The 71,505-nt window shown below is 49.6% G+C and overlaps 3 protein-coding genes across 8 annotated transcripts in view; 1 reads left to right on the top strand and 2 right to left on the bottom strand.

The window, feature by feature from the left end:
• Nucleotides 1-2,537, bottom strand: part of LOC122377768 (mucin-2-like) — a 3,342-nt gene extending 805 nt beyond the window's left edge. Inside the window, exon 1 of the mRNA XM_043358175.1 lies at nucleotides 1-2,537. This exon is cut by the window's left edge and continues 805 nt beyond it. Coding sequence (XP_043214110.1) covers nucleotides 11-2,191 — 2,181 coding nt within the window. The 5' untranslated portion in view covers nucleotides 2,192-2,537 and the 3' untranslated portion in view covers nucleotides 1-10.
• A 19,598-nt stretch (nucleotides 2,538-22,135) lies between these two features.
• On the bottom strand, nucleotides 22,136-31,113 carry LOC122377767 (vacuolar protein sorting-associated protein 72 homolog). 6 transcript variants are annotated; one of them, XM_043358171.1, is made up of 9 exons: nucleotides 31,059-31,113; nucleotides 27,770-27,944; nucleotides 27,133-27,271; nucleotides 26,852-26,966; nucleotides 26,432-26,614; nucleotides 25,912-26,081; nucleotides 25,337-25,512; nucleotides 22,940-23,063; nucleotides 22,136-22,487 (listed from the first exon to the last, which is right to left on the bottom strand). In XM_043358171.1, the coding sequence occupies exons 2-9, from the start codon at nucleotides 27,907-27,909 to the stop codon at nucleotides 22,377-22,379; spliced, it is 1,158 nt and encodes a 385-aa protein (XP_043214106.1). In that variant the 5' UTR covers nucleotides 27,910-27,944; nucleotides 31,059-31,113; the 3' UTR covers nucleotides 22,136-22,376. The 6 variants fall into 6 exon arrangements, with proteins under 6 accessions (XP_043214106.1, XP_043214107.1, XP_043214109.1 ...); XM_043358172.1 differs by having other exon boundaries at nucleotides 31,001-31,067; XM_043358174.1 differs by lacking the exon at nucleotides 31,059-31,113 and adding an exon at nucleotides 30,980-30,994.
• Nucleotides 31,109-56,549, top strand: LOC122377766 (transitional endoplasmic reticulum ATPase). Its single transcript, XM_043358167.1, has 12 exons — nucleotides 31,109-31,750; nucleotides 32,864-33,080; nucleotides 38,544-38,683; nucleotides 39,370-39,562; nucleotides 40,701-40,817; nucleotides 43,769-43,886; nucleotides 47,738-48,285; nucleotides 48,550-49,069; nucleotides 49,365-49,489; nucleotides 50,358-50,519; nucleotides 55,621-55,775; nucleotides 56,129-56,549. Exons 1-12 carry the CDS (start codon nucleotides 31,734-31,736, stop codon nucleotides 56,238-56,240), a joined length of 2,424 nt encoding a protein of 807 aa, XP_043214102.1. The 5' UTR covers nucleotides 31,109-31,733; the 3' UTR covers nucleotides 56,241-56,549.
• Nucleotides 56,550-71,505: the final 14,956 nt, after the last annotated feature.

The following is a 71,505-nucleotide window of genomic DNA, read 5'->3' as shown; positions in this document are numbered from 1 at the left end:
CGGCGGTGCTTCAGCTGATGCGCATGCACTTGCCGGTGAGCAGGTTGTGCCGGCGGCCGAACGGACAGCGGTCCGGGTGGTAGTCGGTCCAGTCGGGCCCCTCGTGGTGGCACTCGCCCAGCAGGTCGCGTCGCGAGCCCGGCCGGCACTTGTAGTGCGCGAAACTGATGGTGCGGTAGTAGCCGATGGCGTCCGAGCACTCAACTTCGTACGTCAGCGGGTTGACGTTGATGTGAAGCCCCTGCACGGCCGACAGTGTGTCAAAGTTGCCGTTGAACGGGTGATCGTCGTCAATGCTGACGAAGCCGTTGTTCTGGAGCAGCTCCGTGAAGCGGTCGTTCTTGTCGAGCCGCGCGCTGCGCCGGACTCGGCCGCGCACCGGTCCGTCCGCCGGAGACCCGAACGGCCGCAGGGCCGGGAAGCTCAGCTGCAGCTGTGGCAGGGAGCCGGTCTCTGTGTGCCGCTTGGCCAGGAGGCTGCCGCTGCTCGGGGGTGGCGGGAGGTAGCCGTGAGCCAGGGACGGCACACGCTCTGCTGAGGGCTGGCCGGAGGACGGAGCGGTGGGTGTGTTGGCAGGAACGGGACGCGGCGGGGAAGGGAAGGTCTCCTGCTGAGTGAACTGGGGAGGCGGCGGGAGGACCGAGTGGCCGGGCGGCATCCGCTCGCCGCCGGACTGGCTGAGGTGCGGCGGGGCTGGGAGGAAGGACGGCCGCGGTGGGGTCTGCTCGTGTGACTGGCTGACCGGAACCGGCGAGGGCTCGGGGCCGTTCTGGCCGTACGACTGCTCGAACTGGGACGGCGGCGGAAGGATCGAATTGAAGGCGGCAATCTGCGCCAGGGATGGGCCAAAGTGCGGCGAGGGCAGATCAATCAGGTGTGAGTTGTCGCTGCTTCCTCCCAGACGCATAGGCGGCGCCGGGCCGGGCGGGACCTGCGGCGGCGGCGGCAGCATGTGCTTCGGCATGTCGGGCTGTTTCGGCGTCTCCGGCCCATACTGATATCCCTCCGGAGGTCTCTCCAGGATCTGAGACATTGACGGTCCCGATGGCCCGGAAGGCGCCGATGAACCGCTTGGTCCGGAAGGTCCGGACGGTCCGGACATCTCTGAAAACCCGGAGGGAGCTGACGAGCCAAACAGACTAAACTGACTGGCCGGTCCGGAGTCGACCCAGCCGTCGGCAGGGCCGGTGGACAGCAGGTCGTTCCGGTCGAGGATCACCAGGTGGTCGTCGTCGGGCAGCCGGACGGGCTCCCTCTTCTGCGGGCGGCGCTTCTCGCTGGCCGCGCCGATGGAGGAGGTGGAGGGCGGCGGCGGAAGGTCGGTGGCGCAGTACTGGCCGCGCTGCCAGCACTTGTCGTCCCAGGGCACCAGGCCGTCCTCTCCGCACGGGTTCTCCTCGCAGCGGCCCAGCTGCGAGCCAGGCACGTGGACGACGTACTCGCCGGCCGGGCACGGGCCGCGCGTGTACAGGTCGTAGCAGTCCAGGTCCACCTCCACCATGCCCTCGGGGCAGCGCAGCGTGCACTCGTACTTGAGGTTGGCCGGGTTCAGCACCAGGTGGCCGTGCTTCGAGTCGAGGCAGCCGTGACCGGTGCGTGGCACGCACTGGCCTCGCCACGGCACCTGTTCCTCCGGGCACGGGTTGTCTTCGCACACCACGCCGACCTCCTCTCGGAACACGATGTACTCTCCTTCGCCACAGGGGCCGCGGGTGTAGGCCGCGTAGCAGCGGTCGTCCTCCATCCAGTAGACGTGCAGGTCGGGGCAGTCGCACGTGCCGTAGCCGGTCTCCTTGAGCACCAGCTCCTTGTCCTCGGCGTGGTCGCAGAACTCCTCCTTGGTGTGGCAGCGTCCGTCGGGCAGCAGCACGTGCGTCACGTCGCAGGGCAGCTTCATGCACTGGGCCTCCAGCGATGTGGCGTTCAGGACCAGCACCTCTTTGTCGGGGCACGGCGAGCCGCCGGTCTCCATCAGTGGCATGCACCGGCTCAGCGGCTCGTAGAAGGCGTACAGGTTACCTCTGCGGCGACAGGCGGCCACCTCGCGACTGTGGTGGTCCTCCAGCAGCGTCGGGACCTCGCCCGGAGCGCGGGTCGGCATGTCATAGTCGCCCAGGTCGCTCGCCGATGCGCCCATCGCCATCAGAAGAACGGCCAGGAGAGCTCCATGGCCTGATAAAAGCGCCGCCATGGCCGCGACGCTGTGTCGATAACGACACGCAGTGACACCAAACCACCCACCGGTCTCTATAAAAATGGTCAGTGCTGAGTCAAAGAGGACAGCACTGGTACAGAGATGACAATGACTCCCTGAAGTAAGCCGCAAATACGATACCGAGTCCTTCAATAATCGAAGTTATCTTCAGACAGTCGCCGAGATCTACAGGCGATGTTCGAGGTATCTGATGATCCCCGATCGGTCGGCACGGTGCTTCCTCAGTACAGCGGGGGACGCCGGCGCGGCGCGTGCGGCTCGGACGGCGGACGGCGCAGCTCTGCCGTCGGTCGCGTCCGCCGCTGCCACCAAGCCGGACAGACCCGACGGCCTTCCCCCGGCACGGCCGCCGCGCCGGTGCTCAACCGCGCTCCGAGGAATGTTAATCCGCTCGCGGTGACGTCACCGATGACCGGCGACGTCAGCAGCGCGCCGCGGGCAGAGCGGGTCGCCGGTTTCTCCGGGGTCGCCGATCGGAGATCATGCCATGATAACTGGGTATTCGCACCGGTTAGTGTAGAGTATTTAGGTAAATGGACGAACCGTGGATATTTTCCCGTCCGCCGGCGGCTGTCAGTCAATCGTATTTCCCATGAGTGTCTCAAGGGTAAGCGGTTATTGGGATCAATTGACCTATAACATTAAGTCAGTTGAGCTGCACTGCATGAGAAAATACCATTAGGCAGCAGTGTGAGGTCGACTAGCGGTGCAGCGAAGTCTGAACAATAATTTGCTTTCTTTTTGTGTCAAATGCGCCGTTATCAAGACGCATAGCAAAGAGCACCAGTCACTTTAAAGCGGTCATTGTAAAACGACTCTTATCATTTCATCTCATCACTCATATAGAACATGGCATTGCTGATCGACCCCATCTCAGAGTTCAGCCAACAGGTCTTCTACGACAGCGATAAAAAATCAACAAGGCTTATCTCTGCAGATTAGTCGCTAACAGATCTGTGGCGGGCGGGCTGACGCCAAAACGGTTTTCGATGAGCGCAGCATGACCTGGCCACCAGCAAAGAATTTCCCACACTCAGAAATATCATCTCCGGCCCCCTTCATTCGACAATCGAAGTAATACTATTGCTCCCACAGCCATGAAAATATCGGTCTTGTCGCTACATTTCAGGTGGGCCCGGCTGTCAAACATACTCATCCACCCGAGGCCTTCCCGAATAATCAGGTTAAGATTACCAGATAAGGAGACTGGACTGGTCTGAGTCATCTCTCCACACGCTCTAACTCGACTACGCGGCCGGGAGAGCTAACTGGAAATGGATGAGAAGGCCTCTTTCTGTGACAGCCGGCCAACTGACAAGACCGTACTCAGGTCAAGCTGACACTGTCACAGGTGCGCCGAAGCAAGCCTCAAGAGTCACAGAGATGACCGACATCAATAATTTTCGCTCATCAACGAGGCAGGTGCGTGGGAGTTTCGGTGAAAATTAACCGGTCAAAGCTGAAACGGAAGCAGACCACGCTTCACGTGCTTCAGAGATGACCAACACGTGCGCTGCCGAACGGTGATTGAGGGGATTAGCAAGGCGGTGTCTGTCAAAGGGCAGGTAAGCCGAGATTGAAACAAATGCCGCGCCGGATCGTATGCGTCAGACGATAGTGAGACTGCTGCAGCCTAGTTAATCGCATTACTGTCGCATTTCATTCACGATGGCGGGTCCTCGCTGCGCGGCACGAGCAAGAACTTTATCAAAGTACCTACCTAATGATCGTAAGTAAACCATGCAGGCCAGTGTAAGCCCACCTGATCTGTGACGTCCGGAAATTAAAACAAGACATCCGAGAACCTCTCCCTAAGAGAAAACAGTGGCGAAACACGTGGTGACCACCGGCCCGGAACTATGTCGGGGTTCAGGTCCAAAAGACCGGCCCCGGACCCACCAGTCCGTGAGTCAGCCGATCGTTGGCCACATGTGCTGAGTCGCGTCGGGAGGCGCGGCACTAAATCAGCATCCATCTATCGACTTGTAGGCTTTGTTGATGTAAAGATAATCGTGTGACTTTGTCTCTTGGCGTTTCAAGCCGATTTGAATGGTTATCATGAGTGATAATGAAGTAAAAAATGCAGTGCTAGCAAGGCACCAATTTCCTAAAAATTATAGCAGCACATCCTCCTTTCATTTTGTCTTTACATCAGTCGTACGGACAGACACGTTTTAGATCAACTGTAAATTGTTAGCAATGAGCACAGCACAGTGGATGGAATGACCTCAGCTGACAATGCCGCATGGTGGAATGCCGGTAGGGCAGACTGGCCCGATTATAGTTCAGGAGTCAATGCAGGAAGAACCACGGGCACGCCGAACTGCGCTCTGAAGGCGGGGCTGAGTCACATGAGTCGTGACGTGGCTCGATAACTATTGGACTATTAAAGGAACATCCTAACCAAGTCATTCCGAAGAATCTTTCTCTACTGCAATGACTCGGAGTTTGAGGCAACGCCATCTAGAAATTCAGTTAATCGCTGAGGTCAGCTGATTAGATTTATCAGATTCACGTTATCATCCTCCGGATCATTTGTGGCCGCACCTCTAACGGTTCGGGTCAGGTCAACCTTTCGATCAACCAATAAGATAGAGTCGCCGAGCCATAATGCTGTTCTGAATATGCACGTGTACTCCTGACTCCATATAAAGCTGTTTTGATTTAGCTCAAGATAAAGGGGTAATGGCTCATCTGTTTAAGTCAGATGACTAATGAGAGTAGACATAAACATGCATTGGAACAAACAGTACCGATATATTACTTGCGGCACTGAGACCACGAGACCATCACAAATCATCAATCAACCCACCAATCCCACCGGAAGCTGGGTCCTCCCACTCCCGTTTCGATAAGGACACCTTTTATCTGATCGCCGCAGGTCACTGTCACGATCAGCCACCCACCGATACGTGACCTCGGTCACCCCAGCAGCTCCACCCCGCGCCGCTCGCGGTATCGCAGCCCATTCAGCAATTAACGGTAAACGGGCGCGCGGGCCGGGTCCTTGGTGGTGCGGCGGTGGGTGGGTGTGAGGGAGGGGGCGGGTCGCAGCGGCCCTATGTGGGTCAGAGGGGCCGCCATCGGCTCATCTGACCCCAGTCGACCCCACAAGGTCGCCGCCGAGACCGGACGCCGACCGGACGTGGCCGGTTGGACCGGACCGCCGTGCTGACTCCCTCCGGCACAAGTCAGCCGCCGGGTTGGGGCGCCTTTGCACGAGGCCAATTCGCACATGGGACCGACAAGTCAGCCCAGAGTCGGCACAAAGCGCACTGCAGTACCTATACTGCAAGCTGTTAAGATAAGTAAGCTTTAATTTACACTGGTCCTATGCAAACACCGCAGGGTCTGCAATGGAATAGGGTCTGGAACCGAACTGTGGCTTTGCACGCCACCGTAATTTGCGCAGGTCAATGCATCTTCCCTCTCGGTTAGTATTGTACAATTACAGTCAATTTTGTCAGTACCGCGCATCGGTGCGTTGGATCCATCCAAGGCTATAGAACTCCATCCATCAAGTCCGACTGAGGAAGGGCTGCTAAATTTGACAGTCACCGAAGCCCGAACCAATTGACCTGAGGGATGGATGAGGATGTCATTTGCTTCCGTGACTCTGAAATTTAGCAGTCCTTCCACGGTCGGACTTGATGGACCCAGCGCACCGACGCGCGGTACTTTTAAGACTGACTGTACTGAATGCGCATTTTGGTTGTATAGCTCGGAACAATAATTCAGCAATCTGCTATTATTATATATTGCAATCAATGTAGAGTTGGCTGCCGGATGCCAAGAATGTCAGCATATGAACAGAGCTATGTGGAGGTTCAGTTAATCCTGCCAATTTTGGAGAACAACACTTCACTGTCCTGGGGAAGATATGTGCTATTTCATTTAACAACGTCTAATTTAACAGCGGCGAGGATTATGATTACCCATCACTACTTCCAATCATGCAGTAACCTCGCGGTTTGGTGCGGATTAACACAACCATGGCGGCAAATGACACCCTAGGAAGCCGGTTTCCAAATGACAAGGCCACAAATAGTCGCCACATCGCATACATAATGGATGCTTTACATGGCCGATAAGAAATGCCAGCCTTGCGGAAAGAAAGTCCGATGGGCAGGGCGATGGACGCGGTTTGGCGACAGCGGCCGGCTCGAGCTCACCGTTATAACCGGGAGGGGCAGGTCTGTGTGTTCGACAGCAGCGGCCGGCCGCCCACCCGGTCCGGCCCGCTCTTCATCGCGCATGACACGGCGAATCAGTGAGCTCACTGGATACCGGTGCCAGGAGAGACGTCCCGACCGCTCCGCGACTAGCTACCGCCCCAGCTTAATATCATAACGGTCCAGCGAGGGGAGCATATGACTCCTTTCGTGGACGCAAAAACGGAACGCTTCAATGCCGGGGACGGCTGGATCTTCGCGCATGGCACTGGCCGATACCTAACCTTGTACCGGTGTTGTTTTTTCGCCACTGCCACGCCCCGGGCCGGTCGGTTCGGAGTAGGGGAGAGTGGGGCAAAGCGGCCACCCTAACGCTTCTCACGATGCCAACGCTTGATTTTTAAACTTGGAAATATTCTTTCTATACCAATGTGATCCCTATTAAGTTGCCTTTTATATCAACTGCGTTTTATTTCCAAAGGCGTTCACATATGAAAGATATTGACAAAACTTTAAACCTATGCATATTGGCCACTTTGCCCCATACCCTGGGGCAAAGCGGCCACCGGCGTCTTCTCAAGTCCCGATATGAGAAACAAAATAGTTGCCTCGTATTACGGACTAGGGTATTTGATGGTGACAAGGTTAAGCGAGGATGGATGTTTACTTTATCATCTTCCACCTGTAGGTAAACAAAGAAAGGATTTTCACGAAAAAAAAAACATTTAATTGCAGTATTTGGTAACTCATGCAACTGAAAAGTGGCCAAGATGAATGCATGACGACACATTTGAAGATAAATAATGTTTTTTATCCAGATGGAAGCAACTTATGGCCAATTGGGGGGTGGCCACTTTGCCCCGGCCACTTTGCCCCGCGAATACCGTCCGAGACAAAAAAAAAAATCAGCTTAGCTATTAGTGGGGTAAAAAACATTAAAATTGGTAGAATACATGTACATACGATAGCCATGCAATGCATGGACAAGAGCGCTTATAAAAATTCCAAACGGTTATGGAATAACATAACATTTAAAAATTGTAAACATAGTTGGTAACCTGTCAAGAAATGCTTTTCTGTGTTTCACAGAACAATGGTGATGGGCCTGAAACCCCGTTCTGGCTCATTCGAACGACCGTGAAGAGAAGTATATTTGGAAACCAGAAATTGGAACTGACGCCAGCTATGAAGGGCTAAAACGATGGGTGGCCACTTTGCCCCGGGTGGCCGCTTTGCCCCACTCTCCCCTACGGGTGTCGGCCGGTCCACGGGGCTCGCCAGGCGGTCGCGCCGGTCCGTCACGAGACCAGGGAGCGGCCGGGCCGTGCCGTCGCGCGGGGAGCGGCCTAATCGAGCCGGTGCCCGGCCGGCACGCGCCGTGTCGCCGTGATGGATCGCTCGGGCGGCTGTGGCACAGAGCGGAGCAGGCATGACCCCGGGTAGGGACCCGTCTGTTGGGGCCGCCGGGGACGTCTGCTGGGGTGGGCCGCGTGGTAGAGTGGACAGATGACCCTGTGCCTGGCGTCGGACTGGAGCACTAACCACTAACTAGCTTCTGATGAGGTCGGGCATCGCGCGAGCGGAGGGGAGTTGAAATGACGGGGCTCGTTGGACCTCTAATTGGAGTAATAATAGTCGTGATGAGTGTTGAAGAAGGCTGGACAGCTTGCATGCATCGCTGACCTGGTTTGACGTGACGTATCTAGAGTAATCCGAGAAAGTGCCCAAGCACGTCTGCGGTACGGAAACTGCACGTGCGTGCAGACGGATCTTCATCAGTTCACTGTATTAATGGGCGAGTGAAGAGACACTGCATTCTTACCCAGCCGTCTAGACGAGAGAAATAAAGCCCCACAGCAGAGATGGAGTTCGAGCAGCGCTTAATGATCCGATTCCCTATGCATGGGCCGGGGATGACTGTCAGAACCTGATAACCCAGATAGAGGTGATTTGTAGTCAGTCATCCTAAACGTTTGATGTCAATGAGTTTCCAAATAAGGTTGGCACAGCGTGAGTTCAGCGATTAGTGCCCGCCTTTTTATCAGAGCACCACGCGATGAGGCCAGAAATATTCGCAGACTATTCGCGCCTCATCCCTAGTTGACCTCCATACCTACCTACAGATTGGCCGGTACTGCAGACAAGATAAGATCGGCAGGTAGCGATGCCGGGGCGGTAGTGGCGATGCAAATGACGCTTATTCCTAGAGCCACAGGGTGTTGTTAATCAGACGGATGCACAGATGAGCCTGATGTCATTGGTCGCCGTTGAGGGTCAACAGAGCAGTATTACTGGGACTTGGGAGCCTGAATCTGCAGCTGCAGCGGAAATCCGACGCCGGAACACACCAGTGTGTCCCACTCTGACCATGGCCGCTTCAGGCGAAACCTCCAGAACACCTGGACATTGCGAAAGCGCCAACACGTTTTCCGAGGAAGATAATGGCGCAGTCTTCACCTTGCTTCGACTTATTACGCGGCATTAGCTCGTGGGCCCTAAAGATAAAAGAAGATACGGATTAATCAGATCTTCAGTGACAGCAGCGGGAAATTCTTGGTTATAACTCCCGTAAATATATATTCCCGAGAAAAGGCATTGCAATAAAAGTTGGATATTTGGTTAGGACGTTAAATGGAAAACAAATAATTCGCAAATAATTTCAAAACACGTATCATTAACTTCATGTGTGCTTCACGATCAATAAATGGGCTATACGCTATTGGTGATGTGTGGTCTATGATTGAATCAACATTATTGAACTATTGTATTGAATGGATTGGATCAAGTGTAGCCCGAGAGGACACGTGGTATCACAATAATCCATTTGAGTGATTCACTACACCTTTGTAGACACGCAGCTCCGTCCCAGCAATCAGGAATTACCTGGTTCACAACAGCTGAAAACGACTTCAGAAACGGACACTGATCCATTTGTGCTCCTACCAACTAAAAGGAAGCCTCGCGAGAAGTCATTCGCTTTTTTATATTAATTCAAATCGATGCGTCTTCACTGGAGCGACTGCTGGGGTTGCACCACGGTTGCACGCGCACACGTGCCCTGCATCGAGGGAGAGTCTCCGATAAATTCAGTTCACCGTCTGTGGCGCAAGCCGGATATCCGCCACTGCACTGTGGCCAGCTTCGGGTCACGTGGATACAATACGTGGGCGGATAGACATGGCAGCAACATTATCCAGAAGCATGATGATTACAGGAGTTTAATGGACAAGATAATTCATGACAAAAATAGATTTTCTATATTGCGCTTAGCATTGCTGCCGTTTGCAATGGGTGCCCATTTATTCTGGTCATGCATTCCCCGTAAAAGTCGAGTGTCATGAACGGAAGAAGGGTGTGAGCGAACCCGTCAGTGAATCAATTCATCCATATCCTGTATTACCGCAGCGGTAGCAAAGTGGAAATTATGAATCAAACATTGCACAAACGACATAACTTGATCCGGACGCGATGACTCAAACTTTGGCTTTAAGTTAACACTGGATACTGAGTTATGATTAGTAATTACGTCCTTTTAACCCACGAGCCGCTGGGGGGGGCATAAAGTTGCCCCCCCCTTTACGTTTTGTGGAATATCTCCGAAACGCGATGAGCTACGAACGTGAAACTTGGCATAGCTTCAAATGAATACCTAGGCAATGTTTGAAGAAATTTTGGTGGTTGTAGCACCTAAGATGACGTCACAGTGACGTCATAAAGTTTTGTCGTTTTCCGATATGGACCGTTTCTGATGACGCTGAGCATGAAACTCAACTGTAAATGAACTAGACAGCATCTGCTGTCATCCTAAAACATCTAAGTACACTTCCATCTAGTTTCTAACCAATAATCGGCCCTTTATATTCGGTCCCATATATCTGATGTATCGTGAGGAAACTGAGAGTCGCAAATCTATAATTTGACTTATGACGTCACTGTGACGTCATTTCAAATGGGATCAACACCAAATTCGGACATAACCTCCGCTAGGTATTCAGGAAGATGTGTGCAAAGTTTCGCTTCTCTATCCCTTCGCGTTGCGACGATATCGTCGCGGAAGTAAAGGGGGGGGGGCAACTATATGCCCCCCCCCCCCAGCGGCCGGCGGGTGGCGCGGAGGCCCAGCGGCCGCCGGGTTAATGCTTAGGGCGTTTCCGACACCCCACTGAAGTTCTGAAAGAGCTTCGCGGAACCCAAAAAGTAAGGATTAACACTTGACAGCCAAATTCGTACGCCCGGCCGATGCCCGTTTTCGGACTTGGTCATCTGACGGCCGCCGAATCTGTCGGCAGCCAGTCCTGTCCACTAAATGTCGGCTTTGTCTGTCGCCACGTGCGCGCTACATCACTGTGAGACGACCACGAGCCGCAGGCGTGGACGCCAGGCGAGTTGATCGGCGCCTACCGATTTATTGGCTTCGCCGCAGTCGCAGCACTGCAAAACGTGCGGAATGTATTTAATTTCAGGTTTTTGCACAGCAAACGATAGTGGGTATTATATCTGCATATTTATCCTTTTTATCTGAACTAATAAAACATATGCAAAGGACTATTAAAGCACAACTCAACTATTTTATGCTATGGATAAAATAACTGAACAACAAAGTCCCCTAATTGACCTCCAAGCATGTGAAGCACAAGCAGGCGATAGTTAACGTTGTACTAATGTTTGGAAATGAGTTTGGACTTTGGACTGTGTAAAGTTCTGGAACCGAAGGACCCCGTCACCTTGAGCACAGAGGAAGCGTGTGAGTTGGGATACGTGACAGTTCGTGTGCAGTCTAGCAGCTCGCCAAGACAGCGAGCTGCTCTGCTAGGTTGGTCGGATGGGAAGGCAGACTCTCGATGCTAAGCTAAGCTTAGCCGGTTCGTCAATCCTCACACACATCATTCAGCTTATCTCGAGCGGACCGATAACAATCAAATTACGTAACGATTTAAATATTATATAATTTTTCGCGTTATGAACATTACATAACAAATACGCGATTGGACACCATACTGAAATCCCGGAAGATCATTTTTGGAAATTTGTACGTCGTTGCAGTGTTTTGACCGGACGGATTTCCGACTCCGAGCCTAAGCCAACCAGAGCTTGTGTAATGTGTACGCAATGACCCCTAACACGCGACCTAGAAATTCCATGACCACGAGGGAATTTGGAGGCAAATCCTCCGCATGACCACGCAACCCAGCACAGCTTCGGCCTGCTTCTCCTCCCAAATTTCTCTGACCTCGGGCTGCTGCTAAACGTATCTAACCATGAAGGCATGACGAATATATCACCTTGCAGTTGGTCCAAATTAACCAACCCGCTCCAGAGTCCACCAATATCGATGCTGAACTGCCGCAGCTGACGTAGCCCCATTTCCTAAGAAATCCCTAAGCAAAGTCCATTATTAATTAACTGAAAAAAGAAACGGAATCAAATTGGAACTCCGGTTGGAATCAAACTGGAATTCCTGTTAGGTGATAGGTCTGCTTCTGGGATTGACCTCCACAAGTGAATCACGTGTTCATGTCAGACAGTTTTGTACTGCCAGTTGTCGCCGTAATCGGCGGTGTTCTTCGTTCACGCACAAGTCCCAACTACAGGCTATCCGGTATCCCCTCAGCACTCTCTTACATCATGCATGCACGCTAACCACGAAGGTGGATTCATCAATGGCAATTTCAGCAAACATCAGAGATGTTTGCGACCAGCATCCTCCCTTAACTAACAGCTTCACAGAACGCTGGACCACGTTGGGACTAACTTCACCACGGAGCTAACTAGCAGCACTTTAACTCAAGACACGACCTTGCGTGAGACTCTGAGAAGATATAACCCTAAGTACGAATTAATTCCGGAACGCCGCGAGTATTAGCTCGCATTTCCACCTAACAGATCGCGTTGCGTTGGCATGAAACATCCCTTAACACGCCACTTCGACACGAACCCTCCAGCAGCACGCAATCAGCGTAACCTCTGGAAAGCACGTCCCATACTTTGGCAGCTGTGCGAGCGATGTCCTCTCGGTCTGTATCTCCTCTGAGGTATTCGTGTCACCGTTATTTTGCCAGGTCTTTCGGCCACTATTTCTCAATGCCCCGACCTCTGAGTCCTCTCGGTACATCTCCATCAGTGGCTCCCGTCCACAATACCGACTCAGTTCGGGCATGTGTTGACCAGCGGGAATAAGCGGCTTTTCACAAAACACACCGACGCCACCTGAAAAAGGAGAGGCGGCTGCGCACGGGACCGGTCGGCGGATGAGGGAGACGAGTCGGACGGACCACTACAAGTCACCAGTCACCACCGACACCGGGCGAAAGCACGAGCTGCCGTCTCAGCAGGAGGTACATACAGCGAGCAGAGCACAGAGTACGCACTCTGCTGCATGGATGACCTCGCAGCACGGGAGTCCGTAAGTCGCCACTCACGTCCAGGAACTGAGGCGCGGCGCAGTAGCGGCTAACTATAGCTACGTACGATAGCTGCCGGTGGTGTGGACAAAAATCTTGTGATAAATGATGGTTTGAAGTCAATTACATCACTGTGGAGCCAGCTCTAAAGGTACAGTTCCGGATATCGAGGACAAAATCGCGAACATACGCCTTACAGATATAAAGCATGAGGTCACCAACGAGGCACCGATAAAATACGTTGAAATAAAGTATGCCGGCGCCGTTAGGCATACAGTCATCAGCATCGCCAAAGCTTGTGAGAAATCGAGCCATACGTTCGCAATGACATGTAATATTCCATAACTGATAACACCCACAAACTGTCCACAAGGAAGACAAAAATAAAGCTCGCCGATACAAACATCTGAAACAGGAACAGTCTGCAGGCGAAATCACAAAGAAACAATCGAACAAAATAAAGCCATTACCGCAGAACCAGCGATGTCGCAAATCTCTGCCAAACCACAGCACCGCTATCCAAATAGTCCGGCCAGGACAGGCTCCCCGAGCTCCATCTACCGCGCCATACGACCAAGGAGACCGTGTCGCCGGAGATGAGCGTCTTATGGCGCCCTGGTAGCACGGGACACGATAACCAGGAACACAGCGACCTGTGCTAATGGAGCCTACCGGTACAGGAAGTCAAGAGAGGACGAACCCCACCACGCCCGAGCACTTTGTCGACGTTTGAGCCGCCGACACCAAACGGACGGGTGGATGAGGCGCTGGAGCACCGACTACGGGTATCGGTCACCTTAGCACTGTCCCTGGACGAATTATGGAGCAAAAGGGTGTGCATTACTACAAGATAACCTTGATTAGGACATTGTACTTTCTTCAAACACTATTTTTGTTCCTAAATGAAACAGGGTTATTTAGAACCTACATACCTACCTATTTGAAATCTCACTTTATGTGCAGGTAGCCTATCGCTAAATATTTGCATCTGATCATACAGCCTGCTCAATGCTTATCGATAAAGACGTCATAATCCTTATGATCCTACACGATCTGCAACCGTGGTCAATACCACATGGATCCGGCTCACGTGGTTATTCAAAGTTACTTTTCCATTATTTCGCATACCAAAAAAAGTATTTAATAACCAGCAGGCATCTAACCGACGATAGCCATCTCCAGATGCACAATCGGTGTTAATCACGCCACCGCGGCGCGCCGCGGTGGTCCGGACCTTCAGACGGTGCCGCCAATGACCGGCCTTATCTGCCGGCCGCCCAATGACGCACGAATCGGGCCGTGATCCGACCGCCGCAGAGCGTCGGTTCCGCCTCTGAACACGGACACACTGCTGTCTGGGTGGTTACTGTTTGGTCAGATCCTAGGGGTGTTCACGGGCACCGCACACTGCTGCGTGCGGTGTGTGCGGTGCGTCCAGCAGGCGTGGGGGTAGGGGATGGGTAGGCGGCTCTGACGTCACGGCTGCGTGCGGTGGACGGTCCGCTGTGGCCAGTCCCGACCGGCCACAGCGATCGCTGCGTGCGGTGGACGGTCCGCTGTGGCCAGTCCCGACCGGCCACAGCGATCGCTGCGTGCGGTGACGGAAGGCTGACGTAGGGACGCAGTGGGCGGAGCTTGGAGGCTGTGTGCGGTCCGACCGCACACAGGGCCCGTGAACAGCCCTCCTGACGAACGTCCGGCGAGCGTGGCCGGCCGGCTGCCGGTCCGCGGTGAGTGGGGGAGGGGAGGGGAGGGGAGGGGAGGATAAGGCGGCTGTCAGAGGATTACCGCTGTCTCCGAGAGAGTCGGCGACTCTGAGAGGCAGCAGCCGTCCTCAAAGCTCTGAGATGCAACACCGTACTCAAATCTGCATGAAAGGCAGCAGCCGTCCTCAAAGCTTTGGGAGGCACAAGCCGTACTCAAACCTGTGAGAGGCAGCAGCCGCAATCAAATCTGTGAGATGCAGCAGCCGTACTCAAATTTGTGAGAGGCAGCACCGTACTCAAATCTGTGAGATGCAGCAGCCGAACTCAAATCTCTGAGATGCAGCAGCCGAACTCAAATCTGTGAGTGGCAGCAGCCGTCCTCAGTATCAGACAAACAGCAGCTGTCCTCAGATGGGAAGTATCTGAGAGGCAGCATCAAAACTCAGATGGGGACTATCTGAGTAGCGGCAGGCGTCTTCACTCCTCGGCCTTTCTCAGATGTGGAGTGTCTGAGAGGTAGCAACCTACCTGTAGCTATCTGATAGGCAACAACTCCCCTCAGATCCTTCAGTTGGCAAGTATCTGAGAGGCAGCAGTCTTCCGCACATGGTAGGCATCTGAGAGGCATTAATTCCCTCGGTGACTCCTCTCAGGGCAGGAGTGCCAGCCGACGCACCTGACAGGGACTCTGCGGACAAGGCCCAGCACAGTGCACATAGCACTACTGTCTACGCAGACCGGTCGGTTTTTATTCGGGCTGTCACAGAAAAAAGCAGAAAAATGTCATGAGTCGGTGACCGAAGGCTGATAAGCGTCGTTGTCACTGGTTCATAATGGAGCATAAATTACCAAAACTGTTCACTGTGCGCGTAACACTGGGCTTAGGTCAGTGCTAACGTCTCGGGGTCGTGACACGGCGGCTGCTGTCATCATCTCATTTCTCCGTAATTGGTCATCATTGGCAGGCCTTAGCGGCTTAGGCCATAAGTTGCCATAAGTTGAGTCATGTATTGTTCTCTAATAGTTAGAATAGTTGGAATTTCTTATTCGACGTATAATACATGATACAGGTAACAGGATAAGGTCAATCAATGTCAATCAGAGATAGATAATTGCCTAGGCGACTCATTCCACTGCGTCTTACATGCCAATATTCCGTGCACGACACTCCAAATTTCCAAATAAAAGCTATCGAGCAACGGACACACAACCGTTACAGGAGCCCGCCCAGCTGCCTTGAGACTGGACAATAAATGATTTTCGAAGGGAGGAAGAATAGCAGTGTCAACACAACGCGGATAGCACGACGAAGGGAAGGTCCCACGACTTAGTTTTTATCCGTTTACATGTTGCAAGGACGCTTGCGTTGGAATTTGTTTATCCGTGGTGGGTTTATCCTGTAAAATTCCACGCATAGAATGTCATATTTTTTGTATATAATGGTCTGAGCATAAATCTGAGCACAGATAACAGTAGTACAGTAGTACTACTGTTATCTGTGATCTGAGCTATCCTGTACATATGAAAAGCGTGAATACCACAGTGATGAATCATATTTAATTCTTTTGGCTTTTCGAAAATCGCATGTCCGTCTAGCAAGTTGCAACTATATTTTTCAATAAAACGTAAAATATCCAATGATTTATTTGAATAAATATCAAATTACATTCTTGGGATTTCGCCATTCAGCTTCTGCTCCTAAATGAAAACCTGCTAGCCCTCGCAGCGACGCTCTGGCATCCCGGCCAATGAATGATCCACTGGGGACACATGGGTCATCCTTAGCAGATCCTTAGCACGGCGAATTTGCGGCGAATGAACTATTATTTCGACACAGTTTCGCACAACACACGAGCCGGTTCCACGTATATAGACCTCTATATACCGGTATCAAGAGGGCTATGACATTACATTTCTGCTCTACGACGATTTTTATCGAAGTTTTTTTTACCCAAAGTAAAAGTTCGATTTTCCTAATCGTACTAAATTCAGTCTTGTTTCAGAGACCATGTCCATTGACCCTAAGAACCGTGATATACAATGTTATCTTCTTCTGGTGCAGAGAAGAACGCTGCTCATGCTGTTTTCCAAGAAGCTCTATAGCTCAATCTTGATCTCAAACGCGCAGGGGTCGAACTGCCGTCGTACAGCGCTATTTTGCTGTCGAAGGACGCAAAATGCCTCGGGACAGCGGAGAAATAACTTATACCACAGTGCAACACATTTTAAAACGAATGCAGCACATTCGTATGTCACGTTCGATGCGTTAGATGATGGAAGGCTTGCTGTTGAATTAGGCAATCATGCGTCAAAACAACTGACGTTCATGTGCAAACACTGCGGTACCTATCTCAAGACATGCAAAGTAAAGTCCAATATTTCACTTGTGGTGGCCAGTTAAGCCATGACACAGACGTCTCTATTACACCAATCACTGGGCTCTGTGCAGCCCGCTGTGTGCACCGGTCACATGCTCCGCTCAGCGCAGGCGTGCAGCCCCATTTGTCATAGTCATACCTCCGAATATATCTGCGATCTGAACGGGCGCCCTCAGGCCGGCTGCCAGCCATGAGCGGGCCAGTATCTACCCCGGCCTCCCGTCGGCAACCGCAGCGTCCCTGACCGCCGCCGACCGGCGCACCCCGCCTGCACAGCGGCCAGGGCCACCCGCAGTTCCACACCCAGCGCCCGCCCCCGGCCGCTGCGCTGAGCTGACCGGCACCAACCGCCGGGTCCCCGGTCACCGCCGGCACACCCCGGCCAGGGGGGTCACCGCCCACCGGACAATGAACCCCTGGGTTACCACCCCGCCCCGTGACCCCGGTCACCACCCCGCCCTGTGACCCCCTCAGTCACCAACCAGTCCGAGGAGTCACCTCCCCTTCCTCACCAGCCTGCCCAGGGAGGGGTCACAGGGTACAGAAGCCCCTGGGTCACCGCCCCCCCCCCCCCCTCCACCGTGTCGGCCATGCGCACAGTGCGGTGCTCAGTCTCTGACAAGCGCCGGTGACAGCTCGGACTCCTCACTGACATGGGATCAATGGCCACCGGCCCGCTGCTGTCGGATCAGCCCTCGTTCGTTATCGGAGATACGATAAGGACGATCCGACTGCGGTGAGACCTGACTCACTGGCTGAGACGAGCACTTCTATAGTAGTCAACGATCTCCCGATGTCTGAGCACGCGGCCTGCGTTTTTACTTTTTAGCTGTCGAATTCCTTTCGATTAAAATAAAAGTTCAGAAAAATATGCTTACCACACGGCAATTGATCATGCTTACCTAGCTTCGTGCTCGTCTCGCTAAGCTAAAAATCGACAAACGAAATTAGTCGTATAAGCTAAAAGCAGCTTAGCCATTGTGACGCAACAATGCATGACGTAGACTGAAACTATTCTTTTTCATGTGTTTTTATACAGGCTTTATGATGGGTTGTCCTAACAGGTCATGTCGATGCACTACAAAGAAAAATGGCGAATTTTCAATGGAAACGACAATGCAGTTTGAAAGTGATACCTGTCGTTAATAGTGCAAATCAATTTGACCTTTGAGACATTGTAATCGGTACACTAGGCCAGAGGGTAAGCGATCATTGATCAACAAATTCGAGTAAAGGAACGGATTAAAACGGGTCAACGGCCCAATTCCTTACCTACATGTTAATTAATTGAGTGAACAATAAAAATAATAATAATAATGGCTAAATATGAAAACATGAGTAAAAAAAAAACACCAAAATCGATAATCACGAAATCATAAATATCGATTATAGTGATTGACTATTAAACTTGTGAAATTTGGGTTACAGACCGAATATGGTCCATGTCGACAAACATTGTAAGTATGGGCAAGCTAATGAAGAAGAAGAGGTGTTTCCGTTACTACAACACTGTAGGTAAGTATAGGCATTAGGCAAGCTAAGCTATGAAGAAAAAAAGATGTTTTTGTTGCTACAGCGAAATGATTTAGAGAGCGACTGCGTTCCTGAAAAAAAGTATGCGGACTTGTAAATAAAAAACAAAACAAAAAACAGTGGAATGCGAAAAAACAAAAAACAAAAACAAAAAGGGATACGTTACCATAAGCATGCCGCACTAATTACAAAACAACTATAATATAGCGCTGAGGAATCATTTCTCCGAAGTTGAATGTAGAAATCCAGAGCCACCTCATATGCGCTATAATAAAGCACATGCCATACAACACCATGTGTATAAAGTTGTCCCATAACTCTTGGTCCATCCGAGGCCGGCCAAGTCTGAAGGGCGACGAGCATCTACCAAGCGGTGGACACCGCTCCCCGGCGGCGCTTGAATCAACCGGCGGATTCGGGTCGGTTGAGCATGCGGCTCACGGCCGTGAGTCGGGTGGCCGGTGCACACAGCTGCCGGAGTCTCCATCCAGTCAGAGACAATTGTCGGAGCCGCGGCGCACCATGAGGTCAGCGAGATTAGCGCACTAAGCCGCCGCCTGACCGTGGCCGCCGCTCGGCCCGGGGGAGGGGGGGGGGGAGGGGGAGCGGTGCCGGGGATGGACCGGGTCCCCGAGACCGGTCTGCTCGCTCTCGGGAGACGACGGGATTAGACCAGAGAGTCCATGAGAGAAGAGTCTGACTGACCCAGCGTCCACAGGATGCGGCGAGAATCTGAGAGGCGAGAAGAGAGCCCGATATTGGCCTAGCGTTCACAGGAGGCGCGGGCTTAGACCAGATTCTAGAGGAGGAGGACGGAGCCCAAGATCCTGATCCAGCGTCCACAGGATGCAACGAGATGAAAGCTGAGAGCCTGATACTGATCTAGTTTCCACAAGATACGGCAGGATTAGACCAGGGAGTCCACTGATAGTCCACATCCAGGACTGACCTAGCGTCCACAGGATACGACGGCATTAGGCCGGGAAGTCCACTCAGGCCAGCACTGACCTACCATTCACGGGATTAGACCGGCTGTAACCAAGAGTCAAGGGCTGACCTTCCTCTACAGAGGACCCAACATGGAGTCAGATAAATGGCTTGTTTTGCATGAGCTGATAGACGATGCATTCTACCAACAAAATCTTGGTGCTTCGAGCAATGGTCGTTATGCAAAGATTCTCTAGGTAGGTTGTAACCTTCCATTATCAGCAATTTTACATTGACCTGATGAGAAGCAAAGTGAGACCGGAAACATTCGAAAATCGATCATCTGCTTGGACTGGTAGTGTGCGCAAAGCAGTCCTTATCATCAAATCCTTATCATCATTATCATATCCTTATCATCATATCCTTATCATCATAATCCTTATATCCTTATCATCGTTATCCTTATCATCAAAATTTTTAGGTAAATCGCATTCCAACATCAAACTTCCTCTTGCTGACAGAGAAAATATCTCGGTACGCTCTTTAGACGAAAGTATGAAAACTGTTCAACAATCACATCCAAATATTTCAACATCGTTTTATCTTCGCGTGTTTAAGCTTCAAGAGATGCCGTTTAGATGTGCAACGCAGATGGCCACCGCCCACTTATGAAGGCATGTCCTTACAAGGGGGCAACGACACGAGAACAAGCCTTTATACGCTAAATCATCAACATACAAGATGCAAGCATATAGTACGGTAAGTCTAAAATATTTGAAAGTGAGCATGTCTGAGATGTAATCCCTCCCTCTAAATGCACGATAAACATGCTGTGCTCTCTCGCTTTGCAACAGATATGCAGTAACGGTTCGCGTTTGGCGTCCCACAAATACTACAACGCCGTTAGTTAGTCCCGCCGAATTCACCGTTTAAAGTTGGTCCCGCCGAATTCACCGTTTAAGGTTAGTCCCGCCGAAATCACTGTTTGCTTTCTAAGACACTGTTCAACGAGGTCAAGCTGAGGACGATAGGAAGAGGTGGCACACACAAGGGCCGCTGCCAGCGGATATGCTGGCCAGAGACAGATACTACGTAAATTAGCATTGACACTCGGCTCAGAATAGCGGTTCGGTCTGGACCGTCACCAGTCAGTCTCCAGCCTCTCCGGAGGACCATATCATTCTGGTCAGTGTTCATGTCACTCGGCTGGCTCACTCCAGTCGGCTATCAGAACAATGCGTGTTACGCAACAGAGCGCTATAAGGCCATTGTTGTCCCACTGCGATCACACCATATTATAATCTGTCCGGCCGCTCCGCTGTCCGACGGACTGACACAACGAACAACGTCTCACTGACACCGGTCCGGTGATAAAGGCCCGTCTAAGCGCGACACAACAAGGGTCTCACTGAGGAGCCGTGACGCGGCATGACACCCTCCGCCCGATCACCGGTCAGCCGGCCTAGCTCCGCTTATAGGGCGACCTGTGTATGGGGCACGCCCACGGCCGGAATACAACTCACGGCACTGCACTGGTTGCTATTGTAATGTACAATTGTCTACGATTCAATGCATTTCTTTCGACCTCGTACGATAATGTGCCAGGGTAGCGACTAGCCAGTAGCAGCGACTGACGAGAAGCCTCAAGCATCCTTACTTCAGGCAACATAAGTCTCCCAGAACAATTGTGACGCAGAGTATGTATTATTCACCGTGGGTTCCTGGCACTGACATCTCTGAAACTAGGCACCTAGACAGATGTCTTCAGCGCAGTGCCATCCACTCGGCTCACCCACTCGTACACTAGGACAGCATTTACATAAGTCTTTCCAGCCGGACAGGAATTGCCGACCGCAATAAACCAGGCCTATAAATTGAATAGCCATAGGGTTGGCTGGCATTAGTCAGACTAGGTCAGGACACGACGCAGCCAAGATGGAATACGACGGAAACTCATTCGTCGGTGAAAGACAGGAAATAAATATATCCTGATGCGCGTAAGAATCAATACCGATTATTACCAGTTCACTGCCAGGTCACAACCCATCGATTTGCCGCAATTAAACTATGCAGAGCACAGCAAGGGCCACAGAGTAGCGTTGGCTTCCCGCAGGCAAGGTCAAGATCCAGTGATCCAGCGAGGTCAGACCGCAGAGCGGTTCAGCCACCCTCCCTTATCCCAAGTAGGCCACTTCGCGACGATTGCCCACTGCAAGCTGACACCCTATCTTTACGTTTCATCAAGTAAGCGCTGATTCGAATTCATTAGCTGTCAACTGCTGGCTACTCGCGCATCAAGGCCAGTGCCAGGAGGACAAAAGGTCATCATCTCGCCCCACTTAGCTTCTCCCCACTTATCTGAACGCCACTGTCAGGTCCCGGCGGATTAGAAGAAACTGCGGAGTGTGGTCTGAGCTGAATTCATGACCGACGCACGAGCTGATCGGTCCTAACTGACCAGGGGTGCAGGTGATCACAGCTGCGCACACTGCCCATGCCGTCCGTAAAATTAGCCTTGAAATCGTTCAGGCAGTCGCTTCAGGCTCAGATACGCCGCATTTAACTGCGCATAGAACTCCGATGATGTAATACAAAGTGGAAGCTGACCTTTAAACCCATTAAACTATGTTTATTGGACATCCTGAATACCCAAACCCATGTGCTTGAAGTCTTGTATTTGTACGTGATTACTTTTTCCATTAGAATCGCTCATGGCGATCATCTGTTTGATATTTTGTCCATTCTAAATCTCACCAACCACTTTCTTCTGATCGATTCACGCCCCATATTCAAAATTAGGCAGTTTTAGCAACAAGTGTATTGTTACTTCGCCATACAAAACATACTGCCATGTGAACGAACATGATAAGTTCGATGATACAAAATGAGCACCTGGTAATACAATATGTACACATTAGGCGTGGTCGAACCACATGATGAGGGAAGTGTCTCGGATCTGCTGAGCCCCGCGCAGACGCGGGCCCCTGACGCTCGGGCGGGCGGCTCAGCGGACCGGCAGAGGGCGGTCAGGGGTGGCGGCGGGGTCACTTTTTGGCCGAGGCGGCGGCGGCGGCAGCTGCCATCTGCCGACGCTGTGCCAGCAGCTGAGCGCGCCTCTCCTTCTGCTGCTGCCGCCACTTGATCCAGCGAGCCACCTGTACGAGTCGGCACATGGTGAGTGGGCTAGACCGCGACCGGTGAGACGTGGAGTACTAACACGGATAGACGAGTTATGCGGTCGACCACAACGCTACACGAGCGTCAAAAAAGGGTCACAATAGTAACGGCAGGGATAGTGAATGTTGACATCTGCACGTATGAAAATAATAACTGACGAGGCAACTGAGTCAGCCCATTGTGAAAATAGCATCATCATAAGTGGGACTGCATGAAAGCTGGACAAAGCCTTATTCATAGTCCCACAACAGATGCACACTGAGTCACTGACCATTCAAAATTGGCTAAATGAAAAGCAAACAACAGAGAATGCTAGAAAAAAAAATAGTATGAAAATAACCGATGGATGGCCCAGAGACAGCAAACAACTATCATCTCCCATAGTACGCTTTCAGACACACTGTGCCATCCCTTAGCTCACAGCACCCACCTCGGGTACATTTCTGTTTCCTTTGAGCTCCAGTTGCTGGTAGTACGCCTCCCGTAGCACCTTGATGGCTTGCAGGTTGGCGTACGGTAGTCGCGTGATGGGGTCGAAATACCGCGCAGGCAGCCTTGCGATAAAAGGAAGTGGTAGCGTGTAACACCATGAGGCCGGCAAAATCCGTCCACTAGTTTATCAATGAATAAACGAATGGCATTAATGTAAAATTTGCAATTTGATAATTAATATATTCATAAATTTATTTATTTCTTAATTTATCATTTCAACTATTTTTTTTATTCCTCAATTTTTAGTCAATTATCATTTCATATTTGGTAGTTGATGGTATTTTTTATTTAGATCCATTAGGTCGCAAACGAGATTTTAAAAAAGCAATAATAAGGTCGCTATTATGGCATGAAACAATTTCGTGAGCACGATATTCAGCGATGGACAACAAAGCGTCCATTAGAAGCAAATATTTCAAGCGCACAATGCTATTTCTAAGTCGAGCTGATGGAACACAAATTATCAGAATCAGTTAATCGATACAAAAGTTCTGAAAAAAAGAACGTAAAATAACCGTTATGAGTAGGAAGCATTAACCAAAAGGCAGGCACCAAACAGCACCCATGCATATTTACAGCAAAAACACCGGTGCGTCCCCGGCCGTTATGAACGTTTTGGTCTCACGACCCCTGTTTAACGCACTATCCTTGTGATAGCCATCGGACACCTGTTATCCTGCTGCCATTCCGCGAACTGATGTCATCAGCCGTGGAGTGGGAAATGGGACATGCGGGGAACTTCATACATACAGTCGGGAACAGAAGGCCCGCGCCCAGACTGTTTCCCTGACGATTCCAGCGCGGACTTACCATGCCGTCCGCGTGAGTAAACGTGCACAGGAGGCGGGCACAACGGCGGATGGTACCGTGCGGGAATCACGGAGACACGGGATATGGTAAACACAGACAAAGTAACAACAATGGATGGCGTGGTAACAGCCCTGCCTGTACCGGCCATTATTTAGGAAGCAAGCGGACGTTAAAGCATCACGCGTGGAAATTCCCGTTAGCGATAGGCCACTCGCCCAGGGAGAAAAAAAAATGCTCACTGCAGTGCCTACTCTAGATTAACTGCCTGAACGATTGCTAAGGACGTTTGTCGATTGGTAACAGTGCCTTGATTTTTTTTTTCAACTACGCTAACGTGGGGTGAGACTAATTTTGCGGCATATCAGTTATAAATCAATGGTAGAAAATGGAAGTCCTTCGAAACGTCTCTGTGTGAGAATCGCTATAAGACAGGATCGATGACATATGTATCGACATTACACCACAGCTAAATGCAGAAATAACCTCCGCATGATGCATTCGAAGTACTTTCGGTATCACTACAGTGACTTAACGACGTCATGTGCCGCCAACTGGTCCAAAAACCGAGTTAATAAAAAACGTCCCCCCTCGCTCGATATGTTCAAATCGGACCAGCGCGGCGCATCAGCTGCGCCAATCAAAGATCTTGCCATTTTGCCCTTCAATGCAATGTGCCGATGATCGTTAAATTCAGAAACAAACAGCGATCTTGGCCAAAAGCGCAGCCAAACTTTATGTACCTATAATATGTCTTTGGAATGAAGGATATCGGACATCATACTGCACCAGATCATGCATGTCCCGTAGCTCCGGTCCCGTAGCTCAGTTGGTAGAGCGTTGGACTCCGCGTGGTGAGAGCATGCGTTCCCGGTTACAACAGTCCGGGTTCGAAGCGCGACGGGCGCTTGACATTTATGGGCCTCCTGACAGGTATGGTTGCGGTTGGTGGCAGGCCGTAGCCAGGCGAAGTCAGTGAGGGGACCGGCCGTGCGCGGCTATGTGCGCACGTTAAACTTTGGACTCTAAATTCTGCCATATAACTGGGATTGCGCGATCGGAGGGTAGAGGGCAGGGTCACCGCAACAAGCTTCGCTTAGCGGTGGCTCTGTCCTTGTGAATCCTTCCCATCATAAGGTTCGAACTAAATTTATTAAAAAAAAAAATGTGTGTTAGTGCATTAGGGATGCAGTTTCTCGTCACCCATGAGCGTTTGAGACGTAAAGTTCGCCCCAAGCACATGATCCGTAGAGACCGAACCTACCACCGATGGAAGAGGGCCGTCACAATGGCCGCATTATAAGGATCACCCACCTCCTCCATGCCACAAACTTATAACTCCAATACTGGAACTGAATAAAATGATAACAGTGTAAAAGGCATTGCAACAGAATGTGCACCGAAGCCAGCAAGTCGATCTTGCAGGTAACATGCCGGCCCAGCCCCCCTATCGAAGCACTCCTGCGGAAGTCACCGGCACCCATTCCACCCGCTACCGCCGCGCCGCGGAGGAGCCCCGAGAACTTACCTGGTGATGGGACAGATGTTACGCTGCCGGGGCTTGGGCTTGTCGCTGGGGAAATACTTCTCTAGCATGGACGGCTCGGAGAACGATATGAAGGTGCGCTCGCAGTGTCCGACCATCTTGGACTCGTACTTGACCTCGGGGACCGGCAGCACCGCCGCAGGCTCAGAGAACTCGATCTGCGCAGCGGAGAGCGAGAGGTCATAACGATGCTGATGCGGGAGAGGATCGAACACCAGCAAAAACATCACCGGCATGCTGATAGAGGAAAATACTATTGCTCGGCATATGAGAAAAATCTAACAATATTGCAAGGACCAATTTGAGGCTATTGAAGAGTTTATACTTCGCATTCAATGCATATTTAAACCGAAGAGATAAGGTTTTTACCATTAAATCACATTCTGAATAAACGGCGATCACAAAAGAGGATATAGCGTGCCGCATTATGCCCCAGCTTGCTGCACTAAAAGCTCCAATACGTGACCCTTTTACGTGTCGGCTTCCAAACATCGTTGTTTGCCATTATCATATCAGCCATCGCTGCATTGTCTCTAATAACCCCAGCGGTGCTTGACCTGGATATCGTCGAGCCTCATGTCCCCCTGGATGGGCGTGGGCGGCTCGACGACGGGCACCTCCTCGATGAGCGGCATCCGCACCGAGTGGTAGCGTATCATCGGGCCCGTGTACTCCTTCTTGATCGGCTTCACCTTCTTCTTCTCAATCTCCAAAAGAAGGTACTTCTCTGAGGAACGTGAGGGATCAGCGTAATTACTGCTTCAGGTTGTGGTCGAGAGCCTAAATTCGTAATAGCGTACTCTTGTCAGTGAAGGACAAACAGTAAGATAACCATTACTTTAATTGAGGCAAGAAATGCGCGGAATAATGAACACAGAACCCGCTTTTAAAATCATGTTTTTTTTTGTAACAGTAACGTAATTTCAAAAAAGAGTGAACTTTTCAAGCATAAAGTTAGCTGATACAGACAAACACAGCGATAAATTAAATAATAATACTGCAGCGCTCTCAGATATTAGACAAAGCAACAGACATTTTCGAGCTTCCAGTTGTTGGACCGCAGGACGGAGCACTAACCGAGCGCCTTGAGGTTCTCCTTCTCGGTCTGTTTGGCCTCCTCGAGTATTTCCTCCTGTGTCATCTTCCTCTCCGGCTGGGACTGGCGCGGCACCCGGCGCCTCTCGGTCAGCTCGCGCTCCCTCTGGCGGCGGGCCGTCTCGGCCGACTTGGCCAGCGTGGAGCGCCGCCGCGCCGCCACGACTGCCGGCGCGCCGGGTAAGGGGAGTCACACGACGCCGCGGCACAGGACGGCAGACGGGCAAACATGACTGAGGAGATGGTCATATTTTACAGCACCACTAAACAGCAGGGCTGTCTCGCAGCTCAGAAAAATCGGCACAAGCTAATGTGTGCACAGAGATAGTCAGAATTGTGGTAAGAGGGATCCAGAAGACGGATAAACATTAAACATTAAACATTAAAACAATTGGCACTTACTACCAGCGCTCGCTTTCTTCGCTAATTTCTTCTTTTTCTTCTTCTTCGCTTCTTTATCTGCCTTTGACGTTGGTGTGCTTGAAGATGCCGCCGCTGGCTTCTTTTTGACAGGTTCCTGTAAAACAATGTGAGGTGTCATTAAGCTTAGCCACAAAATAAAATGGCGTGAGATGCCAATTTCATTTTATGAAGTAAAAATAAGCAAAAACTCTAGAGCGTTAACATGTGTCACAAAGTTGTCCCTGGTTTTAGACACCAGTTTCTAACCACTCAGTACCTACCTTGTACGCTTTGGTGACGACGCCCTTCTGCGCGCGACGGGGCCGCTTGCTGTCGGCATCCTCCTGGTCCGACTTGACTTCGTCCGTCTCGTCAATGTCGAAATCTGAGTCGACCACGTCCTCGACCTCCTTCTCCGACCTGTAGACAAACAATCAAACAAACGAGTGGTAACGATTGCAAAATATGGAGACTAAATGCAGCAGCTGTAATCAGTGATCGGCTAAAAACATCAATTAATGCCAAAGGGTTAGCATTTTAAGGTTCGGTTTCAATATATTAAGTTTCCGTACAGTGTATTAACTTTTTGTAGCGATCTAATTCGGTTGATTTAGCGTATGGATGGATAGCAGAGCTGGAAGCCTGCCAAGGGAAGCGGTGAAACACCTTACCGCCTCGTCATCGCCCCTTCACAGATGGTAGGTGTGGAGTTGACAGTGTTTACGATACAGCAGTAGATGGCAGCACGGTCCTTCTGAGCCTACTCAACATTATTCGGCCCGCTCTCGTCAGGTGCCAACTGGCGAAATAGAGGAACCGAGTGGTCCACTGCTTTTCGGCCTTAAAGTCAGAGTCATCGAGCCAGTAGGCAAGTGTCTCGCCCACTAAGCGACAGGCAGACACGCCACGAAAACTTACTCGTAGTCCTTATCCTCCTCCTCTTCGTTAAAGCCTCCATAGGTGGTGGAATAAAAGTCATCCTCTTCTTCCTCTGTGATCAGTTTGTTCATGCGGTTTCCCGCCGTCTTCCTCCTTTCCCTCGTCAGAGCAAGTGCCATCTTGAGTCCGTTCAAATCTATATTATGATTTTATCCTGCAAAACACAACACATATTTGTTACATGAGGACGTTCCGAGGTAAAATTGTTAAGAGCGAGAGCATATCAGTCTTTTCAACTTAACGGAAAAATCAAAGTAGGTTGGTATCTATTTGCGGCACAGCTTGGCCGGACCCGTGACGCTTTTAAAAGGCCTATACCTCAAGTCAACCGCTGGACCGATTTATTAAAAGACTTTTAGTAGGTTAGCTTCATGCATTCTACCAATCATTAGAGTGATCCTGATTCATGTGGATGACCCCTACCGCACATCCCATGTGCAAAAGGAAGAGGTGTCCAGTTTATTCTCATTACAATAACTTGGCAAAATACATACTGCCTACACTATATATGGCCTTGCTGCCTACTGGCAAATGTGGAATGTTGGTAGGCACATACCAAGATTACTAGAACATATACAATGCACATACAATACAATGCATTTTCGTGCATCACGATTGGGATTCTACCCCACGTGAGCATGTGAGGGGGTTGCTCCCACATCTCAGAAATCGGTGTAAGGTTCTTGGAATCGCGTGTAGCGCTCTCAGCGACCCCACGAGGGGCTTCGAAAGTTCAGCGTTGCCCAGGACCTCGGATTACGAATTTTCACTGGGTGGGCAAATACCAAAAGCTTGCCCGCAGACCAAATTATGTATTTTTCGCTGTATTTTTGTTGCCAGGGTGTTCCTAAAGAACAGGGATATTACCCACATATGATGAAGGTTTTGTAGTATCGCGGCGGGTCACGGAATAACAGAGTTCAATTTTGAGCCGCCAATGTAGGTATTTTCCTGAATGCAGTATACGACACAGGCCAGGGTGATAGCGTTCACTCCCGACAGTAGCTGTAACTGGCCGAGACTGACCGAGAGCGAGAGCGAGAGCGAGAGCGAGAGCGAGAGCGAGAGCGAGAGCGAGAGAGAGAGAGAGAGAGAGAGAGAGAGAGAGAGAGAGAGGGAGAGGGAGAGGGAGAGGGAGAGGGAGAGGGAGAGGGAGAGGGAGAGGGAGAGGGAGAGGGAGAGGGAGAGGGAGAGGGAGAGGGAGAGGGAGAGGGAGAGGGAGAGGGAGAGGGAGAGGGAGAGGGAGAGGGAGAGGGAGAGGGAGAGGGAGAGGGAGAGGGAGAGGGAGAGGGAGAGGGAGAGGGAGAGGGAGAGGGAGAGGGAGAGGGAGAGGGAGAGGGAGAGGGAGAGGGAGAGGGAGAGGGAGAGGGAGAGGGAGAGGGAGAGGGAGAGGGAGAGGGAGAGGGAGAGGGAGAGGGAGAGGGAGAGGGAGAGGGAGAGGGAGAGGGAGAGGGAGAGGGAGAGGGAGAGGGAGAGGGAGAGGGAGAGGGAGAGGGAGAGGGAGAGGGAGAGGGAGAGGGAGAGGGAGAGGGAGAGGAGAGAGAGAGGAGAGAGAGAGAGAGAGAGAGAGAGAGAGAGAGAGAGAGAGAGAGAGAGAGAGAGAGAGAGAGAGAGAGAGAGAGAGAGAGAGAGAGAGAGAGAGAGAGAGAGAGAGAGAGAGAGAGAAAGAGAGAGAGAGAGATTTTGATCCCCGTCTTGAGTTGAGATGCTAGTTTCAGAACGTTTCGGCCAGTTACTCTCCGCCCGTCGTCAGGTGTGCTTTGGTTGGTCCTTAGAGAGACCCTGGGTCATGGGTGTTGTGGCGTTGCGCCGTACGCGTCATACCTTATCGAAAGCTCCTATGGTCAGCAGGAAATGATCTTGGGTTGCCCCGGTGATAGGCGACAGTTGTAACTACTCCACCACTCGTGGCAGATATAGCGGCCAAACAAACGAACATCTCAACTCAAGACGGGGACGAAAGTCCGACACCTAACATCAGTGTCAATGGGATAAGATTAAAATGCGTCTTTTTTCTAGACCGACACCATTCTAAACATGTTTAAACACCTATCAACAATTCAACATGACACAGTAAACTGGAAAATGGCACCTGTGACCCTTCCTTGCATCCCTGAGGTCATCTCAGGTCATAAAAGGGGGCCTAACAGTTTTTTGCTAATAAATTCTGGTAGGGTAGGTGCATGCTAAAGTGATGATAACACATCTGTTGTGCTGAGGTTGACTGAACTGATCGACTGACATACAAAATGACCTTTTCCGGTCAGGTCATGACCTTGACCTGAGGTCAAATTTCAAAATGACCTTTCAAGATCAAACCCTATAGCCTATAGGAGTTATATAGCCTTGGATCAAACTATAGTTTATTTGATGAGTCTTGATAAGAAGAACATGATGGCTGGCAAAATAAATGCCACAACTTTCTTGAGTAAAAATTTTTACTCAAGAAAGTTATGACAAACCTTTTGTTTCTGCAATAGCTTAAAAAGGTTTTTTCATCAAATGGCTATCATAGGAGTTTTAGCCCTCTGGAGCATTTTGCCCTCTGGAGATGCTAAACCATTGAACTGAGGTCAAATCTGAGGACTACTTTGGCAAAAGAGCAGTGAAAGAGCTATTGAATGCTCTTTTCCGCGGCGCTGCAGCTCTATTGGTTCCCAAGTTATGCGCCAGATTTTTGAAAATTGTTCAAAAACTCCAAATTTGACCTTTTATGACCTCTGGCGACCTGAGTTTTGACCTGACCTTATAAAGACCAGGAATTCTCTTCATTTAGATGGTCTTTCCAATGCTGCTTACTGCATGTCACTATGTGGCCCAGGAGCTGAGTTAGACGGGGGTGTTCATACATCCCTGGCCCAGCGCAGAAGGCACTAAGCAAAGCACCTACCCAGCGTGGGTAAAACTGCTCAGTCAGTCCGTCCCTGTCTTTGCTGGGTGGGCAAAAACACTCCACTGGGTGCCCACCCAGTTAACGTGTTATCTGAGGCCCTGGGGTGGGGGATAGAATTAAAAGAATGTCGCCTTATGCCACAGGTAGGTAGATATTTAAAAAGCAGAGTAGAGAAAAAAAGGGTAAGAAGCAAGGCACAACAACAAGGTTGGTTGGTTGGTTTGGGTTAAGCACCATATCCGGTGCACCAAGGAGCTAACCGGAACTCTCATGCTGTTCCGAGTATAAAGAACAACATTTAAATCATTTTTCCAAACCCAAGGTGAAGGCCAAGATATATAAAAACACTGTGAAGGCGATATACACGATAAATACCTTCAACCCCTTCTTGTTCTAAATCCACAGCCCCCTTCTCGAGATTGTTTACGACAGATGCGAACAGGCAGAAAATGCCAAATTTGTTTTATTTGATGACGTAATAAACAAATTTCTTAAGTTTTGCGCACTTTTCTGGTCGATAGTGAGAATGAACTATTTTGTTTTATATATTTGAATAGTTTATAATATATTTTGTAATTTTTACACTGTTTTTAAGGAAAATAAACAAAGCAGTATTGCTTTTATATCATTAAATGCGAAGGAATGTAACCAATAGAGAACGCATGAGATCATAGCACACTTAGCAATATTTCATGTTATTGGATGTAGGCGCCTCCTTATGTGTTCTGTATTTGCGTTACATGAATTTTCTTCTGACAACAAACGTGAAGTTGCCGGTCATTCGCCATATTTGCCGCAAGTCGTTTGCTCCGTCATCACAAGCTAGCTGTGTACCGCGTCATCGTCGCCGTTGTTCAAGTTCTTGTCGGGTCAGAGGTCGGCTTTGTGATTGTTCCGTATTTTTAAATTTACTTAAATAATAGGTAGCTGAATATCTATAGCGCCTATCAGTGACATCTTATTTTCTGCTTGGCTCGATTGCTGCTGAGCCTTGCTATCTTCAACCGAATTTGAATTAAGCACTTATAAGGTCATAACTTTCAAGCAATAATGGCAGAGGGCAAGAAGTAAGTACTTCTGTGATTCTCTTAACAAAGTATAATTTAAAACACAATGTGTTGCATTCTATCAATAGTGTTTTCTTCTCAAATAATATCACAGTGTCAAGATCTCAATCGTGTTGGTGCAGACGCACTGAGCTGTTTCAATTGTGCAGTGCGGTGTGGATTTAGTGTGGTATGTCACAGAATGTAGTGCATGAGCATAGAGTGGTGGCTGCTGTATATGGTGCTGTATAGAAGTGTTGTGCGGGTGTACCGTTGGGTAAATGTGTAGATGCAGTAAACAATCTAACCTGACCAAACCTTACCCATTGACCTAAGACCTTGAACCTATCAACCTTGAACCTACAAACCTAGAGGCTTGAACCTACCAGCCTAAAACCTACAACCTACCAACCTACTAAACCCTATACAACCTACCAACCTACAATCCTACCAACTTACCAACCGGACTTCATCCCTACAAATACCCATTGTTGTCCAGGAAAATGATAAATGGGCTACACAAGGCCAGTAGGGTCAGTGATGCCACTACTGACCCTACTGCAACCACAAAGTGGCAAAAGTGTGGATGAGCTACACAGCTAGAGTGATCAATTATACATTAGCCCATATCAACTAGGCTGGAAATATACATTGGACCATGCCAGACAAGACTTATGAGTTGTTAACCATAAAATGCAGAGATTAGCTAATGATCTGCACTTTTAATGTATGTAAAAGGCAATAGATGGTGAATTATTCCCTGACTGACCCCATTGTGTCCCCTGGCCCTGTGCATCATTGACCCAGACAAAGATGTGCTAGCACAGCAGTTATGCATTGCCCTAATTACTTAGAGCCAGTGCCACACCACCACCAAGTCTGCCAGATGTTTGGGTGAAGATTAAAAATGTGTTACATATTCCCATGTCATTTGTTTTAATTGTTGCCTTCCATCCCTCACTTCACTTTAATTTATATCAATTGATAGCTCTTCCATTTGGAACCACTTCATTTTTATGGCTCTGGAAAATATGCGCTGTTTCCAGCTGATGAGTTACTGCCAAAAGTTGACCAACTTCCCCAAGGTGAGATGCAGGGGCTGTTGTGTGACGTCGCGCCGACCCCTGCCCGCAGCGAGGACCTGGCGACGGCGATCCTGCGTAAGAAGGAGCGGCCCAACCGGCTGCTGGTGGACGAGGCCGCCAGCGACGACAACTCGGTGGTGGCGCTGTCGCAGGCCAAGATGGACGAGCTGCAGCTGTTCCGCGGTGACACCGTCCTCCTCAAGGGCAAAAAGCGCAAGGAGACCGTCTGCATCGTGCTCGCCGACGACACCGTCGCCAATGATAAGGTAAGTTCGGGCTCAGCGTCGGTGTGTTTTCGTGTGGCGTGTTTTTATCCACCGTTGGTTCTTTGGGAGGTTTTCTTCTCTTTCTGCTTATTAGGGGCACTACATGGGCCTTGAAGGCTTGAATGTGCCACTTTGTTAAGCTATACATATACTTCTGCCAGTTGCTGCATGCCAAGATCGCATCGAGACCCAACTTCGACAAGACAACACCCTTTGGCCACCGACGTTTTTGTTTGCCCTTTCTGTCGACAGTAAGCAAAAGCAATACGATTCAGAGTTACGATGTTCTACTAATTATAACCTGGCTTGCATAATGCCAGGTTATTACACGTGTAATAGCAGCGTGCTGCTATTACACGTGTCAATTTGGGTTTCCATGGAAACATCAACAAACTATGAAGTCGTCAATATGTGTGATGTCATCAAATATTGCTGCTAACATCTTCACGGGCGTGCGATCAAACAAATGTATCAAACGCATTCAACGAGACAGCAGCTCTGTTCCAAACGCAGCTATGGAAAGGCTCACGGATTAACCCGCGCCCGGCTGGGGGTCCTGGATTTCCACGCCCTGCTGGGGGGGGGGTGTTTGAACACCCCCCCCCCCCTTGTAACTCGGCTCCTGGGCCACGTAGCGATACGCAGAAGGCGGCGTTCGAAAGAGCGTCAAAAATAATGACGAAATCACTTCGGTCAATTTTTTGGTCAGGTCAAAGGTCAGGTCACCAGACGTCATTGAAGGCAAAATTTCGCCGATTTCCAGGTCGAATGTCGAAAATTTCCAAGAAGCCAACGCATAACTCGAGAACCAATAGAGCTACAGCGCCGCGGAAAAGCGCATTCGATAGCCCTATTAAAGCCCTTTCTGAGTAATTCTCTCAGATTTGACCTAACGTCAACGGTTTTGCCTGCAGGGGGCAAAAACTGCAAAAATAGCCGATTTTTTCGGAAACAGTTTTTCTGCAATAACTTTTGACCCAAGCCTTGTACGAGCTTACTTTTACCGGCATTGTGTTCCTCTCGTCAAGACGCATCGAATGAACTATAACTTGACCTTGAAAGGTCAACTTGAAAATTTGACCTCAGGTCAAGGTCATGACCTGACCGGAAAGGGTCATGTTGCATATCAGTCGATCCGTATCGTCGAGCTGAAAACATCTAAGGCGTTTTCATCGCTTTAGCACGCCTCTATCAAAAGTTATTTGCGAAAAACTGTTAGATACCATTCGTGACCTAAGATGACCTCAGGGCATAAACAAGGGTCACGGACACCATTTTCATGTTCAGTGTGTCTAAACCACTTGTAATTCGGTGTTTGGGAGTGTTTATAATGTCTTTTGTCCAAAAGAGGCGCATTTCAATTTTCTCCCATTGACTTATAATGGGGAGGCCGCAAAATTGACCTGACCTTAGGTCATCGATATCAAAATTCTGAGATATACATTTTGTACATGCTATTGCTCTTAGCAATCGCTGAAAGTTTCAAAGCGATCGGTCACTCGGTGTAGCTATGACAGACATTGAAACTTTTTATGAGGTGAGGTCACTTCAAGTGACCTGGTGACCTGACCTTGAATGACCTTGGTCTGAAATTTTCACAACATGTGTAGAATTGATGTATGATAAGGTGTACCAAAAACGGCGGCGCTCCACGCCGCCGTTTTTGAGATATTCGCGAAAAACCACAAGGGGGGGGGGTGTTCAAACACCCCCCCCCCCCCCAGCAGGGCGCGGGTTAAGGCCGCCCCACACTGGACCTCGCATGCGGGTTGCGAGTTTGCGGGTTTTGAGTGTGCGGGCATAATACTAATTCATAGAGTGATTAGACCGTTCCCTTAACCCTCGCCCGCACATGCCATTTTCCCATCCTAGAACGCACATGGGGGGGGGGGTGGTTGCCACCCCCCCCCCCACGCCATTTCGTTCCTGTTGGAGATAGAGCTTAGCAGTAAAGACCAAAAAGATTCTTTGGGAAGAGACGAATCCAATGATACCCAGTTTTACCTTCTCAGGTCAGTCATTGACCTTCCAGGTCAGGTCAAACTAAAAAATGTTGCTGTTTTGGGTCACCGTTGGATATCAAGTGCGCTGCTTATCAAATACCGATGACGATGCTGTTTTCTGGTGCCAATCCAGCTAGAACCTCTTTGTCACAGTATCCGACCATAATTTTGCTGCTGAGGTCATTTCAGGTCAAGTTAGGTCAAGGTCAATTATTTGTGTTTGTATGTCTGTGTGTGTCTGTGTGTATACTGATGTGTGCACCGATTGTTTTTGGGTCCATATCACATGAAATCATGATCTGAGAAGCTTTTACCAAAAATGCAGTCAAAAAACTTCACAAAAAGTAAATTCAGCTTGCCTAAAACGCAATTATCTTAGATGACCTAGGTTGACCTTGACCCTGACCTTGACCCCTGTACATCGTCGAACAACATGTTCCATGATAGGTGGGAGGTAAGACTGGCAAAAAAGGCCGAAATCAGGGTGTCAAAAGCTCACAAGGCCCATGGCAAACGCAAGATGTTGAGAATTGGCCATTTGGGTCATGACATGACCTGAAAAACAAGGTCATATCTCCGAAACCAAAAATCACAGAAACTTGAAATTTTCAGTGGACATCAAGAAAGGATAGACGAGCAGCTATACGAAAAATCAGCCTTCTAGCTCTAAAAATGTTGAGTGCAGAGCAGAAAGACTGCCTGGGGGGGGGGTGGCAACCACCCCCCCCCCCCCATGTGCGGGCGAGGGTTAAGGTAACTTCATGAATGCAGTGAAGCCGGTACACCTTCAGAAAACTACATATAGTCGCAATACCAGCGCAACCAACCAAAATTCGACTGCAACGAAAAACCCGCAAACATCTCAGAACTTGCAGACCTCGCAGCGAGGAAAATCGAAAGTTGACACAAAATCAACTTTTGGAATGCGAGGCAAGTTGGCTCGCATGCTAAAAACATGCAGACTCGCTTGTTACATGGTATTGTGGGTCACTCAGCTTAGATTGTATTATTTGCTTTGAAAGAAACCCGAAAAACCAAAAACTCGCAACCCGCATGCGAGGTCCAGTGTGGGGCGGCCTTTACACGAAACGTCATTAGTGTGACGTTATCACGTTACATCAGCTGGCGCAATTTGATAGCAGCGTGCTACTATCACCGGTGAAACAGGGCCTTGGTATCAATTACGGTGATTCTAATTTCTAGTTACATTGTTACCAAATGCGTAACCGAGTCAATGAAACGATTTTGGGGGGCAGTCAATATAGGTACATATGATGGACTGAAATGGATAAATTCATTTAGCAATTAATAGCTGTTTTCTGCAGCTTGACTTCAGCCGGTGCTGCCAAATTCGTTCCATGGCATTTAAAGATTCGGCACATCAGGGGTAATAGAAGCGAAGTAACCTTGCTGTTCTTGACGCCATTGTTTATTGCGAAATGAGAGCGAATTCAAATTTCGTATAAAGTCAGGGTATATTGAATTAAAGTTGTCACGCTGACGGGACGCCGGCATACCGGCAGAAATTCAATAATACATATGAGCGCAACGACACATGAACATAAGGCTGATGACACACAAAAGCGCCATCACATGTCATTTAAGAAAACAAGTAGTGGCTAGCTAATCTTCATTGACAGTCGCAAGCACCGTACAAGGTTCAGAAAACGGCACCAAATCGTCATCATGCCTACAATACCAAGATACTAAAATCAAGATGAAAAAACCGGAACTGGAAAAAAGAACTTGGTCCTGACGAGTGACGAGAACAGATCTGGAACTGCTTAACACATTTCCGAGTCGCTGCTAGCTACTCAATGCTCATAGCTCATTGCGCAAAATACCGTTACGGTAGACCCGGTCGGTACGTTTCACAATAATTTCCTATGCTCTATCCCATATATCGCTGTCCTGTCCACCAAACCGACACAAAGGTCGCCGCGTCCATTTTCAGCAGTGACGGGTGTACCCCGAGCCCCCTGCTGGGGTAGGGTGGGGGGTGGGGGAGTGGGGGTGGGGGGGGACTGTGGGGTGAGATGAAGCGGGGAGACCCCTCCAGTACCCTAATCAGATAATTTCCGAGGGGATGGGAGCTGAGTGTCAATAACAGCCTCGTGATCCCGGCCGGCCCCGCATGCGATAAGGAATGGCGAAACATCTTATACGGCCTTGGGCGAAACGAAACAATCACTCGCGGTAACATTGACGGCAAGTCGAAACCAGACTTTGAAACATCGCGAGCGCTCATAACCAATGGCGGATCCAAAGGGGGGGGGGGGAGCAACCGGTCAAAGTCTGGCCTAGGGGCGGCGAAAGTGTTATTTGGCACCTCCTTTCCGAAAGAACTTGGTGCTTAAAAATCTCCTAAGGACCGCCATTCACAACAGATGACAGACATATCTGTAAGATAAATTAGTAAACGTAATTCCAAAACCGATAAATCCGAGCATGTCAAAACCGGAAAATTCTATCCTCATGACTTTCGGAGACCTAACATTTGCCCTGGCCGAAGTATATTTCCATGATTTTTTAAAACTTTTTTTACAAAAGCCTCTTACCGTGTGTCGCTACGTCGCTCACGATGCAGAGTAAGAGGGAGGGCGCGTAAAAACGTCTGACGCGTCTCGATACGTTACGGACAACCGCAGCCCTGACGTGGAATAAACTTATCCCGGGAAGATTTCTTTTTAGTGGAAGGGGCGGGATACTCGGTGCACCTCGGAAACCATCACGGAGACCTGAAAGAGTGACCGGTTTTGGCCCCTCCATTTGGAAATGGCTGGATCCACCGGTGCTTATGACGAGGGCTCATCAGTTGCCGCAGTAAAACCAGCCCCTTTTTTGATGTTTCACCGGTGAAACAGGGCCCAGATGCCGTGAAAAGAATAGCGCTCCCATTATAAGATTGGGCCCTGGCCTGCGCTTGACCGCGTTACGTAAGATGCATTATGTTTCACTGCCTCTGGTAGTGGCTCTGTACTTTGGTGTCGTGACGTCCTGGCGTCTGTGACATTCACTGACCTCTGTCACTGACACTGACCTCTGCCACTGACAATGTCACTGACCACTGTCGCTACCTCTGTCAATGACCTCTGTCGCTGTCGCTACCTCTGTCAATTAACTATGCCACTGACACTGACACTGTCCTCTGTCACTGTCACTGACACTAACCTATGTCGCAGAACTATGTCACTGACACTGACCTCTCACCGACACTGATCTCTCACTGACGTTGACAAATGTCACTGAACTTTCACTGACCTCTGATACTGCCACTGACCTCCGTGCCTGACCTATGTCACTGACACTGACCGCTGTCACTATCCCTCAGTTGCGTACCTCTGTCCTCGGTCACTGACAAGTGACAAGTGACACTGACCTGTGTCACTGAACTCTGTTATGTCGCTGGCCTGTCACTGACCTCTGTCACTGTCACTGACCTAATGTTCTCTGCCGCCAGGTGCGCATGAACCGCGTGGTGCGGAACAACCTACGCGTACGTCTGGGTGACGTGGTGTCCATCCAGCCGTGCCCGGACGTCAAGTACGGAAAGCGTGTCCACATTCTGCCCATCGACGACACGGTCGAGGGACTGACCGGGTGAGTGCCCGGGGAGGGTGAGTGTCCTGACTGGGTGAGTGCCCGGGGAGGATGAGTGTCCTGGACGGGTGAGTGCCCGGGGAGGATGAGTGTCCTGGACGGGTGAGTGCCCGGGGAGGATGAGTGTCCTGGACGGGCGAGTGTCTTGGCTGTTGAGTGTTGAGTGTCCGGAGAGAACTGAATGATGGATACGAGCTCGAGGAATTTAGTGGATGACTTGTGAGGCGGTGGCTTATGTGGTTGGTTATCTTATATGTTGTCTTGGGTGGTACTCGTGTTCTTTGATTTGACTAGTCCAGCCACAGCCGTTTTGTTTCTCGTGAATTGTTTTTTGGATGAGGTTTTATGTGCTTACGAGTGAACACATGCTGTGTTGTGGGATAACGGTGCTGTCGCCGGCCGCACCTTTGGATTATAACGTCTGACCTACGCTGTCCAGAGTTAGGAGAACGGTTACGTTTCGATGCATGATAACTCCATGGCTTTGTCCAGTCTGTTGTTCTGTGACCTGCCGATCTCGGCATAAGCTAAACACTCGGGGCCTAATACAGCACTGGATCACCAGTCACAACAGCCCGTGGCGTGTCCCGGTGACACCCGACGCTCCGTGTCTGTTTCATGTTCACCACCTGTCACCGTATCGTATCATCACCCCCTCCCCTCCCCCACATCTCCCCCTCCGGCAGAAACCTGTTCGACGTCTACCTGAAGCAGTACTTCCTGGAGGCGTACCGGCCGATCCACAAGGGCGACCTGTTCCTGGTGCGCGGCGGCCTGCGCGCCGTCGAGTTCAAGGTGGTCGACACGGATCCGCAGCCGTACTGCATCGTCGCGCCCGACACGGTCATCCACTGCGAGGGAGAGCCAATCCGACGCGAGGTGAGAGCGGGCGACACCTATCGGCGGACGGGAGAAGCTGAGGTTGTGGTGCGGGGCGCCAGAAGGCACTGGTGTGTGCAGGCCTGTCAGGAATACGGGCTCCGCAATCGCGTTCAAATGCCGGGTTTGGTAGGAGTGTAACTCACAATATAGGCGGCAGGCGCGCAGTCTGAGGTGATTGGGATCCCTCTTCCTCGCGATAAGAAGGATTGCACCTGTCTATCGCCATTCAGTGAAGGAAGCTATCCTTCATCTCGAACGATCACATCAGTAAGCTTTGCGTGCTGTGATGCCACGACTGCGGATACACAATGGCGAGAAAATATTGACTCACAGCTCCACACTTCATGCCTAATGCTTATGTTTTGTTGCACTTACCGTTGCGAGAGCTCTTGATCGGCGTAAGTGGATGTTGTGCGGCTTTCGATCCCCAGTAATTCCTAGGTATGAAGGTAAGTAGCAGTCGGACATGAGTACTGTTTCATTTAATAATCAAATAGCAACAATACTCAATGTGCTGTTGAACAACTTGAGTGCGCTTGACGCCATAAGTCACTTCATGGGCTCGCTGATGAGCCGGACTTCACTACCGGATGGTAACACCGTCCGACTGCCGACCCGTGATCGCTGGCTGATCGCCGGGTGCGGGCTCCGCCTCTGGTGACCTCTGGTGACCTCTGGTAACCTCTGGTGACTGCTGACTGGAGCACTGGTCGCTAGCCGGTCGCCGGTCCCTGGTTCGGCCTTTGGCGACCTCCGTTGACCGGTGACCTGAGCAGTGAGCACTGACCCCCGTCGCCCGCTGACCCAAGGACATCACTGACCCCTGACCCCTGCCCCCGCCGACCGCTGACCCGAGGTCATCACTGACCCCTGACCCCGCCGACCGCTGAGCCGAGGTCATCACTGACCCCTGACCCCAGCCACCCGCTGACCCGAGGTCATCATTGACCCCTGACCCCCGCTGACCGCTGACCCGAGGCCATCACTGACCCCTGACCCCGCCGACCGCTGACCCAAGGTCATCGCCGACCCCCGCCGCTCGCTGACCCCGAGGTCATCACTGACCCCTGACCCCTGCAGAGTGCCAACCGTTGACCCGAGGTCATCACTGACCCCCGCCGCCCGTTCTCCCCAGGAGGAGGAGGAGGCGCTGAACGAGGTCGGCTATGACGACATCGGCGGCTGCCGGAAGCAGCTGGCGCAGATCAAAGAGATGGTGGAGCTGCCTCTGCGACACCCCAGCCTCTTCAAGGTAAGGGCCCTGGCGACAACACGTCCAGCCAGCCTAGCCGTGATTGTGACAAAGCCTTTTTTGCGATACATTTCCACTTTTTGTATACTGTGCTCCTAGGGCTTTATTACAGGATATAATGCCGGAAATGTTGATAAAAATAAGAAAACAAAACGGGTTTCAGAAGATCGACATGTGCACTGACGTCAAGGAATTCTGCGTAGGAGGCAGTGACGGGCGTCTGGCGTTGGGTACAGGTTATTTGATTCCCAGACCAAACAGCTTTCATTACCAGAAGTGGAAAAGTCGTGCGTGGTTAGTGAACGCATCACGGCGCTCGCGTATGCAGCAGCCTAACCCTGGTCGATGAAGGTCCTGGAAGAAGAAGAAAAATATCGAGTCCTTTCGATTTTTTTTTTTGATTTTTTGTTTTATTTTGTTGGGTTAGGCCCTTTCGGTCTGACAAGACCATTTCAGAGCCGGAAGGATGATAGGAATTAGGGGAGACATTGGTCTGGGCAGACACCCTAGAGAGTTGCCGGGGCTGAGCCCGTCCGAATGGACAGGCCGACCAGCACCCCAAGCACTCTTTGTACCCGGCTACGAGGTGCGCTTCCTCGGGAGCAGCGGTGCCGCTCCAAGGGAGCAGCCCGCATGAGACAAAGGTGCCTGTCCAGCCCGGAGTGGGGGTTTCGGCGTGGAGGAGAAGGATTTCAGTATCCTGAGGATGGAAACGACGGAACGGAGAGGCCCTTCGAAATGTCTGCTGCAGCACATGGTGTTCAATTGTGTTGAAAGTGTCGTCCGTGGGATCGTTCTCATTTTACCGTTCCTTCTTTGGGAATGCCTTTAGTAGATGTCCGGTATCTATTGTTTTGGAATGCCTCACCAATTTTGACTTAGCACTGGAGGACTTCTTTTCCTCCTTCACTAGGCTACGAAATAGGGAAAGGCACGAAAGACGGGGAGGGCCTACCTCGCTGCGGGTGGTGTAGCTGGGTACGACAGTCCGGCGAACAGGCAGCATCGGGAATCGAACCTGGGTCCTCCCGAACCCCGAACCATCGCGTTTGCAACTGCGCCGTCAAGGCCTAAAATCTAAAAACAATGGGGCGTTAAGCATCAATGTTTTTTTTTTTAATAGCAGACCCAATTTCGCTACGAGCTGCCGAGTTGGTGACTACGTCAGCGCTCGCCGGCAATATCCAATGTGAATGCTGGCAAAAGTTTTAATGCATGGAATGCTCCAGTCGTAAGAATTGCAACTACCTGTAGCCTTCTGTATATCTGCGCGTATGCATGTTACATAATCTTAGTAGGCATCACAGCTGCACTACTAGATGACGGCAGTGGAACGATAATAATACTGGGTCCTTGTACTGCCGAGCTGCCTCGCTGATCTCTAATAACCTTGGTGCTACTTGATACCATCGTCATCATTATTGTACTAGTCATTTCAGCCTCAGATATTAGGGCAATAATTGGCAGTAATGCCTGATCGCTCCCCGGGCTAGCTTGAACACCAGCTATTCCCGTGGTGTATTGGCGTTATGACCCGGCCGGGCGCTCCATCCAAGCCCGTGTGCAGTAGCTGAGACATATGCTGTGCTGAGTACCAGCGATTACTGTGATAATAGGGCGTTTCATACCAGCACTGCATGCAATACCATACAATTATTCGCTCGGGAAATGATCCCCAAAGCGCTGTTTGCAGACGTTTTGTCTTTTCCACGAAACAGTGCGCGTGAATGTCTCAATAAGTCACATTATTTCTATTGCGAATCTTCAGGAGAAGCGTTAGCTTCATTTCACCGTTTGCTAGTCGCTCAGCGGACGGCCCGGTGTTCCGACTCCACCCACGACAGTTGAAGGGGTATGACCGCCGGCACGGCCACAACTTGTCCGCCCCAACTGACACCATCCGTAGCTCACAATATCGCCTCTGAATGTGTGTGAACACTGAGCGTATCTGAACAATGTGTAGGGCGTCTCCATCCCTAGTTCGGGGTGAATATGCACAATCACATGAACAAATATTGTCCGCTGATGCTGCGGAGGTGCTTTCAAAATCAATTTAGCTCAGTCAAAAGAAGAGCTTTGTCTTCTGACGAACTAATGTAGCCAATAGATTCCACCGGACAGTTTTCAATCACATCGAACTAGACACATGCGTGCTCTTTGCCAGTATTTCTCAATCTGGGATCATTCCATTGGACGGCTGCGTTACACAAGCGGCGCACGCGTGGAATCCAGAGTAGGTATATTCGGAAACTTCCACCGACGCATCCCGCCGAGATGCCCACCCACACCCGATCTCACTTCAAACACTCTCTACGATCACAGATACCGTACTCTATGAATGATAAGTATTGGTTGCGCTCATGCTCAGTTATACGTGGATGCTATTTTGCAGCAATTTATTCATTAAGTCGCTGGCCTCTTGCTGATCGAGATTTTCGGTTGAAATCCGACCGGTTCATTTAGGTCCATTGGGCGGTTCTTCTGCTTCTGGCTGCGGTTCCTGGAAGTGGGGGAGGGGGGGGGGGCGGTGATCATGACAGAAATAGGGGCCCAGTGCGTCAGCCGTCACCTGGCCTGGCCGGCCGGCTGCAGGGCACTGACCTCTCCCCATCCCGCCCTGCGTCTCTGCCCACTCCCGTAATGGCCGCTGATGAGCCCACAATTTACTGATACTACGATTCAACTAACTGACGGCACACATGATCTGAGCCACTTGCCTGAGATATTGATATACATATGTCTGCTTGTAAAAAGTGGTGTAAACTGCAATGCCCTCTTGCCCTCAAAACTGCAATGTCTTCTTGGCTCGGGCCACTTCCTGATTAAAAATTGTGATCTGGAGGATTTGGCTGATCCTGACCTTGGACCGATGACCCTGACCTCTAACCTTGACCCAGAAGTGCAAGGCCCGACCCATGACACTGACCGGGCGTGACGTCTGTCCGTTACAGGCGATCGGCGTGAAGCCGCCGCGTGGCATCCTGCTGTACGGACCTCCGGGCACCGGTAAAACGCTGATCGCCCGGGCGGTGGCCAACGAGACGGGCGCCTTCTTCTTCCTCATCAACGGTGAGCGGCGGAGCGCCGGGACGGGCTGGGTGGGGGGCAGTGGGTGAGGGGAGGCGGGGGCTCAATAAGACTGTGGGGGTGAATTAAGCTGTGGAGAGGGGAGAGGGGCAGACTGCGGGCCTACTAGTGTTCAGTCGGTCATTTTTATTCCGAGCAGTGTAGTTGACCGATTGTCACCACTCCAAGTAGGTGACAGTGTCTGATTCGGCGAGATTGGTTAATTGATCGGCTGGGTAGTAGGTGGCTGCAAGAGTTCTTTCCCAATGTGCAATTAATGTGAATGCCAAAAACGTCCGATGTAAGATATTGTCGGTGAATTTCCTGGTGAACGCATGGTGAGATGAGGTATACGCTTATTTGCATTTACAGTGGCATATTACCCGGAGTGCATTCGTCGGGCAGACAGGTTATGTGCTGTAATGTATACCCGTCTGAATGTTTTTCGAGCCCATTATCTGTACGTGCTTGTGATTGCTAAATATTTCCATATCTGTGGTCAGAAAGCTACGTAAAATTTCTGAGGTGATGCCACCACCAAAGTGGCGGCATAGATTCCTATAAAAAGATATATAACAACCACTTTGGGGCGATTGAGTCTGATCCGAGTTGCTTACGATCACGAGAAGAGCGTGTTGTTAAGGCCCATCACGCAATTACGTTGTGGAGTGCTTATGTTGTTCCAAGCTTATCAGAGGCCAGTTGCCCCATTCCTGCTTAGTCAGATAGCACAAATAATCATCGGTTGCCAAATCGTTTGACGACCTCTGCTAACCAAGAGCGTTTTGTCGCGGTTTTTACATTAGGCTGACAGGAACTGATGACAGGTGAATTGTTCGCTTATCATGCAAAAATATGGCACATTGGCTATATGCTATTCCCTTCAGATTCCGTCTCCCTGCGCAGTGCAGCACCAATGGTATGAGGAAACCTGGTCTCCCGTGTTGTATTCGCTGGGACTGTGTTTACCAAACTACCTCCCTTCTGATCGTATCATCGAGCCCTGCGGCGACTTTGTACAGTTTGCACCTTTCTATTATGACGTGAAGTGTTACTGATGCATTTCAAGAATTTAACCTGACAGACAAATTAAAAGCAACCTACCAGTTGCTCAGCGCTTGGTGTGCCATTATGGCGTAAAAACTTATTCACAAAGTTTTTGGCCGGTTAAATAGGTCTTCGTGTTGCTGAACGCTACACCCTCACTTAGCGTCTAGTGACGCTTTTTTCATGCCACCAACTACCAAATAGAGTAATGAGTATGTTACCCGGGCAACGGACAGACCTTTTAACGTAGATTATACGATAATTGGATACGCTGACGTATTCGTTCGTGTGTTTTTGTTTTGTTTGTAAATTATGGCGGAGAAACAGGAGAGCCGAATTATTCAGCGCATTTTCTGTGGCATTTCTTATGGCATATCGGACCTGAGCTAAATACACTTGTGCGTGGGCAGTTAATTATCCCATGGTAGCATAAGAATAATAGAAAGAATATAAGAAACCAGACTTTGTCGCGCGCCTTTGCTCATATTTTCAGTTTTGATGCGTGGGTCGTAGAGAAACCCTTTCGCTGTATCCTGTTCTCAAAACGATTCCAAAAGTATCATGGTACCATAAACTTTCTTCGATACGGATTCTTTTGGTCTCGCAACGTTTTTTTCTTTCTTTTATTGCTCGTGTTAACTAACAGGAACATATTTTGAATTTCTATATAGGCCACCTACCTCCTACAACTCCAGCTACTGCACAGAGATATTAGATGATAGTTATATGTTTTACAATGCAGTTCATCCCATTCATCTATCCTTGACTAAATTTCTTTTAAAGGCGTCAGAGTGTCTTAGCCCGCGCGGGGCTGGGGTCTCCAGCCGAACGCGCGGGGCTTGGGGGGGGGGGTAAATTTTACCCCCCCCCCCCCTGTTATCTCCCGAACAAAGGGTCCGATTTGGAAAATTCAAACGCCAATCGAAAGATTGGCGTTCGTGTTCACGAACAACTAAAAACATGTACTTAATTTAAAGTTTGAGGTCAAGGTCAGGTCAAGGGTACAAATTGAAAGTTTCTACAGTATCGGCCTTGCACCGTAGTTGCCGAAGAATGGAGTCATGGACTGAGACTGATTGCCCAAAACGTGTTCTTAGGCTACCAAGACAATATTCCTTGCATACAATATCATTCAGAGGTCAAGGTCAGGTCAGGTCAGGTCACCAAAAACAAAATATAGAAAAGAGCATGTGCGACACATGTTTTATGGGTCATTTTATTCCTAGAATTCAATAGGCACACTCAATAGGTGATATGGACCACATCTGGATGAATTTCAGGTCGAGGTCAGGTCAAGATCGGGTCAAGTGAGGCCAAATTTTGAAGTTGGTTGTTAAGGCCTATAAAGGTGACTATATGATGCAGTTTTTCACGGCAAATCGAATGGTGCTATTTTTGTTTCCGTACGAGGTCTAGAACTTCCAAAAATTCATTTTTCAAAAAATGGTTTGTCGTGACGTCATAAAATTTTGAATAACTTCCACATTTCTGAACCGATTCTTCTAAAAATTGGTATGTAGGTGCACATATGCCACTTCTCTGACATTTAATCCGTTTTTTTTTCGATACACGCAAAATTTTGGATTTTATAATTATTTTCCCAAAAAAGTCAGTTTTTTTTTAGAAAAAAGGGCCAAAATCAAAAATTTTCAAAAACCGAGATAGCCATTTGATAGACAAAGTAGAATCACGTATAACCTTTTTTTGTTACGTCTTGATTCCCTTAAAAATGAAGATGTTAGCGGCGTTTGAAATTTTGCCGTTTTTGAGGCGAAAATGGCGAACATGACTTCATTAAAACGTCATTTTCTCAAAAAATCTCCGAGGGATTTCGCTCAAATTTTCAGGGAACGTGTCAAATTGATGCAAGAAAAGGTGCGCCGCCGTTTTCGAGATATTGCAAAAATTCGCGAGGGGGGGGGGTAAAATTTACCCCCCCCCCAGCCCCGCGCGGGTTAAGAAAGTCAGAACGGAGCGGGCGAAACGAGCGTAGTCTTTCGTAGATTAACGGAAATTTCTGAGTATGAGCGGCCGGCCGGCCGTGGTCACGCTTTTGCGAGGCTTATATCTCAGTTACCACTTGATCGATTTACATGCGGTAATTTGTTTACGGTAGCTTCATTCCTTCTGCCAAGTATTGGACTATTCTCGATGCATGTGGGTGACCTCTTATGCACATGCTGCGTGCACAACGAAGAGGTGTCAGTTTTGTAAGAATTGCAATATCTCCGGTAACTACTGGGCCGATTGCGCTGGAAGTTGTCATGTATGTAGGTAGGCGCCCACTTGGCATTGCATATCCATATGCCACAGTTGGGGTGCTACTGCACGTGCGCACGTGCAGGGGTCGATTTCAGATCTCGAGAACGGCTGAACCGATTGCGCTGAAATTTAGTATACGGGTAGGGACTGGTTAGTAGGGTGCTTTGCAAAAGTCAGTTGGGTTGGGACCCAGTTCGCACGTGCTTCCAGATCTCGAGAACGGCTGTACCGATTTCGCTCAAATTCGGCACATCGCTGGAGGCCAGTTAGTAGAGTACCGTGCACGAGTCAGTTGGAGGTACCCCCTCGAAATTTCGTACGTGCAAGGCTCACCCTCTCGCTCGCTCCGATTTTCGCTAAAAAGGCGTTTTACTGGTATAAATAATTAATGATTATGCTTCAGGGAAAAGCAATCTTCACCATGGTGTGTGTCACGGGGGGACGTTTTAAGCCGCATTTTATTATGTATAAGGGTGTGTAAAAACTGCAAAGACGTCAAAGACGCATCCCGAGCCCCGACTGACCTCTCTTTAACCTCCGCCCAGGACCGGAGATCATGAGCAAGCTGGCCGGAGAGTCCGAGTCCAACCTGCGCAAGGCGTTCGAGGAGGCCGAGAAAAACTCGCCGGCCATCATCTTCATCGACGAGCTGGACGCCATTGCGCCCAAGCGCGAGAAGACGCACGGCGAGGTGGAGCGCCGCATCGTCTCCCAGCTGCTCACCCTGATGGACGGGCTCAAACAGCGCGCGCACGTGATCGTCATGGCGGCCACCAACCGGCCCAACTCGATCGACCCGGCGCTGCGCCGCTTCGGCCGCTTCGACCGCGAGGTGGACATCGGCATCCCGGACGCCACCGGCCGGCTGGAGGTGCTGCGCATCCACACCAAGAACATGAAGCTGGGCGAGGACGTGGATCTGGAGCAGGTGGCCGCCGAGAGCCACGGCCACGTGGGCGCCGACCTGGCCGCCCTCTGCTCCGAGGCGGCGCTCCAGCAGATCCGCGAGAAGATGGACCTGATTGACCTGGAGGATGATCAGATCGACGCCGAGGTGCTCGGCTCGCTGGCCGTCACCATGGAAAACTTCCGGGTGAGTGACGGGGCAGGCGGCGGGGGATAGCGGAGGGATAAGTGAGTTACGGGGGGGGGGGAGGATATGAATTCATGTGTGATCGTGAACTGTCCTGTAGCCGCTATGATTAACTGACGTCATTTTGCGTTTTCGATGGCTAGTAATCTATGTAGGATGTTAATCGTTACTCTCATAGTGGCTCATTGTCTCTACTTTCCAGTAAAGCCACAAGTGCTGTCACGTATCTGACTCCCCTGATCGCCCGTCTTTGGTGGTTTTCAGTTCGCCATGGGCAAGAGCACGCCTAGCGCGCTGCGCGAGACGGTGGTCGAGGTGCCGAACGTCTCCTGGGACGATATCGGCGGCCTGCAGAACGTGAAGAAGGAGCTGCAGGAGCTGGTTCAGTACCCTGTGGAGCACCCGGAGAAGTTCCTCAAGTTCGGCATGACGCCGTCGCGCGGCGTGCTCTTCTACGGGCCGCCCGGCTGCGGCAAGACACTGCTGGCCAAGGCCATCGCCAACGAGTGCCAGGCCAACTTCATCTCCATCAAGGGCCCCGAGCTGCTCACTATGTGGTTCGGAGAGTCCGAGGCCAACGTGCGTGACGTATTCGACAAGGCCCGCGCCGCCGCGCCCTGCGTGCTCTTCTTCGACGAGCTGGACTCGATCGCCAAGGCGCGCGGCGGCAACCTGGGCGACGCCGGCGGCGCGGCCGACCGCGTCATCAACCAGGTGCTCACAGAGATGGACGGCATGGGCTCCAAGAAGAACGTGTTCATCATCGGCGCCACTAACCGGCCAGGTGGGTGGACGCGGGACGGGACGGAAAGGCGGAGTGCTGATCCTCAGGAGAATCGCCCACGGTGCTGTATTTGCATCCGTTCTAGAGACGTCACACTTGACACTTCATCCAGGCCCATACACGACACTCTTCTACTTTACCTGAGGGAAATTACATCATTATTGTTCCCCATTACCTTGTGTAGTGTGTACAATTATAATAACCAAGTGTCTCTTACCTGGCGTCCCGCCGTTGACTCTTAATCTGCCGCACGTGCTGAGTTGACCCTTTGTGACCGGCGTGACCCCGTCCGCAGACATCATCGACCCCGCCATCCTGCGACCGGGCCGTCTGGACCAGCTCATCTACATTCCGCTGCCCGACGACGCCTCGCGTATCTCCATTCTCAAGGCCAACCTGCGCAAGTCGCCGATCGCAAAGGTATGTTACGCGTCGGCTAACCCTGGGTCTCTGAGGGAGAGAGAGAGAGAGAGAGAGAGAGAGAGAGAGAGAGAGAGAGAGAGAGAGAGAGAGAGAGAGAGAGAGAGAGAGAGAGAGAGAGAGAGAGAGAGAGAGAGAGAGAGAGAGAGAGGGGGGGAGGTGAGAGCTCGTCTCAATGGCCGTGGGTGGTGATCGATACTCGGCGCTCACGAGACTCCATCAAAGGCGATGGTTAATTGGCGGGCGATGTTTTCGCCTACTGGGCGGGCTATACATAACATTTGTCGTAGCTCGGTACGTGTGAGGCGGAGATTAGGTTCAATAGAACGCATCCGGAGTTCGGGTGATTTCGGACAGACGTTTTAGATTAGCGTGGTGAAATAGGGTAGCGTAAATAGCTAGTGTTTTCTGCTTACCCACCTGGTGTAAAGTAGTCGGGAAAATGTCTAGCTCCGAGCGGTTTGTCGTGTAGTGGTGGTACTGTGTCACACCAACTCAGAAATAATTATCGTCGAGCTCCCGGAGACTGTTTTCCATTTTGGCAACAAATCTTGCGTCAGCCTGCTGTTTTAGGGCTGCCCTAAGGTGTCCTGTGAAGTATCTATTATAGGAATGCCGATTCCTCAGCTCCGTTATACCACTCGCACTTCATCTTTAATCCAGCCAGGAACCATCACCTACGATCATCGTCATCAAATCTCACCGTGCCTTACCTTCACTGATGTCCTCACCTCTCGCCACTGGATCTGACCTTTGCGCTCCTTTTCTTCCTGGGTGTGACCTCTGTCCCCCGGTCTGACCTCTGTCCCCCCCGGTCTGACCTCTGTCCCCCGGTCTGACCTCTGCCCCCCCCCCTCATCGCCCTCAGGACGTGGACCTGGACTACATGGCCAAGATGACGCACGGTTTCTCTGGCGCCGATCTGACGGAGATCTGTCAGCGCGCCTGCAAGCTGGCCATTCGGCAGGCGATCGAAGCGGACATTGCGCGCGAACGGCAGCGGCTGCAGAACCCCGACATGGATATGGAGGTGGGTGGCGCGCCGCCACTGTCGGGCCCGCACGCGGCACGCGGGGTAGTATGGGGTGGGATGAGTCCCGTCCTTCACCCCGACACGGGGCAGTTGTTTTTGTTTGAAATTTGATTTGAGAAAGGTTTCTCACTGACAACAGCACACGAGAAAATATTTGAGAAAGGCGTGACCATGTCCATTCCCCATGCTCTGTTTGACAGTTAGATCTGATTCGGTTCCTTTTTGATGTCACTTTGATATTTACAATCATTATTATTTTATCATAACAGTAATCAATTATTATTTGTTATGTTTGAATAGTGTTTAGATTGACGTCATTTGCTTTTATGGCATGCATTTTTGGTTGTTGACGTCTGTAGGAAGATGCCATAGTAATGCCTTTTCCCGGCCTATTTACTATTACGTTAATTAATTGGCGATCGCCCCCAATAACAGTACCTACTGGCTATTGATCTGACCTTTTCGTTAGTGGGAGAAGAGCGGCGGCCCGTGCCGAGCCCATATTATTAGCAGCCGTCACTGTTCGCTTTGGCACCGGCGTCATAACCTGGACGGGTAAAGGTCTGTTGCACCCGCAGTGCCCCCCCCCCCCCCCGGGCAGTGATGGAGTCGGGGTCCTGACTCTTCTTCCCCGGCCGGAGTCGGGGTCCTGACTCTTCTTCCCCGAATCGGAATAATCATTTTTGGTATAGCTTCCATGGAACAACAAGTGCAGCGGTTGGTTACATATTCGGAGTTCCCAACAAACGTTCAAACAGACTTTTGGAGCACCGGCCCCAGTTTTAAAGGTGTCTAGTTCTACTAATCATAACGGGTCGTTTGGTCGTGATGCTGTTATCGATGCGGTTATCGACTCGTTCCGCACCTCGGCTAAAATGGACTGTTGCTCGTACGATCCACATGCCTGCCTCCAAAGGGCTCCCGTTTGACACTGCGACCAGCTTCAGTCCTCGCTGCTCGGCAGTCGGCCAGCCGCATCCCTCGTCGGTCCGCAGCAGTAGGCCGTTCGACCCACTGCGTCACACGACGCAATATGCTGCCTCGTTTGTCGTATATTTTCTGTGTTTGCTTTCTCTGGGTTGTGTTTTGCCTTGTGTACTTCATCGGGCTTCATCAGCGTCAGACGCTTGGACACTGGGCTTACCTTAATAAGCTTACCCAGAAAAGCTCTGCAGCAAGTTATAGTACGAAAGGTATAGAGAGGTCGCCATTAACCCGCGCCCTGCTGGGGGTCCTGGATTTCCACGCCCTGCTGGGGGGGGGGTGTTTGAACACCCCCCCCCTTGTAACTCGGCTCCTGGGCCACGTAGCGATACGCGGAAGGCGGCGTTCGAAAGAGCGTAAAAAATAATGACGAAATCACTTCGGTCAATTTTTTGGTCAGGTCAAAGGCCAGGTCACCAGAGGTCATTGAAGGCAAAATTTCGCCGATTTCCAGGTCGAATGTCGAAAATTTCCAAGAAGCCAACGCATAACTCGGGAACCAATAGAGCTACAGCGCCGCGGAAAAGCGCATTACATAGCCCTATTAACGCCCTTTCTGAGTAATTCTCTCAGATTTGACCTAACGTCAACGGTTTTGCCTGCAGGGGGCAAAAACTGCAAAAATAGCCGATTTTTTCGAAAACAGTTTTTCTGCAATAACTTTTGACCCAAGCCTTGTACGAGCTTACTTTTACCGGCATCGTGTTCCTCTCGTCAAGACGCATCGAATGAACTATAACTTGACCTTGAAAGGTCAACTTGAAAATTTGACCTCAGGTCAAGGTCATGACCTGACCGGGAAGGGTCATGTTGCATGTCAGTCGATCCGTATCGTCGAGCTGAACACATCTAAGGCGTTTTCATCGCTCTAGCATGCCTCTATCAAAAGTTATTTGCGAAAAACTGTTAGATACCATTCGTGACCTAAGATGACCTCAGGGCATAAACAAGGGTCACGGACACCATTTTCAAGTTCAGTGTGTCTAAACCACTTGTAATTCGGTGTTTGGGAGTGTTTATAATGTCTTTCATCCAAAAGAGGCGCATTTCAATTTTCTCCCATTGACTTATAATGGGGAGGTCGCAAAATTGACCTGACCTTAGGTCATCGATATCAAAATTCTGAGATATACATTTTGTACATGCTATTGCTCTTAGCAATCGCTGAAAGTTTCAAAGGGATCGGTCACTCGGTGTAGCTATGACAGACATTGAAAGTTTTTATGAGGTGAGGTCACTTCAAGTGACCTGGTGACCTGACCTTGAATGATCTTGGTCTGAAATTTTCACAACATGTGTAGAATTGATGTATGATAAGGTGTACCAAAAACGGCGGCGCTCCGCGCCGCCATTTTTGAGATATTCGCGAAAAACCACAAGGGGGGTGTTCAAACACCCCCCCCCCCCCAGCAGGGCGCGGGTTAAGACGATTAGCACTTGCATATCTGTAGTAGGCATTTCTCAGCAAAATTTTGTAATCGGTTCCAATCGTAAGCGGGTTATGCCTGAAACAGACTCTTTCCGCGGTCAGGGAATCGCATGCGAGAGCCTATTCAAATAGATGGAAGCACGCTCGCATCAATCGCACGCACCTCCCGGATGCGATTAATGCGGGAAGAATTAGTACGGAGCGAGCGAAGCGAGCGGAGTCTTTCCTTAGATTAACGGAAATTTCTGAGTATGAGCGGCCGGCCGGCCGGCCGGCCGGCCGTGGTCACGGTTTTGCGACGCTTATATCTCAGCAACCACTTGACCGATTTACACGCGGTAATTTTTGTAGGGTAGCTTCATTCCTTCTACCAAGTATTGGACTATTCCCGATGCATGTAGGTGAGCCCTTATGCACGTGCCACGTGCAAAACGAAGAGGTGTCACTTTTGTAATTGTTGCAATATCTCGGTAACTACTTGGCCGATTGCGCTGAAAGTTGGCATGTAGGTAGGCACCCACTAGGCAATGCATATCCATGTGCCAGAGTTGGGGTGCTGCTGCACGTGCGCACGTGCAGGGGTCGATTCCAGATCTCGAGAACGGCTGGACCGATTGCGCTCAAATTTGGTAGGTACACGGTTACGGAGCAGTTAGTAGGGTGCCGTGCACAAGTCAGTTGGGACCCATTTTGCACGTGCGCACGTGCAGGGTGCCGCTTCCAGATCTCGAGAACGGCTGGGCCGATTGTGCTCAAATTCGGCACATCGCTAAAGACCGGTTAGTAGGGTGCCGTGCACAAGTCAGTTGGAGGTACCCCCTCGCAATTTCGCACGTGCAAGGCCCACCCTCTCGCTCGCTCCGTTAGTCGCCCCATAAGGCGCTATACTAGTAACGTATTTGAATAGGCTCTCGCATGCGATTTCCTGAACGCGGAAAGAGTCTGTTTCAGCCTTTAGACGATCCCTCAAGTGGGATAGAGTCTGGCTAACATCAATTACCACAAGAAGTGCTAGGTCTTTTTCCGGTTACTGTTTTCTGTGCCACTTGGCAGCTAGATTCGAAAATCACCGGCTGCTCCCGCATCTTATCTTTGTACTGAGAACGCAGTCGAAACCTGCCAAATTGGCTAAGTGCGTTTGAACTAATGACAATTTTCGGCCCAATTGCGCCGACGCTGGTAGGCTCCAGCAAACACCGTCTCGCCAAGAAGGCTGTAAAACTCAGTTGCAAAAAACAGTAGCGTCTCGACGTTCACGAGAACGTTTGATGGCTCTTACCTGATGATCGGTTCTCATACGCTCTAAGAGGTGTTAGCGTTGAGTAGCTTCGGAACTGAGCCAGTCGGCCTAAGAAGCCCTGAAGACATGTCGATAATTCATGCGAACTGTTATCCATGACGTTGACTGCAGCTTTCAGCTCATTCTCAGAGATCATCATGTAGCTTACCGGGATAGCCCACAGCTCATCGGCTCCGAGTACTGTGAAGTGTGTGCTTTTTGTTTTGTTTTTTAGTATTTGTGTGCCAAGTGGCTAAAGCTTCCTCATAATCGGATTTCGCTGGGATGCTTCAGACCGAGCACGGGTGAAGTGGATAACTGAATTGTGTCCAATAGCTCTCCTTACTGAGTCCTTCCTGGTTATGCTGGTTCAACCCTCCTCGCGTAATGGTCCCCGTAGGCCATTTGGTTCGCTCTGCGGCTCAAACTAAGACTCTATATCGTGGACCAATAAAGATGCTCATTTGTTCGAATTTCTGCTACTTTGAGAAATTGGATGCGTATGTGAAACGGGCCCACCGCGCGATTGCTTAACTACAACGCAGTCGGACGCGTTAATGTCGTGTAAAAACGCGAAACGCAGTCGGACGCAGAACGCGCCGCTCGTATCGGACGTGTTCGCTCCGTGACGCGGTTGCAGCCACCGGTTGCACACCATTGCTGCCAGGAGTATCACATGTCGAGCGCCGGAACGGCTCGAATTCTCGCCTCCGCTCCGGGAATCCGGCGCTTTACCAACCGGGACGCGGACAGAGACATTTATAGTATTTGAGTGGCACTTTTGTCTTTTTCGGATCGAGCTCATGCTGAGTTCACTCAGCAGTTGCTTGGACTAACCGCCGGGCCTGGACGAAAGTTACATATTCAATTGCTTGTCATTGTGTAATGGGCAACTAACGGTTTGGTGATGGCACTTGATATTCGATCTCGGTCGTACATGTTTTTAATCAACATGTTTTCTGGTTTTTGGGTGTCTAAGATTCCAGTCATTTTAGTTTTTTCTGGGATATTACCTTGGGCATTTTTACTACATACATGCAAGTTGCTACATTACCTGCTGGGCAGTGGCATTCACAGTGGGCAGCAGTGGCAGTCATCTCTACGGTACCATATACTGAATAGAAGTCGGCTTATGTAACTCATGTGCTCAATGATGATAAATTATTTGAGACCATCTGGCCTTACCACAAATCTGTGACCTTCTCGCGGCACTTGCGACATGACAAAGTGCTGTTCGCTCTTTGAGTGTGTTCGAGCAGCACACTTGCCGGATCGGAAATGTCATTCGGCCAACTTTCCGAGTCGCTCGGCGCGGATTAATAACTGATCGTTCAGTCTGTGCACGCTGTGTGCCACGTACTGGAACTCCTGGTGACCTCCCTTCCTCTCCCCTGCTCCGCCGGTAGATGGAGGAGGAGGACCCGGTGCCCGAGATTTCGCGGGCCCACTTCGAGGAGGCGATGAAGTTTGCGCGTCGCTCCGTGTCCGACAACGACATCCGCAAGTACGAGATGTTCTCGCAGACGCTGCAACAGTCGCGCGGCTTCGGACAGAATTTCAGGTGAGTGCAATTTCAGAGTTTCAGTCCGACCAACGGCCCGACCTCACACTTGCAGATAGCTATAGGCTGATGGAGACTAGACAATCTGTAATTGTAAAAATTGCATTTAATTTTTTTTCTTTTGACATGTATTATTGAAAGAGAGCAATGGTTCAGGTGAGTTATGTTCGTTACAAGCTTCACTTTTCGGCTATGCCTTATATACTTTGTGCATTTACGGTGAATTTATCGCTATCGCTTCCATTGCGTCGATCGATGCAGCGCTTTACTCTTGCTTGATTCCGTGTCTCTAAGCTGGTGCGCGGCCCGTGTTCACCCCGTGTCTGACGCCCCCGTGCGTCCCGCGCTGGCAGGTTCCCCACCAACCAGGGCGGCGGCTCGCAGCCGGCGGCCGGCGGCGCTGGCGGACAGGGCTCCGGCGGCGGCAACTTCCAGGACGACGGGGAGGATGACCTGTACAGCTAGACTGTCGGCCAGCGCGCTGTGACGCCTCCGCGCCGGCGCGGCCCAGCCCACGGGTGCGGGCCGGGCGGCGCTCACCGGCGACATAAGTTATTCTCTGTCTGCGCCGGCCGCGGGTGGGGGCGTGCCCGGGGGCCGACACCGGGCCGCGCGGTCCGCCGGACGCGGCCAGCTCGGCGCCAGAGAGTGCGCGGCACTATCACGGACCGATACCGGCGGCCGGCCGACACGCGGGAGCGAAATGTGCATAGAGCATTTACACGGAATACGTTCATTGTGTGTCGACGAGTTCTTCAATAAACGGCTGCAGCCCAACGCCGTTTTTTGGTGGGGTGGTGAAACAGTCCAGAGGGTTGAGCTTATTGTCTCCTTGAAATGTTTTGTGAAACTGAAGGTTAAACGTCTTTTTTTATGGCCAAGTGGTCACGATGCATGGTAGGAAATCAGACATCCGAAAACTTTGTGCCGAGATTTATAGTTAAAGTGCAGTTGTTGCATAATGCATAAATTGAGACCATGTAAGGGACGGTAACCAGACAACGTGCTTTCTCCAGCATATGTATAGCATATCGCCACTAAGAGACGGACGGCTTATCCCCTGGGTCACACGGAACATATCTATGTATATTTCAAACTTACTAAATAGGGGCTGCTTGATGTGCTAGCGCGCTAGCTTACAAAGGAACTCGGAATGCTTTTCTTGGTGTGCATCCAACTTCAGCGGTATTACGTAATGTGTACAGAAAGGATGAGTTGTTCATTGTTATCGCGGCTTTCCACATTATGAATGCTGGCTTACAAGAAGTAGGTATGCAACAAGCATTTGCAATTAGAAAGGCCCATTGAGCGCCAGCACACAACAAATATCACTTCTAATTAAGGCCTCCACAGTCTACGAAAAAAAAATCCGTAACACTGCAGGTATTTATTTTTCCGCCATGCTGCCCAGAAGAATGAGACTCTCGCCGCTGTTGTATTATTGCGCCATGTTATGCCATGTTATGCTGTCCCGCCTTACAGCAATGTGATGCGGCACAGCATGCCGCCAGGCGCTCTACTCCAACGCTAAGTATGCTGTCCCGCCCCACAGCAGTGCGATGCGGCACAGCTTGCCTCCAGGCGGTCTACTCTAACGTTATGCATACTGTCCCGCCCAACAGCCGTGCGATGCGGCACAGCTTGCCGCCAGGCGTTCTACTCCAACGTTATGTATGCTGTCCCGCCTTACAGCAGTGCGATGCGGCATAGCATTCCACCGCCAGGCGTTCTACTCTGACGTTATGTATACCTACTGTCCCGTCTAACAGCCGTGCGATGCGGCACAGCATGCCGCCAGGCGTTCTACTCCAACGTTATGTATGCTGTCCCGCCTTACAGTAGTGCGATGCGGCACAGCATGCCGCCAGGCGTTCTACTCCAACGTTATGTATGCTGTCCCGCCTTACAGCAGTGCGATGCGGCACAGCATGCCGCCAGGCGTTCCGCTCCATTAGAGCGGGAGGAAGCCGAAGTGTCCTTCGCCGGGCGATGGATTTAGGTATGCCGAGACGTTTTTTATTGATTAAACGAAATCAACAGCACACGAGATTCTGAAAACTATGGTTTCACGCTCTCTAGTCTCTTGACTGTTCTCATCTGAGCTTTTTTTTGTAAGTTTGAAAAAGCAACTGTTCCTGAATGTTGTACTCCCTTTTGCTATCTCAAATGTTCGTGAGTTATGAAAATTGAAATGGCTTTTATTGTATTTCGAACAGAGTCCGGAATTCTGCTAGAACATTTACCAGAGCCAATCCAAAATAATTTTCGCGTTTGACTGGATGCTCAGTGCTGTTATGTGACCATAGCAATTAGCATATGTAGCATGGGATAAAGATAATTAACAGTCGATGTCTAACACAAAATATTTTTATTTTGCTTCCTACTCATTCCTAAATAGTTTTAGAATGCTTACATAACGTGAGACAACTTAAAATATGCAATGAAAGCAACACGAGGAAGACAAAAATAGAGTGGATTTACAGTGTACCTATTGTTTGTTTGTTTTTACATCACATACCCATGGTGGCAACAGATCAGTTTCTTTGCTACGAAAAAATAGCATTATCTCCGCACCTGAAGCGAACAACGTTTAGGTGCGACGTGGGGAGTAGATGGGAATATTTGATGCATGAATTTTTGCTCCTCCGATGCAAGCTTCTGAAATTATTCGCGTAATTACTCTATATGCACCGGAAGCCCTTTGTTTCTTGTTTTGTCCAATCATTGTTTTTGCTCAGAATCGTTTTTTTATTTTAATTTATACCCGTTGTGTGCTTGTTAGGACCCGGATTCCGATGAAGCCACGTCCAAGCAATGTGCTTTGACAAGGCTTCACATGGTTCCATTCCGGCTTTGCTAACTGCTAAATAAATTCGTTTGGCAGATCCCTCTTAACCCGCGCGGGGCTGGGGTCTCCAGCCGAACGCGCGGGGCTGGGGGGGGGGTAAATTTTACCCCCCCTGTTATCTCCCGAACTAATGGTCCGATTTGGAAAATTCAAACGCCAATCGAAAGCTCTCATCACGAACTACTAAAAACATGTACTTAATTTAAAGTTTGAGGTCAAGGTCAAGGTCAGGTCAAGGGTACAAATTGCAAGTTTCTACAGTATCGGCCTTGCACCGTAGTTGCCGAAGAATGGAGTCATGGACTGAGACTGATCGCCCAAAACGTGTTCTTAGGCTACCAAGACAATATTCGTTGCATACAATATCATTCAGAGGTCAAGGTCAAGGTCAGGTCAGGTCAGGTCAGGTCACCAAAAAACAAAATATAGAAAAGGGCATGTGCGACACATGTTTTATGGGTCATTTTACTCATAGAATTCAATAGGCACACTCAATAAGTGATATGGACCACCTCTGGATGAATTTCAGGTCGAGGTCAGGTCAAGGTCAGGTCAAGTGAGGTCAAATTTTGAAGTTGGTTGTTAAGGCCTAAAAAGGTGTCTATCTGATGCAGTTTTTCACGGCGAATCGAATGGTGCTATTTTTGTTTTCGTACGAGGTCTAGAACTTCCAAAAAAAGTCATTTTTCAAAAAAATTGTGTGTCGTGACGTCATAAAATTTTGAATAACTCCCACATTTTTGGACCGATTCTTCTAAAATTTGGTATGTAGGTGCACATAGACCACTTCTCTGACATATATTCCTGTTTTTTCGATAGACTCAAAATTTTGGATTTTATAATGATTTTTTCAAAAAAGTCAGTTTTTTGAAAAAATTTAGGCCAAAATCCAAAATTTTCAAAAAACCGAGATAACCATTTGATAGACAAAGTAAAATTACGTATAACCTTTTTTGTTACGTCTTGATTCCTTTAAAAATGAAGATGTTAGCGGCGTTTGAACTTTTGCCGTTTTTGAGGCGAAAATGGCGAACATGACGTCACTAAAACGTCAATTTCTCAAAAATTTTCCGACGGATTTCGCTCAAATTTTCAGGGAACGTGTCAAATTGATGTAAGAAAAGGTACAGAAAGTTTGGCGGCGCTGCGCGCCGCCGTTTTTGAGATATCGCAAAAATTCGCGAGGGGGGGTAAAATTTACCCCCCCCAGCCCCGCGCGGGTTAATAATACTGGTCCCATACGGCCATACAAACCTTCATAGTAATTACACATGAACATAATCTGAGCATGGCCGGATAAAGTTTTTTCAATGTGTCTGTTTCGATTTTCGAAATATCTGTGAAAAAGATGGCACGAACCTCTGGGCATACACAGAAGGGCAGGTACAAAGTTCCAAGGACACAGGTCACGGATGCTGGCTGATGCTTTCATCAGAGGGGGGGGGCAGAATCTGCCCCCCCCCCCAGCGGGTCGCGTATGGCTGAATAGCCCAGCGGGGCGCGGGTTAACTCGGCTCCTGGACCACGTAGCGACAAGGTAACCGATATTCGAAAGAGTGTCAAAAATGACAAAAGAAATACCTCAGTCAGTTCTTAGGTTAGTTCAAAGGTCAGGTCGCCGTAGGTCATCAAAGGTCAAACCGGCGGATAGTTCGGGAGCCAATAGAGCGCAATTTATAGCCTTTTTAACGCTGTTTCCGAGGTGTGTCCTCAGATTTGACCTCAGTTCAACGATTAAGCCTCCAAAGGGCAAAAACTCTTAACCTGCGCCTTGCTGGGGGGGGGGGGGGCGTTTTTACGCTCCCCCTTAGGTTTTTCGCCAATATCTCAAAAACGGCGGCGCGCACCTGTTCATACATCATTTCCGCACATGTTGTGAAAATTTCAGACCCGGGTCGTTTAAGGTCAGGTCACCAGGTCACGTCAAGTGACTTTACCTCAGAAAAAGTTCAAAGCCTCGCTATAGCTACACCGACCAAACGATCATTTTGAAACTTTCAGCGATTGATATGAGTAACAGCTTGTATAGAATCTATATCTCGGATTTTCGATATCTGAGACATAAGGTCAGGTCAATTTTGCGACCTCTCCATTAGGTATAAGTCAATAGGAGAAAATTGAAATGCGCCCATTTTGGACGAATGTCGTTCAAAACGCTCTCAATCATCAGTTCCAGGGATGCGGAGCCGTGGAAATTTCAGACGGCTCCGGCTCCGGCTCCGGAGAAAAAAATCGGCTCCGGCTCCGGCTCCGGCTCCGGGTAAATGTCATGGCGGCTCCGGCTCCGGCTCCGCCTCCGAGTAAAATGATCCGGCTCCGGCGGCTCCGGCTCCGGCGGCCCCGGCTCCGGCTTCTACTCAGTGCATCCCCTATGCGATCAATTAAATACGGGTGGAAGAAAAAAGGCGATGGGATTGGTACACGCTGCTTCTGTATTTGTATGACAAGGCTATTTTGAATACCACATTGTTTTACGCCTTGTTCAAACTGAACTTGGAAAATAATTGTTTCCCGTTCTACTGTTATCTATGTTTCCTCTTAAGAAAAGGAGCCGGAGTCGCCCCCTTTTTTGACAGCTCCGGCTCCGGCTCCGGCTCCGGGCTATATTGTTTCACGGCTCCGGCCCAGGCTCCGGCTCCGGGCAAAATATGCCGGCTCCGGCGGCTCCGGCTCCGGCTCCGGCTCCGGCTCCGCATCCCTGATCAGTTCATAGGTAAACATGACACACTGAATCGGAAAAATGCACAAGTGACCCTATGTATGCCCCTGAGGTCATCTCAGGTCATGAACGGTCACCAGCAGTTTATTTTTTTTTTGCTATAACTTTTGATAGACGTGCTAGAGCGGTGAAAACTCGTCAGATGTGTTCAGCTCGACGATACGGATCGACTGGTATGCAACATGACCCTTTCCGATCAGGTCATGACTTTGAACTAAGATCAAATTTTCAAAATGACCTTTCAAGGTCAAATTATTATTCATTCGACGCGTCTCGACGAGATGAACACGATACTCCCAAAAGTTATCTCGTGGCTCTCTTGAGTCATTTTTCGTGAAAACGGCTATTTTTACAGTTTTTGCCCTCTGGAGGCCAAACAGTTGACCTGAGGTCAAATCTGAGAATAACACTCAGAAAGGTCTGTAAAAGGGCTATCAAATGCGCTTTTCTGCGGCGTGGTAGCTCTATTGGTTCCCGAGGCAGGTTCCAATTTTTTCTTTAAATGGACTTAATTTGACCTTTGATGACCTCTGGTGACCTGACCGTAAAAAAATGACTGAAAATGACTACTTTTTCCAGCATCGTATTCCTCTCGACACGCGTCGAATGAATTAAATTTTGGCCTTGAAAGGTCATTTTGGAAATTTGATCAGGTCAAGGTCATGACTGGATCGGAAAAGGTCATGCTGCATATCAGTCGATCCGTATCGTCAAGACGAGCACAGCTGAGGTGTTTTTACCGCTCTAGCATGTCTCTATCAAAGGTTATTGTAAAAAAAAAACTACTGCGGACCTTTCATGAGCTGAGATGACCTCAGAGGCACAAAGTCACGGGTGCAATTTTCTGATTCAATTTGTCATATTTACCTACCTATGAACCAATGTTTGAGTGTCTAGAACGACGTTCGTCTAAAACATGTGCACTACAGCTTTCTACCATTCACTTAGAAATAATAGAGAGGTCGCAAAATTGACCTGACCTTGCGTCACTGATAGCGAGATTCCGAGATAAACATTTTATATATTTGTTACTCTTACCAATGGCTGAAACTAATAAAGCGATCGTTCATAAGTGTAGCTGTAACGAGCATTGGAACTTTTTAGGTGAAGTCACTTGACGTGACCTGACCTTGAACGACCCCAATCTGAAATTTTCACATGTGCAGAAAAGATGTATGGACTGGAGAGGCGTAAAAAATCTTGAGAGGCGTAAAAACGTTACCCCCCCCCCCTTCCCCAGCACGGCGCGGGCTAAACAGCCATTTGTTAATTGTAAAAACCATGTATTAAAATTGGCACAATATTGCCTACGTTTACCGTTGATCCACAAAGTGATACTTTCTTGAGTCTGCAGTATTTGACATTTCCTGCTTCACACTTACCGGCGACGCCCAACGGTCAAATTAGAGCCCAACGGACTCTAATTCATACAGGTATCTCCGCAGCTCATGCCGTTTGTCCAGACAGAGGAAATCGTCCTTTTCTCGCCAGGTAAGGATCGCAATAAGCGTCAACTGTCTGCTGGCAAACCGAGACAGGATTCATGCCTGATCACATGTAGCAGAATGTTCGCAGTCAGACGTTATTATCAAGCGATGTCACAAAAACAGCCATTCATTTTTGTTCAGCGAGTGCGAAATGCCGAACGGATATTGCAGGTGTAAATTGAATAGTGTTCGCCCGTATAGAGTTTAGGGCCCGTGTCATGCTCCTTTCGTCTGTCACTCATTAGCGGCGGAACACCTTTAATTAGGTGGGAGGGGGGGGGGGGTCACTGCCGACTTTTGATCCCATTCTTCCCATGCAACGCCCATAGGGCTAATGTTAAAATGCCCAAATCAAAGGGGGGCACGGTGCCCCAGTGCCCTCCCCGTTCCGCCGCCTATGCTGTCACTAATCAATAGCTGAAGGTTTTAACCCGCGCCCCACTGGGGGGGGGGGCTATTTATAGCCCCCCCTCCCGTTTTTCTGCAATAACTTCCAAACCGCTTGACGTATCGACGCCAAACTTTCAGTACCTTCGGCTGCATCAATTTGACACCTTGTGTCAAAATTTGAACTTCGTACCTACCATAGGTCGGCCGGAAATGACGTCAGAGTGACGTCATGTTCGGCCGATTTCGACGCAAAACATTGAACCACGGCAATCGCTCCCAAGAGCTCAGTTTTTAAGCTAGATCCAATTTCTTTGCATGAGAGGACTCAGAATAGACTGCGCTATCAAACTGCTATCTCGGATTTTCGAAATGTTGAAAATTTTGAAAATTTTAAATAATAAAATTAAAAATTTATATTTTTACATTTTTTTTCAAAAAGTTTTTGACTTTTCGAAAAAACCGGAATATATGTGATAGAACGCATTATTATAACTACCTCTAGCAAGTTTTAGCTAAATATCTTCAAAAATGGCCAAGTTATACGCATTATTGCAAAAAATTAACAATTATTAATTTTTCAAATCAATTTTTCAGCACGAATTTGACATCGTACGCCAATATAAATAGCACCATCGTGTTCCTGAGCTCAAACTGCATCGAATAGACACCTTTTTTTTTAAAATTTAACTTCAAAATTTGACCTTTTTTGACCTGAAAGTGACCTGACCTAAGCTAAATTTGACTCAAAATGATCTCGCATGACACAGACGACATCAAATTCGAAATGTTTGGCCTAAATGGACCATAAAACATGTGTCACGTGACCGACGGATGATATAATATTTTCGTGACCTGTGATGACCTGACCTTGACCTGAAAATCAAAGTACAAGTTTGGTACCCTCAGAGTATCTAGAGCATCTGTTCACGAGTGTCTGAACCAAAAATGAGCCTGATTTGACTTGTAAGACGGCGGCCAGAGCCCAAAACGTGAAGAAGCCAAAATGCTAATAATTTTTACTTTGACCTGACCTGTGACGTCATCAGTGACCTCGGGGTCAATAAAATTAGGTTTCGCTCGACATTTTTTCCGGGGCTATCAGATGCCGTTTGAATTTTGACGATCGGCCCAGTAGTTTCGGAGTTAGGAGGGGGGGCTATGAATAGCCCCCCCCCCCAGTAGGGCGTGTTATACGCAGACCCCAGTGGGGCGCGGGTTAAAGCACATATAAACATAGCAATGCGAGTTTTTGCATGCTAATTGCGTTAAGTTCTGCGTAGCATATCACAGCTAACTAGAAATAAGTTATAACATAGTGACACCTGGATATAGCCGGTAGCGTGGGACCTTGGCTATTTTTAGCTGTCGCCGTCGCCATCAGAAGCTCGGTGTCTGGGCGGGCTAATAGTGGACCTTCAAATGAATGGGTGAGTCAGCCTTCCTGTGATAGATTGTCGGCCTGCGCCAGTGCTGCATTGTCCAGCGCTATGTGTGCCGACGGTGCTTTATGCGTACTGAAACAAAATTAGCACCGTAATCATGAACGTGGGTCAGTCTGTATTGTGCCCGTCGTCGTATAATAATTTAACTGAGTCAAGGTCATGCGTGGTTTGTGTCAGAGATATTTTTAACGCCGCACTCTTAGTCGTAAAAAAGCAATGCCGGTTTTGAATAGTAAAACTTAGATTTCAAGCACGATTAGATGTCAAAAGAAAGGTTAGATGCAAGAATTACACATTTGCATGGAGGCAGTACGCAAGCCAGCAATCACGAAGACTTGGTCAGTGATTTGCCAGCCATGCTTTCGAATAGCTCGGTTGCGTAACTTAGCACACATACACGATGCTCAAATGTCTTTGCCTCGCCTCGGAGGTCGGATGGAAGCTGGAACGAAAACAATCTGGTGTCATTTTCTTCCGTACAACTCCCATAGATGGAAGGGGAACAGGGAGTATCGGGAGGTAAGCGAGCCCACTCCTCGAGTCTCGGTAAAGGTACAGTATGTCTAAAAAGAATGTACCGTCGCCACTACGTGGCGTTGGTGTCGCGAGCCGGTAGTTGGCTGAATCCGCACCAGACCACACATTCCCAAGCGCTAGGTGACAGCTGCGCAGCGGCCGGTAGTAGCGTAAGCCCGAACCTTCGTGACACGACCCCGGGGGGGGGGGGGGGAGGGAGAGAGGGAGGGGAGCGGGCGGGGCAGCGCGTGCGGGGAGGGGTGCTCCGGCAAGCTGGCAGTTGTCGCGGCCAAAGGTCAAGGGGTCACACACCAAGCGAACGGACGCTGATGTGGGTTCGTGGGGATCGTGAACTTGTGTGTGGTAGGTGCGTCTTGCGATGCACGGGTGATACGCCATGGGTCTAAGCCAAATGATTCGGGGGAGAGTTGAAGAAAAATACCTGGTCAACTACGGCGAATAATGGTACTGAAAAATGGAAAGTATGGGTCAATGCAAACCTTCATGATTATAAACTTTTCTGAGGGCGCAAAGGCCAACATTGAATAACGACATCCGGATCGAAATTAGCAATGATTTATAATTACATGCCAAAGTAATAACGCTGCAAAACTCACCTAGTAAACTGTCAAGTCGGATTCATACCAACTTGAATTAAACTATCCTAAATTAAATTGTATATAAGAAATCTATGCTTTGACCAGCTTCGTGACCTGACGGGCTGTGACCTGACCTTGACCCGAGGTTAACACCTTAACTTGATCTCACCCGAAGAAAAAGTATACCATTCGACACGCCTGAGCTAGACAAACACGATGCTGCTAAAATCGCGGATCTGCGATCATGTTTAGCGAAGTTATTTACCAAAAACCGAACCTGTGCCTTGGACCACTTGACCTAACCTCAGAAGTCATCGGCTGATCCTAGTCCTTAACCCTCGCCCGCACATGGGGGGGGGGTGGTTGCCACCCCCCCAGGCAGTCTTTCTGCTCTGCACTCGACATTTTTAGAGCTAGAAGGCTGATTTTTCGTATAGCTGCTCGTCTATCCTTTCTTGATGTCCACTGAAAATTTCAAGTTTCTGTAATTTTTGGTTTCGGAGATATGACCTTGTTTTTCAGGTCATGTCATGACCCAAATGGCCAATTCTCAACATCTTGCGTTTGCCATGGGCCTTGTGAGCTTTTGACACCCTGATTTCGGCCTTTTTTGCCAGTCTTACCTCCCACCTATCATGGAACATGTTGTTCGACGATGTACAGGGGTCAAGGTCAGGGTCAAGGTCAACCTAGGTCATCTAGGATAATTGCGTTTTAGGCAAGCTGAATTTACTTTTTGTGAAGTTTTTTGACTGCATTTTTGGTAAAAGCTTCTCAGATCATGATTTCATGTGATATGGACCCAAAAACAATCGGTGCACACATCAGTATACACACAGACACACACAGACATACAAACACATATAATTGACCTTGACCTAACTTGACCTGAAATGACCTCAGCAGCAAAATTCTGGTCGGATAGTGTGACAAAGAGGTTCTAGCTGGCTTGGCACCAGAAAACAGCATCGTCATCGGTATTTGATAAGCAGCGCACTTGATATCCAACGGTGACCCAAAACAGCAACATTTTTTAGTTTGACCTGACCTGGAAGGTCAATGACTGACCTGAGAAGGTAAAACTGGGTATCATTGGATTCGTCTCTTCCCAAAGAATCTTTTTGGTCTTTACTGCTAAGCTCTATCTCCAACAGGAACGAAATGGCGCGGGGGGGGGTGGCAACCACCCCCCCCCCCCCATGTGCGTTCTAGGATGGGAAAATGGCATGTGCGGGCGAGGGTTAAAATCGGAGACCAATCGCTGCATATCGTAACGACGCGCACGATCGTTTCTTTCGTGAGGCTCTAGCTCATTAAGGGGCGAATCGGCAAAGGGGGTTGTTCCCTCACTTCCAACCCCCCAACGCCCCCTCAGTATTCAGAAAACCTGAAGGTCCGGTGAGGGTTAAAAGCAAGAGATAAGATGCTTTTTAAACGACTTCCTCATATAAAATCGGGTGCTGGGACCAATCTTATAAACGCTTTAGAATGGACAGGGCGTCACTGGTTAAAGTTTGGGTGCAGGAAACGGCTATTAAATGCAAAATGGTTTTCATGCATTTCAGTCAATTGTATATTGACGGTCCCAGTTGCCGAGCTAAAAAAAGTTTGTAGTGTTTTCCATCTTTTACGCCCTAAGAAACTACACCTATTGAAGTGGGCGGGCTTATTTGAATGGGAGGGCGCATTATGCGTCAATCGTGTGCTTTCGTTTGTTTTGGACTGTATTTTACGACATCCACTGCTGGTATCACTATTAATATTATCTAATGCCGTGAATACGACAGCATTCCATTTATAAGATTGGGCCAATGGAGTCGCGCCCTGCGAGCTCGGTTTTCCGCTCGGCCGCTACGGGCCGAGGAAGTCGGTCTTCGCCTGAGGGCAGGACGGAGGTCAGCGAGGGAGCGCGGGGTCAGCCAGGTATCGCCCAGTGCCGAGCGGATACCGCTCCCTCCCTTCTCTTCCCCTCTTCTCCCCTCCCCACCTCTGTATAGATGGGGAGGGACCGAACTGCCAATGACATGCGAGCGGTCAAGGCCGCTCGCGCGGCAGCGACCCTGGCGGCCGGTTGCCGCAACTGGGATTCAGCCAAGTTACCGATTCGCCTCCTGTGGGAGAGCCAAACCAGGGGACATACTTTTTAGACATACTGTACGAGTATGCATACCTAATGTTGTAGAGTCTACATGCCTACATACCTATCAATATACCTCACCTACCTTCCAGTCATGATAGGCGAAAAGTCATTGAATAAACTATCAAGGCTTGTACTCACAAGTGACGTGCTTTAGCCCGTGTTTGCCCAGAATCGATGAGCCTATTTCCATCAGCGTGCAAAAATCACTCACAACCGGCGCGTACCAGAAATAGAAGCCGTCTCATTGGCGTGACGGTTGTCTTCGGACCGGCAGGTGGAATGAATACTAATGAACTGATACAAAATGCATTTTCGAGGAAGTCATAAAGAGAGTGCATATGAATAATAACTACACTTTGGCTAATACAGATTGTCGACTGAATGACAGTGGAAATCATGATGACGCTATAAAGTGGACGTATATTGAACGTAAATTGAACGTATATTGACATATGTGTATTGAAACTTGACGCTGAAGTTTCACCTGTAATATTTTGGAACTTGGGATGCACGCAATTTCTGAGGCTGAGGATGATAAGTCTACAGGTGCCAAGGCTTTTATCAATGAACCGTATGCTTTTTAGACATACCTATGTCGTTTTTGGTTGGGAACGCCGACATCATGACGTCATTAAAACCTCGATATCTCAAAAATTTCCAACTGATATTTATAAGTTTTGTCACAATAAACTGCAATCAACCTGCTACAGCTACCCAAGTTCTTTAGCTATAGGAGGGGGGGGGGGGGCATGGGCACTGGGGAGGCATGGGCACTAATACAAATGATATTAGCGCCACCCATATGATATTGTTATGTTGTTTTTGGTATGCCTATGTTTTGGTGTAGGATTGTGCATATGTTTTCTGGCGTATGTCTTGTGTGCATTGTGTATGTTTGTTATGCCCATGCTTGTCTTGTCTCTAGACGTAATACAATTGATGATGATGATGATGATGATGATGATAGCGCGGCGAGGCGTCCCCCCCCCACCCCCCACATCAGTAACTCGCGGAGTAGCCTTGTGGCTTGTACGCCGAAAACGTAAAAACTGAGAGTAATGGCGGATTTAAGGAGGGCACTGGACTATGCTCCCCTCTCTCTCTCTCTCTCTCTCTGGTCGCCGTAGGCGCCCTCCAACGGTGGATGTGTGTAGAGGACAAACACAGTTCGAGCGCGCCCAAGCGTTCTAATTGTCACGGTAGTCGCCGATCTAAACCTGTTAATCGCTGCCCTACATTCCACTGGCGCCCTCATGTTAATCGGCGCCCTCTGACTCCTGTTCGTCGCCGCCCTCGGCCCTCCTACCCATTGGCGCCCTCGAGCATGACTGCACTTAGGGTTTTTGGTCTCGTGACCGTATATGGCGCCCTCCTTGAATGACATGGCGCCCTCGTAGCCCTTGTCCCCTCGCGATATTCTAAATAACTAATGCATAAGGCGAACAATCTCCCTTCATCCATAACTCATGGGTACACAGCGGTATAGAACGACAGGCTGAAGAGGCTTTGTCTATGCTAGCACTTGTTTATCTTCAAAATTCATCTCGGACTCAAACCTAAATCAAATCAAACCTTCTGTGCCTACTCATTACCGAATATTTCAGGGAAAACAATGGTTTAGTGGTATTGCTCTCGGTCGGAGTAAGTCCGGCCACTCACCCAGGGCAAATGTGCGAATTTTATTTGAGAACAGCGACGTTTGAAAAAAATGTCATGCTTGAGCCAGCCTGCCTCGTACACTGAAAACACTTTGGAAGAACGTTTAGAACGTACAGTGGTATTTAGACCCCTGTGGGGTAAAATGTTATGCCACCGTTTTTCAGAACCCCCATGGCTCTTCACGTAGACGGCTTTGCATTCTCATCAAAAGAATCCACACGATTCTTCCAAAGACTCTTATGAGGTTTAGGGTTTATAATAAGAGCGTTCTTAGCACCTAGATAAGAACCCCAAAGGGTCTGTGAAGAATTCCCTGAGGTTTATAGGGAAACCACCCTGTGTTCTGAATATCGGTTGTAGAACCCTTTCAGTTCTATTGCAATACCGCAAAATCCCCGTTCATTCGTCTATTGAACCTCCCATGCATGGCTATCGACCTGCGCCGTCACATCTGCTGCGCAAACACAGTACTTGATACACCTTAAAATGTATTACCTTCTTCTTTACTCTGAGCAATCAGCCTGCAAGTCTCCAGTCAGGAACAACCAGCCCGCAACCAGCCCATGCGATCAGCCCGCAACCAGCCCGCATTCAGCCCATGCGATCAGCCCGCAATCAGCCTGCAGGAACGCTTTCCATTCGGCCGTGTCACTTGCCTTACACATCCAAGCCAAAGAACTCCAGAGCCAAATATGAACACATTTTTAGCTTTAGCAAGTGGATGTTTTCCCAAACACAGTATATGTATAGCGCTATCGCCCATGTCAGCAGCCGGGTGGCGATATCGCATTCTCCCAAATCACATACAGTTTCTCCTTCCACCACCAGCTTCAAGCCAGCGTTTTCGACGATGTCGACGTCTCCGCGCGCCAGGACGCTCTCCTCAGACTCCAGGGCCTCAATCATAGCGGAGATGGCCTCGTCCCCTGGAATGAAGAGTCGGGCGGATGCGTTATTCAACAGACAGGAAGTAAAGAAACTTAGATTGACTTCAGAAACCATGAGCCTACTCCGAAAATAAAATAATGCACTTGACAATTTGACATATAAAGTGCAGCTAGATAAAATATTGCACTAATCAGCAAGAACATATGTTTATCAAAACCAGCCAAATTTATACCTAAATCAATTGACCCCAAAATGGCAAGCTGATTCTATTCCTGAATTATCTTCATTTGGAAGATTTGTCTAAATACCACATGCATAATTTAAGCTATGGGGCATTTATACAACACATAAATACTTACTGCATTGATTGGTCTTGCATATGAATTGTCTTCATCCAATGCATTCATCCATGCATTTGAAGAGCGTTGTGATATTGCTTATTATTGTCAATCACAAGTAATATAGATAATACACAACACTTGACAAGCCAAAAATTAACCTTATTTCAGTTCTTCAATATTCGATTACTTGCCATTCACCCAATCTTGCACCAGCCGCTCGTCACTGCACAAAGCGTGATCCAACGCGATCGAAAAATGGCGATCGCTTCCGGTGGACGCTAGAACGTGGTACCGCGGGCGTGGTCTTGATGAAAGCCATTACACTGATTAAACCACAACCCCTTCTTCTTAAACCCGATGCTAGTTCGTGCAAAACCTTCAAAGGGTTTATCTTTCGCGCGCTCGGTGTGACGTAATATCACGTGACTAGGGAGAACGAAGAAGAACCGGTGTTGGTCGAGTTGAAGCCCCCTGGGGCTACTAAGACTGCACGCGAAGAAGCAGCACGTGTCTTCGGTCTATGTGAAACACTGTGTGTGTTCTTCACGAACCAGACGTTCTGCTTCGCCTCTAAGCCAGTTTACCCTAATACCCAAAAAACCTAAGTGTGGAATATTTTAAGATGCTTTTGCATAACGTTCTTTCAACTTGTTTTCAGTGTAATCTCTCACTACAAACACTTTAAAGATCTTTTCATACCA

The sequence above is a fragment of the Amphibalanus amphitrite genome, unplaced genomic scaffold (genome assembly GCF_019059575.1).
Source record: "Amphibalanus amphitrite isolate SeventyFive unplaced genomic scaffold, NRLGWU_Aamphi_draft 000050F_arrow, whole genome shotgun sequence".
Lineage (NCBI taxonomy): Eukaryota > Metazoa > Arthropoda > Thecostraca > Balanomorpha > Balanidae > Amphibalanus > Amphibalanus amphitrite.
The sequence above is the reverse complement of the archived record's forward strand: the minus strand, read 5'-3'. Positions and strand labels throughout refer to the sequence as shown.

Coding starts and splice junctions, on each gene's coding strand:
- LOC122377767 (XM_043358171.1), bottom strand. CDS start 27,909: ATGGCACTTGCTCTGACGAGGGAAAGGAGGAAGACGGCGGGAAACCGC. Junction 26,082..26,431: donor GGAGAACCTCAAGGCGCTCG/GTTAGTGCTCCG, acceptor CACGTTCCTCAG/AGAAGTACCTTCTTTTGGAG. Junction 22,488..22,939: donor GAAACAGAAATGTACCCGAG/GTGGGTGCTGTG, acceptor CGACTCGTACAG/GTGGCTCGCTGGATCAAGTG.
- LOC122377766 (XM_043358167.1), top strand. Junction 43,887..47,737: donor CTTCTTCTTCCTCATCAACG/GTGAGCGGCGGA, acceptor ACCTCCGCCCAG/GACCGGAGATCATGAGCAAG. Junction 49,070..49,364: donor CGGCGCCACTAACCGGCCAG/GTGGGTGGACGC, acceptor CCCCGTCCGCAG/ACATCATCGACCCCGCCATC.